This window comes from Helicoverpa armigera, chromosome 4, assembly GCF_030705265.1.
Source record: "Helicoverpa armigera isolate CAAS_96S chromosome 4, ASM3070526v1, whole genome shotgun sequence".
In the NCBI taxonomy this organism is placed as follows: Eukaryota; Metazoa; Arthropoda; class Insecta; order Lepidoptera; family Noctuidae; genus Helicoverpa; species Helicoverpa armigera.
This window is the reverse complement of record NC_087123.1, coordinates 13,002,105-13,074,193: the sequence shown is the minus strand read 5'-3', so window position 1 is coordinate 13,074,193 and position 72,089 is coordinate 13,002,105. Positions and strand designations below refer to the sequence as shown.

Here is a 72,089-nt window from a genome sequence, read left to right as displayed (position 1 = left end):
CCAAATTCTATTTGCGTGTATGGCAGGTGACTTTGATGAAGTGCATCATTGATATGGTTTCGGACGATGATGTGGCAGGCAGGGTTGTCAGCCAATAAACGTGAGAGTGACTGCAGTGACGTCACTCAGCTATTTATTATAGTACTTGCAGTTCGTCCTCCTCCTGCTGGCCACCACAACCACGCCGATCTTCAACACGAAAAGTTCGCGTCTTTACCCGACTTGGATTGCTTCTCCATTTCCTTGAGCCTCTAAGCTATTATGTATGACCTTATAAACTAGGTAAATATGTGTAAATTACACTGCTATACAAAAAAAATAAAAAAATCTGCGGCAGGGATTTTGTTAATGGTTTTTGTTAATACTCATATTAGACCTTCACGCTGCATGCTTATTTATTTTTGATTCACTCTGGTTATTGAGATAAACGGATTGAAAATTTCAAACTACCCTACAAACATTGTAGTTCATTGATTTGTTTTCACTTACGTTTGTTATTTTTTCAGGGATTTATTTGCAACAACTTAACTTTATAGCTATCAGACCCTGAAGTTATCAGTTATAAATCGGTTGTTTTGTGTTAAGTGCATTTTTCCTTTCAAAACAAAGTAAATAAGAGAAAATCCCAAAGGAAAAGTTTTTCATGATCTTCATTTATTTATTCTAGTTAAAGGTACCCCAAACTATTATTATTTTTGTGTATTTTTGTAAAGGTAAACAATAAAAATAAATTTTAAATACATCTTTTGGCCCATTTATTGAAGCATTTTATGGAAAATGTTAGAAGCGTTTATCTCAAAAACTGGAGTCAATTTGACCATTCTGGTATTTTTCCCGTTATCAGCACACTCGTCTTATACAAAATCTACTTCAAGTATGCCTTCCGCGAAATGACTGTATAGCAGTGTTATAGAGACAGTTAAACAACACGTGATCAAGCGTACATTGAAAACAATTATCATAATTTGCATAGCTTTTTCCCAACTATTCCCGTGCAACTACTTGCTTAGATACAACTCTGTGGGTACCAGTGTTTTAGAAGAACGACTACCCATCTAACTTACAAAATCCAGTCACCGGGGCAAACCGATACCCCTCGGTAAAACTACTTTTTAAGTAGGTAGTTGTGAGTAGGTACGAGTAGTCGGAAAATCTCATGATTTTCTGGCTTCTGACTACTGCCAAAGATTTTCAAAGGGGTCATTTAGGCACCAATGTGTCTTCTGAAACATGGAGATCTCTTTGAAGACATAGAAGTCAGTCGTTCATGGAGCGACTGCGCCAAACGTTGCTTAACCTTACGCTTGAAGGACCCGTGCGCATGGGACTTCGCCACGAGCTTTTTTTCTTTTAAATTAAACCACTAAGGTTAGGAGCATCTTGCTTATCTTAGCATTTAGTTTCAGTTGTGTTATTTTAAATATGAAAAATGAAATGTTAACAACGTTGACGTTTACTCTTCGTACTTTACTCAAACTCATTTAATTCACTTTAGCCCTTTAATAACACTTATGCACGTTAATCTTAACAACCTCTCTTTCCTGCTACTTATATACTTATGTGATATTCCGACTTGATTTTGCAGCTCTGAAGTGGAACAAAAGTGCTTTATTTTATTTTGTATTTTTCGGTGTTTTAAATTAATAATTGATAAATTGAATTGTATAATTGTAAAATAAATTGATAATAATTAAATTGTAATAGACAGCTGTGTTGCTGGGAAGTTTGTTCTTCACCGCTTCTTTTTTCCAGCCATAACACTAGGAAGTGGTGAAAGGGGGGCGTTTTGGGGGTGCTGTCATTCTTGTAAAATTTTGACGTTAAAAAGTGCGAATCGTATAGGCACCGTGCGTAAACTATAGATGGCGTTATAATCCCGACAGTAGAGACACCGTGCGAGTAAAAAAAGAAACTTTCCAAACCCATTGGTTGTCACTGTCTAGTCTGTAAATGTGATTTTACAATGATTAAAAATATAATATATAAAATACAATGATTAAAATTATAAAATATGGTTTTCTACCAATAAACAATGATCGGCAGCGTGGTCAAAATATATCAAAAGGCCAAAAGCTATTCGAGTCGGGCCGTGTTTTTGACGTCATAGAAACAGTTGGCCAAGAACAAGAAACAATATTAAGAGCGTGTACGCTCGGCGCGCGATGTCAACTTTAGGTAATTCAACGCAAAAAACCGCGCAGACTAGCGTCGCGGCTGTGTGCGTGCCTATCATACTTCACGTATAGTCACACAAACCATTTTGATCCTTTCGAGTGAAATTGGTAGAACAAAAAATATATTATTTAGTAAATAGTTAATAGCGGGAAAATAGTGTAAGTCTATGGATGTCTAAAATATAAAAGCATGAAAATAAGTCGTTAATACTTACACTCTTTTGCAAAAAAAGCGGGCACCTATGAAAACCTTGGTTTTGAGCACTTTCTGTATATTACATACAATTTTCAACAGTACTAAATAGTCGACTGATGATTAATGACAATGTTAAGGGTTTTCTGTATTTTAACCGATTTCAAAAAAAGAAAGGAGGAGGTTTCAATTAGATTGTTTTGTGATTGTTCTCAATTTGATTGTTCTCGATTTCTCAAAGACGCCTGGACCGATTTGAAAAATTGATTGTTTATATGAATGGTCCAGTCCATCCAGACCGAAAAATTGTGGTCAAATAACAACAATTGCCGGAAAGCCAAATATTAGTGAAGAGCTTGGGTTTACCATTGCAAATAAAGTTTTAAGTTATCTATCCTATATGCTTCAAACGTTATTCGAGATCAAAAGTCAAAATTTGGGTACATCCAAAATGAAAAAAAAAAAAAAAAATTATAGCTCGATTGGTAACAGACATCTGCAATAGCAGCGTTTTACCTGAAATAAAACGCATATTAAATACTTACCTTATTTGAAGCTTACTAGTTTGAGATAGGCACCTACGTGTTTTCCGCTTTTATCTCCGTCCTTTTCTACCCCATATCTTGCATCTCTCTCGCACATCGACCAGTTTCACTCCCCACCAGGCAGGAGGCGACGAGTGTTCTCGGCGGCCACAGTTCGTCATTGAGTCGAAAACACCAGGCAGAAATTCAAGTGTAAGCTTCAAATAAGGTAAGTATTTAATATGCGTTTTATTTCAGGTAAAACGCTGCTATTAAATTCTTGACCGTTATTTGAAGCTTACTAGTTTGAGACGTGTTTGTTATCGCCTGGTGGAAGTGGACGCCAATGTGAGCAAAAGCACAATGAAATTGTGTATGTAAATAGGTACTTAGGTACACGAGTAATCACATGTAAGTATGTGTATTGCGTCCTGGAATACTAATGTAATAAAAGTTAACTGGTACTGGTACTCAGCTACATCCTGTTAGACTGGAAGCCGACCCCAACATAGTTGGGAAAGGGGCTCGGAGGATGAGTAATAAAAATTAAAAGAGAGATGCAAGAACAAAAGCAAAATTGATTTCATTTTCTAATAGTAATTAACAAAAATATTGCGATACTTCTTAATAACAATAGTAACAAAAATAAAGACATTAATCAGCTGGATTAATTAAATAATCGAGATAACTTGCTACTTCTGGGTGGGTATCTTTCTCTTCTGTAAAAATGGGCAAATGTATTGCCTGATCGCCAATTACCCTTGGCTAATATATCGTCCAAAGGTATATTGTCAACACAGATTTTGACGCTACCGCCGAGTGGAAGCTTCCTGGGGTTGTAGTTATTCCTGCCTCTTTTAACAATGTCTTAATCCACCCGCAATCATCGTTCGGGTGCCTGCCTTTGGTTGGCCTCTAACGGATATAAATAAATTTAAGGAATTAGCCGATGTCCGTCTATCTTCTAACAAGGCTTTAGTCTTTCTGACCCAATACACTGGACTTAGATTTATATTTTCCTGATTATCCATCAAACAACAACCCGACTGCCTATGACTAGAACTGTCGGTCTTAGAGCCAAAGACTGGCCATAAGATTAAATTATCTTTGTTGTTTTTGAAATGTTCTGGGTCTATTGCAAGCAAGGAAAGATCATGGACTCGCCTTTCCGACACAAGCTAGCAAAAGAAAGAGCAGCAGTGTGCCTGGAAGTTGCAAAAGGATTATTCTTGTCTACGTTTACTGCACTTAAGTAGGTTACCAATTGGTCAATATTCCAGATGTACGGCTTCCCGGGGAACAGGTTTGCTCAGCGCTATTGATTTTAAAATGTGTCCGACTAGAACGTGTGAACCTAGCTCTCCAGTGGTTTCTGCATTGCATAGTGTAGCTATAACTGACTTGTGTAATAAAATAGTATTGTATGCTAGTTTATTTACTATGTGTAAGTCCGCAAAAAAATTGGGTAAGTATAGGTCCAAATAGGGATTCAAGGATTCATAGGATCCAATTTCATACTTTTCGCCCCAATTTAACCATCGACTCCAAGCTGATTGATAAGTCTTGCGTGTGGATTGAAGAAGACTTCAGTCGGAGAGACTCCTTGTCCCTCCCCCCCTCCCCATTTCCTTGACCTTGGCAGGGGGTATCCCCGTTGCTGTGTCTATCGGTTTCTGCTCGAGGTTCATCAGTGTGTAGGGTACTGCTAATGATCGGGACTTCAAATCTGCTCGCCAAAATACCTGGTGCCACCGAAGGAACTACTATGAGATTAACTCCCGTTCCTGAATTGAGATGACTGAGGACCTACGGTATAAGGTAAGGTGGCGGTAATACCCATGCTAGCGGGTAAGTCCAAACTTGAGAAAAAGGGCATCGTGGAACCCCGCTTTCGGGTCCTTCAGATCTAGGGGCACGTAGTACACAACTATGTATCCCTGGGCTCGCTTCGAGGCAAATAGGTCCACTGCTGATACAAGATGCCCCTCCGGTGGAGGTTTGTGTCGGGAGAGATGGTCTGCATGACTGTTGAATAGGGCTGGTATATGATTCACGACGTGATAGATTTGATACAGCTCGAGATAACTGAATACTTTGTACGTCAAGTTCGGCAGGCTCCTTGATCGGGTGCCACCTTGATTTCTTAGATATGACACTACAGTCCCATTTTGCACTGAAAATGGCTGTTGATCTCCTTAGCAACTCGCCGTGATTATCCAGTTAATACTGCAAGCATCTCTTTCAGATCGCAGTGAAAGCCTTTTTCTCTCTTGTTCCATGAACCCATTACGGGCGTTCCGTTCAGTTGTGCCCCCATCCTACATCGGAGGCGTCCGTGGTTATAAGGTGACAGGGAAGTGGCGTATGAATATCCAAGGTTTGGTGGCAGCTGACCAGCCACCACTTTAGATCTGCTAAGGCATCTGCTGGTAGGTTCAACATTGCTATACTCCATTCACCGAGCCGTGAGCCCACAATGTAACCAAAGAATGACACTTTTCAAAATGGTGGGTATAACCCGACCGATGACAAAAACGTCACATTTTATGTAAAATGTTCTTAGTATCTGTGGTCTTCAATTAAGTAGGGTTCTATGTATGACAGTCAAGACTTCTAGGTTCCTTTTACATGTAAACGATTTACTACATATTTAATTAAAATTAAGAAAACAATTTACGGCATTTATTATATTTGATTTCAAATAAGTTTGAAAGGATTGCATAAGTTCCACAGACATCGTTCTAAAATATAATTTCTAATGTTGTCAGTATATTACTTTCGTAGTTATTTTTATAAAATATGATCATTACTTCAATCGTGACTTATAAGAACCCTTTTTATGGTTTGTTCACCGTTTGGCTCACGGTTCCATGAATAGGGTAGGTGTAGATTGCTGTTCAACACTGCATTGAGGAAAATGAGGAGAGCCCGGTAATGCAGTCTGCCGTATGGGACAACAAAAACTTGCGAAGTTTAAAAGTCCTATCAAGCTATGCAGGTCTTCTAAGTTTGTCGTGCTGTTTGTCACGTAGTGCGTTTTGTCATTATGTTGTTGATAATGCTTGCGATTTATTCACTTGCCATCCAAAACGTGGTGCAAATGATCCCAAAGTAGGCGAATATATCTTGGTAAGCCACCAGAAAATCGAGATACACAATTATAAGTAACCCTTGAGTTTTCAAAGTTTGAGCCACCCAATTGGTCACTGTGGCGAAGGTCTTGGGTGCCGTGCTTAAGCCAAATGGTAGGCACGTAATCTGAAGCAGTCTTCTTCTGTATACTAGTCGAAGAACATGTCTGTGACCTTCGGCTAACGGAAGGTAGAAGTAAGCCTGGGCGAGATCCACTTGCACAGCCATTCGTCTTTCTGAAGAAACTCTAACACCCGAAAAACATTTATTAAACTGAAGGGTTCCGTAATTATGAACTTGTTGAGAACCTTGAGATTGAGTATTGGACGGTTCTTTCCGTCGCCTTTCGGGCACAAGAAACATATTGGAAAGAAAGCTGGCAGAATTTGCAGCTATCAATAGAACTTTTTGTTTTATCATTTGGGATATGACGACATCCATCTCTTTGGACTCTCTGGTCAAATCTGGCATTATCTATCAAAGGTGGCTTTTGGCCAATGGTATCCGATACCCAGTTATTATTTTTGACAAGAAAGGCGGAGCTCCCATTTCTTTCCATTGGTCTTGATATAATGTTAGGCAACCCGCCTCGAAAGTCATAACTTACGTGCCTTGTTGGACGCATCAAAGTCCGCCTGCGGTCCTGGACGCTTTGTTTCGTCTGTTGGACATGGTTTCTATTGTAATTTACTCGTGATGTCCCAAGGGAGCCTTTAGAGTTTTGCGTCACACGCCATTCAGCGTGAGTGTGATTACCATTTCCCTTCGAGGGAAGGTTATAATGGCGACTCTTCGAAAGTCGATCCAAATAGCCACCCTGCGAGGGTAGATTGCAATGATGGTACGACCCGCAACTTGCATGATTGGTACCCTGCGAGGGTCCGTGATAATGAGCCGACCCCTGCGGGGGGTGGCTAGTATACTTACTGGTCCCTGCTTTGTAATGATGCTGCGACTCGCAAAATGCAAGATTGGTACCCTGCGCGGGTCCGTGATAATGAAACGACCCCTGTGGGGGGTGGCTAGTATACTTACTGGTCCCCACTTTGTAATGATGCTGCGTCTCGCAACATGCAAGATTGGTACCCTGCGCGGGTCCGTGAAAATGAGCCAACCCTGCGGGGTGGCTAACATACTTACTGGCAGTCCTAGGCGGAGCGTGCCAAGTCTTTCAAGGCCGAAAAGCATCACACGCCGAGATAATGAGCCGACCCCTACGGGGGGTGGCTAACAGACTTACTGGCAGTCCGAGGGGAGCGTACCAAGTCTTTCAAGGCCGAAAAGCATCACACGCCGAGATAATGAGCCGACCCCTACGGGGGGTGGCTAACAGACTTACTGGCAGTCCTAGGGGAGCGTACCAAGTCTTTCAAGGCCGAAAACCATCACACGCCGTGATAATGAGCCGACCCCCATGGGGGGTGGCTAACAGACTTACTGGTAGTCCGAGGGGAGCGTACCAAGTCTTTCAAGGCCGAAAAGCTTTCTTGACACCATCAGCCCTCTTCAAGTGCGGTAGTGATCAGTCCGAACTAAGGAGATGCTGGTTGGACCGCACCTCACACCATTCTTTTTTGTCAAACCGTTGAACGCCTTACAGGATTGAACTAGGGCCACAGGTACCTTAGGAACTTCGGGCTTGCTTTCTTTTCCATAGTCACGTGCACGGGCTGTGGTAGCTTTGTTATTTACCGCATCTGTATTTGCTTTATAAGTCACTCATTCTGAAAACAAATTACTGAAAAAAAAAGTACACAGAAGAAACTCGTGACAAAAAAGGGGTAGATGTACAAAATATTAACACTTGATTTCGCAAAATCGAATATCGAACGGTAAAACCGTTAACAAATTGTATAAAATATTATAAACTCACCTGTGTTCTGCGAGAGCACTGAGTTTATTTTTCAACGAAATACTACAGCGGTTGGTTAGACCAACCTTCTCGGGCGGAAAACAAGACGCCAATGACGAACTGTGGCCGCCGAGAACACTCGTCGCCTCCTGCCTGGTGGGGAGTGAAACTGGTCGATGTGCGAGAGAGATGCAAGATATGGGGTAGAAAAGGACGGAGATAAAAGCGGAAAACACGTAGGTGCCTATCTCAAACTAGTAAGCTTCAAATAACGGTCAAGAATTTAATAAGTGATTTCTAGCCTAAGGAGTCCGCCATATTGGATTTAGACTCGCGACACATTTTTTTCGAGTTATTCATAGCAAGCCCTTTCATTTGATACCCATATCGTAGGAATGCATTAAAAACATTTTTTTCTCCATCTTGGGTATACCGCCATATTGGATATAGAATCATACATTGTCATTCAAACTGAACATTCAAACAAAATTTCAACTCATTCGATAAAAAAAAATATGCTTCAAAATTGAGCTTTAAATAAAATAGTAATGTATCAAGATTTGTTGGTCGCGCTTGAAATGTACTCTATTCTCGGTATCCACGGCAGAGGTTATTCACCCTACGCGATGTGACGGAGCGACACGTCCTCTCTCTGTGAAGCCTTGCGGCGGTCTGGTTTGAGTTGACTCGCGTGCAGCGTTTTATAGTAGTTTTTAAATAATTTATAAAAAAATTTAAACGAGAGATTAAATTATAATATAAAGTTTATGTTTTAAAGAAAGAGTTATATTACTATAGTAAATAATTGTTATATTAAATTAAGTAAGATAGATAGGTAAAAAAAGCATTTGAAATTCACAATTTTTCACATTGTTAAAATATTTTTTTCTGAAAGATAGAGACCTAAATCAAAAAATGTTTTCAACTAACTATAGGCATTGGGATTTCGTCTACGAGTAAAAAAATAAATATGATTAGATTTGCCACTGTTTTCACATGAATTTAAGCTTCGAAATAGACGCTGAACGGGAATTTTATAAAACATCTGTTACGTTATAGGGGTTTTAAGTATTTAAACTACACAAATTGAAATTTATGTTCAATTAACTATATAGACAGTGAAATTACCTTGCGTTACTAAAAAATAACATAGTTATAGGATAAGTAGTTACTGAGAAACAGTGGTTTGAAAAGTACCATTTTAGGCCAAATGGCGCGCGGTTGACGTACACGCTCTTAACTGGCAAAATTGTTGCTCAGACAAAAATTTCAAATGTATATGATGTTAAGATAACAGGAAGTACCTTTTTTAAATTAATTGTTATTACAATATCTTTAGAAAATCATTATTTCTATTTTTAATTTTTATCTCTGTCCTTTCAGCTTGATTGCAATAGAAACATTAAAAGTGCAACTTGTAAATGCAAGGCAGGTCTATCAGGACAATGTAAGCACGTCTGTGCCTTAGTGCATTACGTAAATTCTGCAGAAAGTGCAGAATCGAAAACCAGTTATGCACAACAATGGGGCAAACCAACGTACCGACAGTTACTGGGTTATGATAAAGGAGTGACAATGGCAGAGTTATTTCCAACGTATTATTAAAGTATTACGTGTTTTACAACTGCATTTATCCATTTAATTCTTTTATCCCTAAGCCATAGCATGTGAGTACTATCAGTAGGGAAATAGTAAAATTTTACACCCTTGGAGTTGTTTTTGGATGTATTACAGCATCCAGCAATACAACAATACATTTTGATAACTTAAATTAGCAAAATTTAACACGAATATTCAGAATTTTTTTCATGGTTTGATAGTACAATTTTTGACACTTGAGGGAAAGTTTCGGATATAAGTCACAAGGTGGCAGGGTGATCGCTACGCACGGTGCCTATTAGCCTATTTTAATAAATGATTTTGACTTTGACTTTGACTTCGACACTCGCTTTCGGACAGTCGGCTTTCCTTTCTGTACTAACTTGTTCAATACCTAGATCTTCAACGGAGAGAGGATGGTTAGAGCCCCCAATTTCCCAAGTCTACTGGTCTTCTCTTCACGCGGCCAGATCACCGTAAACGATTCTTCTGCTTTTTACCTGTGACATCGAGCTCACCTAGACTAAAATAAAAAACAGACGGCTGTTGGCCTCGGGATAAGAAGAAAATAAAGATATATTCTATACTAACCTATCTCTCATATAGTATAGTAGGTGCTACAGTATTTTACATGAGCCTACTAAGAAGTACCTACTTATGCCTTTGTACAATATTTTACGTTGGTTTATCCATGATTTGTGTGTTTGTTCTATTTATATTTGGTATCTAATCTATAAGGATTTAAACTGTTTTTGTAAACAACCTTTTTGGTTTTGACAGTGGACTGTAGATGACAAGGAGAGTGATGACATGACAAAAAAATAATAAAATGTGTGTTCACCAAATATATAATTTAATTCAGTAGTTGGCAGTATTATTACTCCCTACTAATCCCCGCGATCGCATTGGGACCTGGTACTCAGTTCAAGTACATTGTGGTCCTTCGAGCCGGATGTGAACTGTTCGTCGGTTATTGTGGTGTCACCGGTGTGATCGGCGGGGCTGGTATAACAGCCTGTGCGGAGCTGCGCACTCTACTGGACAGTGGATCGCTGTTCAGAGCATCCCTACAGCCCAGCAGCATTGTTGGAGCAGTGAGGAACCGGGGAGCTGGAGTTCCCTGGAGGAGAGGCGCGGTCACAACAGGAGCCGGGAGATATTATCTCCCTGGAGGTGCCCGGGCGTTGAAAGCCCGTGGAGGAGCCAGGAGTTGAACACCCCCTGGAGGAACTTGGTGAAGTGCAGGAGGTAAATGGTGAAGTGTCCGGATAAACTGTGAGTTGCATATTTCTTTTATTCGGTTGCTAGAAATTGAAAGAAAAGTGAAAGTGAGTTAGTAACATAGAAGAAATTTAGTGCTATTGGAACATTGACTTTTAGTTTTAAATAATTCTAGGACTTAGAATAATTTTATAAAAAGTGATACTACGGGGAACCTATGCCCAATTTTCTAAAAGTCTATTTCAAACACTTGTAAATTATTTTAGTTTGGTTGGCAAAAGTTAATGTTTATATTATTGGGACTTGTAACTATTTCCGATGTTTCTTAAATTTTAATGCACTTATTTAGTTGCGTTTCGGTGTGAACTTGTGAAAACTTGAGTAGATAAATAATTGATTAGTGAGTGCACATTTGCTCAGCACTTGTTAATGATTGTTTTATAAGTTTAGTGTTGCTAATTCAATTGCGTCGTTGTATTTATAATTTGTAAAAATGGAGTCGTTATTGTACAAACAAGAAGACACTTACAATAGAATCTGTAAAGCATATAGTACCTTTAGAAAATCACCTAAGGACAGAATAACTGCTCCATATGTAAAAGTAAGGTTAGAAAATTTAGAAAAAATGTACGATCAGTTAACAGATGGTCATAATAAATTGTTGGAAGGATATGACCCAGATAAATTACGTCAGAGTCAATATGTACAGAAAGATGTGTATAATATAACAGAAGAAACATACATGCAATACAAAATTGAACTTGAAATTATTTTAGAGTCTTTTGAGAGTAAAGAGGAAATTAAAAAAGATAGTAAAATCGCGCTTAATAGTAAACAATGTCACGTAAAGCTGCCTAAAATAGTAATTCCGGTGTTTTCGGGCAAATATACAGACTGGGTCACTTTTAGGGATTTATTTGTGTCTCTCATACACAAAAATCCTAGTTTAGATAACGTACAAAGGATGCAGTATTTGAAAGGATATTTGTCTGGGGAAGCAGAACAACTGCTCAGACAAATACCTATTTCAGACGCTAATTATGAACATTGCTGGCAACAATTAAACTCGCGTTATAATAACAAACGGTATTTATCACATTTTATTTTAAAAAGGCTACTAAGTCAAAGAAATCTTACGTCGGAATCGGCTTTTGGTCTCAAAGAATTAATTGACAACACGAATGATTGTTTAAAAGCACTTGTAAATCTTGGCATTGATGTCAAGACATGGGATATTATTGTGATTCACATAATTACTCTGAAGTTGGATCCCGAATCCCGCAAACAGTGGGAATTTAATGTTACTTCGAATAATTCTCCTGAGGAATTACCCACCTTTGCTCAATTTACTGAGTTTCTAACAAATCGATACAGAGCTTTAGAATTTTTAGATAATAAACCGGGATCCAGCTCCAAAGGTCAGAGTAATTACAGCGGTAACACAAATAAAGTAAATAGTTTACACGTTACTGGAATACAGTGCCCTTGTTGTTCAGAGTCACATAAGTTGAGTTTTTGTAAACAGTTTTACAAAATGGATTGTGACGCTCGTCGTAGTTTTGTCCAGCAGAAGGGTATTTGTTTCAATTGCTTGGGAAAAAATCATTCTGCAAAGGAATGTAATAGTATCGTTAAATGTAAAATCTGCAAGCGGCGTCATCATTCACTGCTGCATCCCCAGAGTGATTCTTCTTCTTCTCACTCTAACGGGAGGTCCGAGAATAACAACTCACAGGCTAGTACCGAATCGTCGTCAGTTAAAGAAGACATTAAAGAATGCAAGATGGTAACCAAACACTCTGATTCTCACGCTGAGGAGGCAGGGCAACCGCTTGTTACTTGTTTTTCGACAGGAACATCAAATCATACGGTGTTATTATCCACAGCGCTTATCAGGGCTGAGTCGAAAGCAGGTATTTACCAAGTGGTTAGGGCATTAATTGATCAAGGATCTCAGGTTTCTTTGGTCACTGAAGCTACAGTGCAGTATTTAGGGCTGAAGAAAATTCCTTCTACTCATGTAATAAAAGGAGTCGGGGGAGATAAAGAAATAACATCAAGATCCGTGGTTATAATGAATGTAAAGTCGAGAGTGGATTCTAATTTTAATATTAAGGTTAAGGCGTATGTGTTAAAGTCCATAACGTCGCTTCTGCCAGTTACAAAGGTAAATGCTATAAAATGGGTTGATCTACAGAATGAACAGCTGGCAGATCCACAATATCATACTCCAAATAAAATCAATGTGTTATTAGGTGCTGATGTTTATCGACAAATTATTGAAGAAGGTTTAAAACGAAATTCAGAAGGATCTGTTATAGCTCAATGCTCCAAACTTGGATGGATACTTTCAGGGGTAGTAGGAGGCGAGATGGGAAATTTTGCTCAGAATCAAATGCCTGGAGGAGCGATGGGAAATTTTGCTCAGAATCAAATGCCTGGAGGAGCGATGGGAAATCAAAATGCTATGCCGAATCATGGGCCAAATGTTCGCTTTGGAAATCCTAACATGGACAACCAAAACAACAGTCAGAATAACCAACAACAAATGGGGCAAATGGCCCAACCAATGGCACCCATGGGAATGGGTCCTAAAATATTAAATATGATGATGGGAGAGAAATCAGGTGGTTCCCAAAACCAAGGTGGCCCACAAGGAGGTGCGAATGCTAACAATGCTATGCAACCACCCGCAATGGGGATGACGTCGAACATGCATGGTGATGTTAGTCAAGGTCAATATAATGCAGACATGACAGGAAACCATCCAGGACAGTATAATATGGGCATGAACAACATGGTACAGGAAAGTCCAGGTGTTCCAATGCAGAACCCTACTGCGCAGTACATGTCCCAACCAAACATGTACACCGGGGCCAATGCAAATATGCAAGGAAATTCTTATAATGCAAATATGGGTCAAATGAATCCAGGTGCACAGCAAATGCAGGGCAAGGCCAATCCCATTCAGCCTCAGATGAACGCACATAATCCTTATGGCCAGCATAGTGCTGGCATGGCAAAGTTCAATGAGATGTTCCCTGGTGTAATGCAAGGGGGAGACTTAGGATTTGATCCTATGGCCATTGCCATTCAGATGAATCCAGCGAACCAACAAAGGGCTGCTATGGATACAATGCAGAAAATGATGATGCAAAATTTCTGGCATCGCTGGTCTCAAGAATACCTTAAAAAGTTTCTTCATAGATACAAATGGCAAAACTTCTCCGCAGCCTGAACCTGAAATTGGGGATATCGTAGTTGTGAGGGAGGACGACTTACCCCCTTGCAAGTGGCTCTTGGCCAAAGTTGTAGAAAAACATCCCGGAATGGACAAAATTACGAGAGTAGTCACTTTGCGTACGAAAAATTCAGTAATAAAAAGACCTACTTCGAAGGTATGCATTTTACCCGTGACACAGTAGTCGTAATGTTAAATCCTTTTAATTAATTCTTCATTTAGTTTTAGCACCACGTGCGTTTCAAGTTCAATTTCGTTTATATTGGTTATATGCTCATGGTGGGCGGTGTAATGCACATGGTAAGGACTATGTGAAATAGGTCCTTGGTGGGCGGAATGTACAATATTTTACGTTGGTTTATCCATGATTTGTGTGTTTGTTCTATTTATATTTGGTATCTAATCTATAAGGATTTAAACTGTTTTTGTAAACAACCTTTTTGGTTTTGACAGTGGACTGTAGATGACAAGGAGAGTGATGACATGACAAAAAAATAATAAAATGTGTGTTCACCAAATATATAATTTAATTCAGTAGTTGGCAGTATTATTACTCCCTACTAATCCCCGCGATCGCATTGGGACCTGGTACTCAGTTCAAGTACAGCCTTAGTGAATGAACAATACAGGTTGGCAAAATGTTATTATCAGTTCTTATTTTCGACGCGAATTAAATGAAGGCGACTTTTGTTTGTCATAGGTGACCGGTATTTGGGGCAATCTTAAATAGACAAATATTCGCGCCATATAGTGTCGTGGTGGTGGCGAGCGGTACATCAATCACGCTGGAGCGGACGAGGCGCGCATCACAAGACAATGCTGGCCGCGCGGCGCGCACTAGAATGTCAGATACGCGTGTTTGAAGTTGTCTGCTGCTGCGCCGCGTCCATTGAGCAGCCTGCGTAATAATAGCCGTCGGGCTGTCGCACGTCGCCCGCTCGCCGCACGCTCGCCGCCCGCAAGCCGCGTCCTGCCGCCCGCCGCCCGGCCGCGCCCGCCGGCCGCATGCCACCGCCGGCTACCGCCGATTGATTTACGAGGACGCTGTAATTTATGCACGTTTAATTAAAGTACCAGCAGCCGGAAGAGTCGTACACCGTGCAGCGTCAGATCAACTGTACGCCGAGCACTCCTTTCAAATTGATGATTCACTCGCGGCGCGGCCGACACGCGACACGACACCGCCGCTCATAACTGCATGTCAGTGGCATGTTAGACGAGTCGCTTGCATAAACACCATATACGCACACGCGGGTCATTAGCGACGGTAATGCGGCCTCGATATCTTATTCACGTGCGCCGAGGTGGACCACTGCCGCACTGCTCGCTTGCAATGTGCTCCTGTCACGATACATTACATATTTCAATATGTACTTATGACCAACGGAATTTCATATGCTTACTTCCCTACTTCAGCAGAGTATTGTGATTCAATTTAGAAATTAATAAAAATCGAAAGAGGAAAATGTACGAACACTTATTTAACGTCGTTTCGCAGCGCTCCGGAAATTGTTCGATAACTGTGAAAAATGGAGGCCCCCACCGCTAACGGCGCAAATTGAGTGAAGTAACCTCCAACCGCTCCAACTTGCCATAATACAGCCGGGGAAATATGAAATGGTTCGTCGATGAGCGAAGCGATACCTGCTATTATATTTAATGTGATAAGTCACTCTGCCTTCCATGCATATTTTATCACAGTCTGACAATTCAAAGTGTACAGATATGACGGGCTGGATAATGCTGGCAGTTCGCGAAACACAGATATTTAGACTGTGGTGAGAAAGTGGTTGCGGCGTGTTGTAGCAGGCGGCGAGCCGGGGGACACGCGGGGAGCGAGGGGCGGGGGCTGTGGGCGGCGGCTTTGAGCGGCGGCTGTGAAATTGATCCGTTCATACTTCATAATCATTGGCGGGAGACGGGCAGACACGCGAGCCGCGGCGACGCGCCTCACCGCGCGGCACTACCCGCAGCCCAGGCCGGCGGCATGGGGGCACCAGTGGCGTAGCGTGGGTATCTGCCGCCCGGGGCAGTTGTCGATTTTGCCGCCCCATCCCGTTTATTTTTTTTTAACAAGTGTTACTGACCGTTTGTCATTTTTAACCGACTTCAAAAAAAGGGTTTTTTTTTGTATCGACGTTAAAAATCATCAAATGACCCTTCCCGCTGTGGGTTAGCAGCGCTGAGGGAGTGTCAGACTCTTACTGACTAAAAACCGTCGAGTTCCGTCGAAGGTATGTTCCAGAGCCGCGGTAACTTTTTCGAACAACCCGCAGCCGGAGAAGGGGGAGGTTTTCAAGTAGACTTTTCTTTTATATCTTTGTTACTTGATTTTTTGAAGGTTTTAAAATTCTTTTAGGTAGGTACGCAGGCTAGCGAAGTAGGTACCTACTTTGTGTGTTTCTCTTGCCGGGGACTACCTCATCGGTTTACCTAAATTAGCAGTCTGCTAAACGCATGTCGGCAGTTGTGTAGGTAAGTAAATGTAAATAAAGAAAAAGTTGCCCATGAAGTTTCCAAATGCGCGAGCGAAGCGAGCGCGAAATTTTTATCGGGCTTAAACCAAATATTAAGTAAGCGGCGCAGATACTAGTTGCGAACAATTTTTTTTTTTAATGGGTAAATTTTGCCGCCCCCTAAAAGTTGACAGATGCAAAAATAGGGGCATATCGTTTTAGAATACGCGAGCGAAGCGAGCGCGAAATTTTTATCGGACTTAAAACAAAATTACGTAAAATTTAGCCCAAACGTACCCACTTAACTTTTTGTTTGTTGACAGATGCAAAAGTAAGGGCATGTCGTTTTTGAATACGCGAGCGAAGCGAGCGCGAAATTTTTATCGGACTTAAAACAAAAATTACGTAAAATTTTGCCCAAACGTACTTAACGTTTTGTTTGTTGACAAATGTAAAAATAAGGGTCATAATATAGTTTCTGAATACGCGAGCGAAGCGAGTGCGAAATTTTTATCGGACTTAAACCAAATATTAAGTAAAATTTTGCCCAAACGTACTTAACTTTTTGTTTGTTGACAAATGCAAAATTAAGCGCTTACAGTTTATGAATACGCGAGCGAAGCGAGCGCGAAATTTTAATTATTTTTTATTTAAGACTCAAAACCAAAATTACGTAAAGTTGTATGTAGCGGCGCAGATACTAGTTGCGAACAATTTTTTTTTTTAAATGGGTAAATTTTGCCGCCCCCTAAAAGCTGCCGCCCGGGGAATTTGCCCCCCCTGCCCCCCCCACGCTACGCCACTGGGGGGCACGCCGACATCAGGCGCTAACATCATCTTATTACCTTCCACTACACAAACTGATAAGTTAAACTAGTTGAAAAAATTGCCAGACACTTGAGTGACATCGTGGATCGAAGGGTGACGTTAAACGGTATAGAAATTCATGTATTCATGGATTCGCATTAATTCGCAAGTAGCGCGAGGCGAGACACACAAAAAGTGGCCGCTGCCGGAAAGACGCGGCGCGCTCACCCCACCGGCCGCGGTATTCATTACCAAGTTTCGTGCGAGTATGTCGGCTATCACTGCGATATCCTATCATTACTCGTACAAACCACGGACACACACTATTGACTCCAAATTGTTTATTGATTGTTCGGCGCACGCGACCACATCACAAGTACAGACCAACAACACTTCCAGAGTCATATTTAATACTTTGTCACCTCCTGTCAATAGGAACTAGTCCTCTGCTATTTCCATAGAGCTAGAGCCAATAAGTCATTATGATTCTTTAGGTACCTGCCACAATAAGCAATCTTGTGCGTTTCTATTCGTTATTTACTGCCTTTTTATCGTCCCATTGGTGGGTACAGGCCGCCTCTCACAAGGAGAAGGGCATTTCTATTAAAGCAATTAAGTAATTACCTAATAAGCTTGCTGTTTAAGCTAAGTATTTAGCTACTAGACAGGTACGGTAGACGTTTCGGTGGACCATAAATGATCTACTTAAAGTGTTTAGCTCGGTAGACATCTATTGGCCACGATTTCTTAGGCACCTGGTAGATATCGACTGGTCATTTGCGATTTGTGAGTACTAGAGTATTAAGGTAATTTATTGGTTGTAAAGACAATAAATAAGCTTCAACTAAGTGAAGTCAGTCCAATCGTAAATGAATACGAGTGCGGCCGGTCACGCCGGCCACTGATCTGATAACCGAGGGCAGCTGTCGGCCGCTATTGTATGCTAATGCGGCCAAACTGCGAACACACCTAACACCGACACAACATTTGAAACGAGCAAAAAGTAGCCACGTTTACACCAGCCGTCCAGTAGCGGGCGGTGCGAGTGCGAGCCTGCACCACTCCGCACTGCCGCGCGCTGCAGTGCACTGGCTGCAGTGGCGACAGATGACGCGGCCGCCGGACAATGGCGCGCCACACACTCCGCATGAAAATTAAATTAGCGCTTTTTGAAATGTCACGGCACGCGCGCAGTTGAGATGTCGCACCGGGAACGACGCGGGTATGCGCCGCGGTATTTCATTAATCATTTTTAAAGTATAGGTATTTTGAACAATCATAATCGAAATTATAGGAAGTGAGTTGACGTACCTACATAGCGTGAATGCATCAGTCGTTGGTCGGCAGGTGGTTGATGCGCATAAATATCGCGGCGATGCGCGGGCGCCAGCGCGACACGCTGGCTGGCGGCGCGGCGAGCACTGCGATGCTACACAGAAGGCCCACTCCCCGACACAAACGGTGTACTCTACACTGAACAACCCGTGCTCGTGAAGGCAGAGGTCTGTCCGGCTCGCGGACCACGGTCACAGCTGCAGACGCAGTGGTCAGTGTACGCTACGTGTACACTGGTACTACTGCGGTGCGAGTGGCGGCTGCGGGGCGGTTGCGTGGCGACAGCGGGCGCCGCTGCACGGAAAACAATAGAGTTCCGGTTCCGGCAGCGCGCACAGACCACGCGGCGCCGACAGCTGACGTCGCCGGACACTCGCGACACTGCGGATACATGCCGACACCGCCGACACACGTCACCACCTATAAATATAAGTCGGTACAAACTCACAAGGCATTATCGTTACTGCATAAGTGGGAACCAGTGGGAACATTATTACATATTTCATGCACTACAGATTTCACAATGATAATATAAATTCTAAATAATGCCATGTGGTGGAGGTTTCATCCCTAAGCAATCAATGATTTTTTCATCCCACCATCTCGGAAAGAGTAGTTTTACCCTTTGATATCTGAGCGCAAAAGCCGTTTTTATCCTCTAGAGCGGCAAAGTGATTTGAATTTAGAACATCGTGTGCAATACTCCATTTGTGACAATCTTGATAAGACTTTTCATACAAATACATACCTATTAAACAAATAAAATACTGCCTAAAATAATTATTCAATTAATTAAGTAATTTTTATTCTTGTTTTTGCATAGATTTTTAACCTCGTTTCATTTTTAAACTGAGTTTTCAAATAAATGAACTTTAATAGGTACATCTTTTTAATTTGACACTCATATGTGCGCGCCATTTTGTTTTAGTAATTTCCACGATGAGGTGGGATGAAAAGTTACGTGTTGCACTCGAGTGCAAAGATTTTTCACCTTGTGCTCTTTTGATTCCCTCGCTATCGCTCAGGATTCTAATTATTGAAACACTCGCTACGCTCGTGTTTCAATTTTGAAATCCTTCGCTTGCTCGGTCATCAAAATTGAGCCCGCCGTTAAAAAGCAACTTTGCACTCTTGTATAACAAATAACTATTAATCTTCAAAGTATTTTTACAGAGGAAGGTATTACCTATAAATGGCATACCTAAGTAGGTAAGGTATGCCATATTGATCAACATCATCATCTCAGCCGAAGCACGTCTACTGCTGAAGTAGACCTTACTTCGTTTATTTCTCAATAATTTTTTAAAGAGTATTGCGACTTGTTTGTTCGAACTTGTAAGGAAATGAACGTAGTTGTAATATGTGTATGTTGTCGCGGCGCTACCGGGCGCTACCGGGCGCTACCGGGCGCTACCGGGCGCTCGCTCGCTAATGAACCCGGGGATCATCTCCCGTCGGAACACTCGTGTCAATTACGCGGCGCCTACACGAAACCTTTTTAATATGAGCACACTTGAGATGTTCCTCCTGAAGCGCTACTTTCATATTAACGTGAAGGGGATCACGTCGGAGAAACTTCACCCTCCTCCCTGCCGCTGCCGTATACTTAAACAGTCTTCTAAATTACTTCAAAATTAGGTACTTCACGTTGTTTAGCCAGTAATTAAAGTAATGAGTCTCAAGAGACCTTGTGCAAATAACTATAACTTAGGTAACCGGAGGATTGACTAGGTACTGGTTTTAATTTGCGTAACGTTTTATCATCATTTGGTAGGTACTACCTCAGCACCTACTTATTTGGTAGGACGTCAGCATTGTTTGCGTCACCGCTCACCCGAAATGAGCGGAAATATGCGGCAAATATGTGGCAATGTATTATTCCAAAGTTATATCTAATTATTGTGTTGTAAAATCAGGTCATTAACATTTTTGATAAAATTCCTTAAATGTTTATATTGAATTATGTGATTTCGTCCAGTTACAAACAGAGTGTAGGTGCGGCTGCAGTTGCGCAACAGAACATTCCTCCTATGACTAATTACTGTTCATTAAAATACTTGCTAATGCGATCTTAATCGCGCTGAGCGGCGCGGCGCGCGGCGGTGCGGGCGCGAGCGCGGGCGGCGGGCCCCGCGCGCCGCCCGTCGCGTCGGATGAAGTCGCGGATTTGGTCTGTTATTATCATACAAACAGCTCATTGTGCGACTCCCTCGGCGACAATTACCTTCCCTCTTTATTGTTGAGTCGCGGGAATTGTTGGGAACAGATTACCTTACAATTGTTTTGTCGAACTGTGCGCACTTAATGAGCCGCCGTTTACTGTCTTTGTTTTAACTTTCTCGTGGCGAAACCATTTACTCTCAATTCAGAGTTCAAATACATTCCTATACCTACACATAGCAAGGGCCAAATCCAAAGGGCTTTGGGGACTGTTTTAGAAGTAGGTACCTACCTATATTTTTTACGTTCAAAAAGTGCTGAATTTCAGACTACTTTGATTTGATATTGAAAAAAGTGCCCTGTCTCTGCCTGCTAGAGCACAGCCCAAGGATTTTAATAAGTGTAATTTATTTTCACAACTTAACCCATGCCTTGACTGGATATCACTTGAACGATGCCGCTGAAGTGACTCTGTGACCGGGTAACTAATAAGTTAGTAAGTACCTACATCGATAGAACATGAACATGATAATTATTTTCGTGGGATGTTTACTGCCCTGTTAGTTGCGGACATTACGCTCTGCTCGATATTAACACGCAACTGAGGAATGAGGCAAAAACCGCCGCATCACGCCGCCGCGTCACGCCGCACCGCCGCGCGGCACCACTGCTGACTGATCGCTGCCATTACACTAGTGCTAATGATCACCAGTTTATTGTAATGCTTTCACATAAGTGCTGATTGTTGCGGGACCTTTGAAGTGCCGCCGACAAACGCTGCCGTGCAGTCAGCCGACGGGAACCATAACTATCGTGCACGCGGTGCTTCATCGAAAACTCATTGAAATCCTGCACTTAGGTATAATACCTTGCAACTGTTCCTACTAGATAAAGCGACGACCTCATCTGAAGAAACAAACCACGGCAACTTTAGGCCTAAGTACTTACCTACCTACCCGGGTTTTATTTACTTATCTACCATTCTAGTTTGTAGGCAAAATACTTAATAAAAATCAAGATATACTTACCAAAGCGACAACTCATTACCTACCTATTAATTATACTAATATGAAGTGATGATTATTAAGTGGATGAGTAGTGAAAGCAATTCAATCAGGTCATCAATAGTAATTAAAGCCGTTGTCAAACACAAAGTGGTTGAAGTGTCTCCTCTCATTAATTTGTTTCTAATGATTCGAAACAGAAAAGGGAAAGTTAAGTATATTATGTGTGTAATAATCGCGTTGAATTGATAGTTTGTAATGATTACAATGTGAAGTGCGAGGCTGCAGGGAGGGCGGCGCGCGTGCCTCGGCTGCCGACGGAACTTGGAGCGCGGCTCGAGCTCGCCGATGCGTTTTCTAATGGCTCACACAAAAACGTCACATTATGCCACAGTATATTAATATCATTTGGAAGCCACTTAATTAAGTTAATAGTCGTCTGGAGGCTTTAATGTGAGGCATTAGCATACGCCGCCTCTGATTGTGTGTAGTTGCGTGCGCGGCTCCGACGGCGACCAATAATAAACTTGTATGAGTTATGTTTGCTCAGTTTAATGGCATATCTATGCGTTACTAGCTTTTGCCCGCAACTTCGTTCGCGTGGAATAGTGACTACCAGCAGATTTTTGATTTGACCAATAGATGGCGCTATATGTCCGGAATAATTTTATTTTTATTTTTTTTGTAATAAAAACTATCCTATGTCCGTTCTCAAGTTTAGAAGGGTAGTCAGAAGCCAGTAAGTCTGACACCAGTCTAACCAAGGGGTATTGGGTTGCCCAGGTAACTGGGTTGAGGGGGTCAGATAGGGCAGTCGCTCCTTGTAAAGCACTGGTACTCAGCTACATCCGGTTAGACTGGAAGCCGACCCCAACGTAGTTTGGGAAAAAGGCTCGGAGGATGATGATGATGATGTCCGTTCTCAAGTTTCAAACTATGTCTGTACCAAATTTCACACAAATCGGTTCAGTAGTTTAGGCGTGAAGAAAAGACAGACAGACAGACAGACAGAGTTACTTTCGCATTTATAATATTAGTTTGGATGATGCTTGTTCCATTATCGTGAGGAATGACTGCATCAGCTCAATCATACTGAGTGTAGTGTAATGAAGTTTAATAATAAGAATTATGAGGTCTTGTCTATTTCTTAAGCTACTTACTTTTTTGCGTTTCTATGGCAATTTTGTACACGTGATATTTTCTAAATGTTCGGGGAAAATATTCTGTACCTATAAGGTATTTTGGTACCGTAAGTTAATATTGACATGTGCTGTGCAACCGATGCAAATCGTGTAAGCACCTACATGGGCATTGGGCAATTAGATTTAAGTAATCATAGATTTTTAGAATAATTTTCTTTGGCATTTTGGTACTTAGTTAGATAAAATAGGTACCTTCTCAACGATTGAGACAAAATACCTGAACTTTCAACATTGTCACCACCTACTTACCTAGGTACCTATATTATTTATTATATTATCACGGCGGCCAGCGTGAATGTGAATTTTGATATGTCTCTTTCAATTGATTGAATATTGCTTTTTAATAATAATCTATCAATTACCTATATTTACTAAAATAATTTTAAGTTTCTAACAGCCAATTTCTACATCAAAAGTAAAAACCAAAGTAATGCCATAAAGTAAAAGTAACGGTCAAATTCGTTATTTCAAGGATAAAGTAACAGCAAAACTAATAGTTAAAATCGAATTTTACCGTTACTTTTACTTTATGACATTGCTTTGGCTTTTACTTTTGATGAAGAAACTGGCTGTAGGTAAGTAATTGATATAGTTCACTGACTTTGATCGATTGTTAAAGCGACGTTAAACATACCTAATCAAATATTTTGAAAGTCGACGCCGGCGCCGTAAGTAATTAAGTAGGTAGGTACCTAAGTACCACACTTAGGGCATAGGCGCTATGCCATAGGGTAAGACATCTTTATACTATAGTAGCTACTACAGTCGAGGAAATATTACAGTTTGTTCAGATTAGTGATTGTGACAGCGACTCGGCCGCACACTACCCATCAACCGGTCACCGTCAGTACTTGACGCGCTGACGATACATTACATAACAATGTACCACAGTGACACTACTCCAGGCGCAAGCTTCGCGTCATACACCTACTGCCTGAACCTATTTCACATTCACAGGCTTTACGCACGGGGGCCTCCAAATTTTATGACGAGCTCTGATTTACGTTCTTAATAAACTTTTTAATGGACAGTAATAAAATTTTAAGTATCATTATAATTAATTTGTTAAGCCATTAGCATCATAATTGTATTTAAAGTAGTACGTTTAAGTGACCATGTAATATTAAAATAATAATATTTTGACTATTACTACGCTGCGTAGTAACCGCTACGCTAGCCGTAGTCTACCGTAGCGGCCCGTAGCAGCACGTAGCATAATTGATTAGTTTCTAGCGCAATTGAATGTATGGCATCGAAGGAGCGTCGTGCTCGTATGTAGGGTCCATCGCTCACCGGTGACGCGGCTGAAGCCGAGCGCGCCGTGGCGGAGGGCGGGGCGCGCGGCGTGTGATCTCGCCGCGCCACGCCCCCGGCCCCTCACGCACACAGGCGCGGGGAGCAGCTTCCCAGAACAATGGTCGCGCACGGATCATTATTAGTTCGGATAAGTGATTTAGCGGTGAAAGCGCAACATTAGCGCGTAGTGCGCGACACTCGCCGCAGCGATAATGTTCCGCCCGCTGCTCCCATGTCGCCGTCATCACTCATCCACACCATACTACACATTTATTTTGATATATTATGTAAGTGACTATATTATGTATAGGTACCTAACTAACAACAAATGACAATTAAAAAAAAGATTTCTAAGTAAAAGTTAACCATTATGTCACAAAACTGCAGATAGAAATCTGCAACTTAAGTATCCTATACACTACCTATGCTATGTTACCTGTATAAATTAGTCAATTGATTCCTTACCTACTTATTAGGGTCAATTCACACTGAAAGAGCAGCGGCCGGCAGCGGCCGGCAGCGGCCGTAATTGCAAGGGATTGAGCGTGAGCGCGGCGGGCCGCGCGGCGCCGCGCGGCGCCGCATCGCGCCGCGCTCTTACATTTTCCGTGCTCTTACGGCCGCTGCCGGCCGCTGCTCTTTCAGTGTGAATTGACCCTTAATGTTTTTGTCTGTTTGCTGACAAAAAGTAAGTAGTACTATGAGTGTGTATACCTACACATACATACTTTGCTTAACTCTGTGTAGAGGCAGGTGTTACTGACACTTATTGTGACATGCGATGTGTCGCAAAGACACTGTCGACGTGTGAACACCACACACAATAATACTTGACACAAGTTATGCATTTTTAGTTGTATCTACCGAAACTCAATATCTTATCAATACCTATCTAAGTATAGGTACGTGAGTAGCAGCATTTAATGTGAATTAAAGGATCATTACTGAATGAGGTGATTGAAACTTTCATGAGTATGAGGCACTAATGATGTTAGAAAATGGTTCCTTCTACTGATTTAAGTAGGTGTATTATTTTAAATTATTTTTCTCTTCTTTCATTTTCCTTGAAACATCGGTTAAGTTCATGAGATTGTTTCATCGAAGGAACAATCAGAATAAAGTATAACTTACTTGGAAACGATACAAACCTCCTCACCTAAGTACGTGGTAGGCGAGTATCAAGTGCTTGTTGTGTGGAGCAGATAAGTAAGTATAAGTAATGCGGCGCTTATCCGCGTAATCAGGCGTGAAACGAGCGACTGAGCACTAACTCGGTAAAAACGTGCTGAATGCTAGGTGTTGTGCTAGCATGAATATGAAGCGCCCGGGGGATGCTAATGAGGGATCGATGACACACACCACCTGCCACGCAGCGCGCACACACGCCAGAAGGCTCACGCTCACACAAACATGCGCCAATCTATAAAACTAAGGTTTTGAGCATATCTGGACCTAGTTAGGCAGATGCTGTAGCATTATTAATTACCTTCTGTTCCGGGTGATTTGAGAGAGCTTGCTGGTGAGTCTTTTAGTGTTTGTTTAATTCAAAACCGCTCAAAAGACGCGTTGCATTTCACCCCGAAGCATGTTAATTCGTTCGTTAATCGCGTTACAATGGACAGGACTTACATATAGTATGTATCTTCCACAGTGTCAGGAATAATTATTCTGAAAACGACATTATACATAGGTATGTAGGTATTTAAATTATAGTTGTTTAAATTCTGTGGGTTAAATAGGACAAAAGGGCTCCAAAAGAACCATGGATGGGTGGGTTTTACACAAGTCAGCTACTCACTTCTGCTTCCGAGTTCCACATTTTGTACAGACTGCGTTCACATGCTTTCCTATAAGACCTCGCTCGCGGTGCACCGAGTGTGACCGAGTGGAGCTTCGGCGGCGTGCGCGCGACGTCGCCTCGCACTCGACGTAATGAAGTGGTTACTGAATGTGTTCACACTTGTCGCCTCGCGCTGCTATCCATTACGAGAAACTTTCATGTGTGACGTCACGTTTTTGCCCCGGATCTCATCGGAAATTCGATGGTCACAATAACATACATCATTCTCTGTTAGAAAAAAGTACTACTTAAGCACTAAGTAAGTAGATACATTCAATTAGTGGTGTTCATAGAATTGGATTACCTTTCTTCTGCTAGCTTATAATACCTACTGTAATGAATATAATATGGACGATTTAGCCTCGAGTACGTACATATACGCACACAACAAACTTGAGTCGGCCGATAGTTGGTTTGGGCTCATAAATCAGTATGAAGATGAATAAAAGGACACACGTAACAACGATCAGGTATTTGTCCGGTAACAGAATGATTAAACAGTCGGCCGACTGTTTAGCCTGCAGTGATTGAACTCGCTGTACTAGTGCGGATGGAGGTCTTCATGTTGTGATGGCACTCAGAGTGTCAGGTGCTGCCTTACTGACGATATGTATGCAAGTTCCACTTTACCAAATAAGTCTTGGTTTGTTGTATGACAGCTGAAGATAAGAGAAACAGAGACTTCTTCTAATCTTCTTTCTGTCCTGTTCACTAAGTAATTTATTTAAGTCGGTGCAATATGTTTTCCGCCTCTATTCCTTCCAACCTTCTATTCCTATCTGTCGCTTATGCTAGACTCCCTTCTTATTAAAGCCAATCTCTTAGACAATCCATCTATTTTCTTCGGTCTTCTATTCCTCTGCATCTATCTACATTCACACTTAGGTAACACATTCTTGAAGTTAGTTGTTTCATTACTCCTCATTACATGTCCACCACACCATGACCTCTTCATCTTGATGACTTCCTCTCATCATGACCTGTCATCTTTTTCTAACTTTCAGACTTCCTCTAATCAACTCCAATGTAATAATTCCTCACTTTATCCATTCTCGCCAGAACACACATCCATCTGGTGAAGGATCTGAAATACTTAAGTACTTAATATCTCTTTATTTACCACTAGCCGTTTTCCCACGGTATCACCCGCGTCCCGTGGAAGCTACTGCCCGCACCGGGATAAAATATAGCCTATGTTACTCGCAGATAATATAGCTTTCTAATGGTGAAAGAATATTTAAAATTGGTCCAGTAGTTTTTGAGTTTAACCATTACAACCAAACAAACAAACAAACAAAGTTTTCCTCTTTATAATATTAGTATAGATTAGTATAGATAACTGGGTTTAGGGGGTCAAAATGAAACACAGGTCAGCTGCATCCAGTTAGGCTGGAAGCTGACACCAACGTAGTGGGAAAATGCGAGGCAGATGATCATTGCTTGACCAATATAATTATGCAAGACTTTTGTACATACCTACAATTATAAATATCAAAGTCGTTTTTTTTTAAATTCAAATAGACCTATAAAGCTCTTTAGAAACGTCAAACTAGTTGCACAGTTCTAAAGAGTTGGTCTCATGGAGAAGAACCGGCAAGAAACTAAATGGACACTCTTTTCAAAAGAAAATAAAATTATTTACAATAGTTTTCAATCTCTCTGATATAATGTATTGATCTTTTATGGTGTAATGTCCGGAAATTGACTATATTATTGAAAATCATCTGACTGCAGCGCTAGAGACATGCTCGGCGCATCGCAATTTGTTACAAGTGACGTATCGGCGCAAGAAGCGCACACTGGAATTCGTAACAAATGTCTGTCTCATGCGCTCATCTTTATTTAAAGACCTCACACTACGAGTAGCTACCTCTTCCTGCCTTATCTTGGCTCCACAGAAAAACTATTACTAAGTAGCAACATACAAGGATTCAAGTCAGTTTGCATTACTCAGTTGAGGAGCTAATATTGTTTTTATAAGGCTGCCTACATAACATGATGAATTTAGTTTCCCGGAGCTGTGAGCAGTAGCGCGGGTCGGCACAGGAGCTACAATGTTGCAGTGCACCTCGCGGAGAGGTGACACTGTACGTGAGCTAACGGGCATGGTTTCGTACGAGTGTTCGCACCGAGCCCGCCTTCTGTGAACCGACTGCCACCCCTCACTACAGAGAACATTTTATTTTCATTGTAGATAAGTAACTCTCTACCTATTGTATACTGAAGACTTTCTACCATAGCATTTTCCTAATTAGATCTTAAGTAACTTTTTAACTAATTAATTATTTTACTGGCATAGTTTAATTATTTATTACCTAGGACATGAATAGCCACTGAATATTTCAAGATAATTAGTTAACATACCAAATTGTTTTAGTTAATTTATGTAACAAATGTGCTTATTGTGGCCGTTGATTTCAGATATGGCGTAGTCAAACCTTTGGTTTTATATTCACACCGGCTATGAAAAACACGCATTAAAATACCAGGGATATCTTTATTGAGCATAAAGAATACCAGAACGTTCTCTTGGCCTCGTTCGGTGATCATTTCACCATTGTTTATGACCGTAAAATTTGACACGCAGTTCACATAATTTATAGAATTTGTCAGCAGTAAAACCGTGGCAGTACATCGGTAGGCGTCGGCTCACAGATAGTCGCGCTTATCACGTTACCAGCGCAGATAGCGCGGCTCGGGTAGCGACGCGACGCTCGGACGTGCGGCGACGAGTTTGATTGATGGCACATCGCCGCATTATCTACAGACATTAGACCTCGCCGGGAATGCCGCCGAGTTATGGATGCAATAAAAATGACACACAAACGTACCGAGTATGTGCGGACACAGTCGCGGCTCGTCGATGTCGCCGCCCGCCCGCCGGCCCGAGCCTTTGCCCATATCATATCTACCTATTTGATATTATGTTCGCTCTACTTGGGTATTCTTAAGTCAACTGCCTTTTGAAGACATTCGACCTTGATTGACACGATTTGTTTCAGTAACATTGGCCATCATGTTTCTTTCCTCCTGCGGAAGAAGCCCGCTTTGAATAGATAATATAGATATAGGTACAAGGTGTTGATTTGCATCTGGATCTCTACTCGATTGGAATTAGTAACAGTAGACGGGAAATAGTTAATATAAATTAGTTTAAAGTGGGATTCGATTGCATTTTGTGTCTTAATTTCAACCCTAACCATACGTACCTAGGCCTAATTTTACAAACAAGATACCTAAGTAGGTACTTATCTACTGAACATGATGAGTAGATTGGCTACGGTAGGTACTGACTGGGGTACCTACCTAACCTACTTGTGTATGCAAGATGTATATTTGTAGTAAACACAAGAAGCAAGTTAATAAACCTGTAGAAAGGTAGAGTAGTGTGCGAGTCTCACGTCAGGGAGAATAGCTACGGGGAGTGTGCTTGTCAATAATATAGGTACGTCAGTACGAGCTGAATGCCTTTCATGCGCTGTCATAACATAAACTACTTAATACATATAAGAATTAAGTCGGTTTCGTATCCGACCCGACAATGACAAAAATGCTTACCTAATGCTAAATTATGTATTTAAATAATGGCTTGCACTGCTTGTAAGTACCTACCTAGGGACATATTTTCTGCAGCTGCTGAATAGCAACTGAACTATCAGAAGAAATCTGAAGCAATATGGTTGCTGAAAGTTTGTTAGGTGTGTATCACATGTCCAGTGAATGGAGCGGACTGGTGGCTGAGATAACAATACAAATGTATAGTCGAGTGGAATGCCTGTACAACATGTTCCGCAGAGTGGCTGCGTGCACTGGAGTGGCGGCTGTTCATTAGGCGAGTGCAGCCGCGGGCCGGGCCACTGCGGCCCACTAATTGTGTGCGAGTTGTCGGGCCCCGGCCCACCCACCGCGCCCGCACTAGATTCCACGCCCGCCGCGTTTTTTACACCCTAATTAAGCTAATTTATCGGGACAATAAGAGAAATTATTGGTAGCGGAGCGGCGGTTACTGGCCGCTTTATGAGAGGTATTAAATTGTTGAATTTAAGAGCGCTACCGAGCTACACCGCACCGCTGCGCGGCCCCGAGCCCTTACTTTGATGCCCCAATAAATATACAAAAGATCCCATCAGATAACCGGTGAATGGAGCCGCCGTCGATTCTGCCGCTCTTAATGAAAGCCACGCCGAGGAATGTCGTGGACAAAGCCTTAAAATGCTAATAACATGAGCACGACACAGCCCCGCCCTCACCGCGGCCGCCCGCCACATCTAGAATGTGTTTTGATAACGAAGGTGGCAGAATCTCGCAGGTGGACAGATTAAATGAGTATTTTATGGCAGATTAAGTAAACATTTTTTCTCGATGGGTGTTTTATAGCTCGCCGGCGTGTGGCCGTACGATCCTTGCTGGTTTTTACAATAATACCCTACCTGCCTCGTTGAGATATATCACCTATTATTTTTAATTGAAATCCATCGAATTTCAATTAATTAGATATCTGTGAATTTTATACACATGTCGGTTGATAAAAGGAATAACTCCCTACTTACTGGCTGCTTTTAAATTATTGTGTTTTAGGTAAATGATTTTTGCTCAATGCAAATGCTCAATCCAATGCAAATGCTCAATCCTTCTCCATGTGAGAGGAGGCCTGTGCCCAGCAGTGGGACGATAAAAAGGCTGTAACAGGTAGGTAAATGATTGTGTTGTATAAATCGTAATCTGTCAGGTAAGTTTTATGAAATAAGTAGGTAGGAACGTACTTAGATACCTAGGTAATACTTATACTTACCTATTTATTGATTACTTTTAAGTTTCTGTTTACTTATTATGTTTATAGGAGGTTTCGGGGTACCTACCCAATGGTAGGTATTAAGTAGGTACCTAAGTGTATGTCCTAACTAAGCATCGCTCATACAGTTTGTGATACCTTTTACTCGTAGGTAAGTACCTAGTACTTAAAACCGAAGAAGGTAAATATTGTATGGTGTTTTACTGAAACGGAATGACCTACTTGTAGGCTTAAACCTGGACGATATAAAGTTTTATTCCGAGTTGCACAGGAACGTGGGTAGCAGTAGCTTAGCTGTCAGCGATACGGATCTCTTCTTATCCATAAAAGTAAACCGTCATTAATATTTATGAGGAAAAAACTAACCATTCCAGACCCTATTAATTAATTAATTTTCTACCCATGAATAAATGAGACAAGAATTGACAAGATGAATGACTGATATGGTGTCTTTTGCTTAACACTTAGGTTACCTACAGCATTGCAGACCACAAAAAACCGTTAACCACAAGAACGTATAATTATCTAGGTACCTAGATATCTATCTTAGTTTAATTAGTATCTACCTAACTACCTTTCTGGATGGAGGTTGGCTACTTAGCAAACCAATACCCGCTTAGAATGCTCTTCCAAACTGACTTACTAATTAAACTTGACTAAATCTATACCTACCTAAGTTGTTGAGCAGAGGTAAGTAGGTACCTACCTTCTTAGATCGAGGTAAATCCTATGTAGGTACAGGTAACTTGTACAAGTTAAATTTTGTTTTTGTTGTTTATCATTTATAGGGTACGCGATCCTTGTGCCTATAGAGAAGCAGTCTACCTATTATTATCATCTAAATTTTCTTCAACCCCATTGGCAACCAGGAAAATAGGCGTTGGTCCCCAAACGGTTGAAGTGATATCTTTTGTAGGTATATTACTTAATAATTAAATATTATGTTGTCCATCAAATATAAAAGCATCTATCATTCGAGATAGGGGGCTGAGACTAGGTACCTAGTTGAGAACGCGATTAAATCTACTTATTCTTGGAACCGTGCAACTAACTTGTCTTTTCTGAACCCGTAAGTAGGTACCTACCTATTAGATCTATGTGTGAAATTTACCTGCCTGATTTATGCTACCTGTTCTACACTAAGTATATTTTGTACTACTTAGTACCTACTTCATACCTATAAAAAAGCTGGGTAGATAGATATCGTACCTATGTAATTCCCAGGTAAACTAACAAAACAACTGGTGGACTAAGTACCTATTATCTTATACGAAAAAACTAGATAAGTCTCTGAAACTAGATTATTGAATTAACTTTTAAGAGAATTTCCCTGCTTTACATTCCATTCAAAGTTTATTAGGTAATAGAAAAAGCAGAGAATTTAGTGGATGTGCAATGTTTGCAGAACGATAGCCGTTTTTATGTACTATTTGCCTACTTACGCCATCTGTTGGTACTCGGTAGAAGTCAGCTTACATCTTTATTGCCCAAAATAAGGTAATCAAGAAATATATATAAATATAATAGACAGAGTGTGTTTTATGTAGTGAATAGTTTTCTATAGATATCTAGTAAGAAATTAAAATCAAATTGTAAAATACCGCACGAAGAATGAAACGCAATGTTTTTTCTATGGCAGCTGTCAAACTGTGATGTTTTTAAAATGTCAATGTCAGTAAAAATCATAGAAGTCGCATCGTCCGGCTGTTGTTTGGTGTTAGCGCTAACGCCGCAATATAATAATAAACAGCGGTGACTGGAAGATGCGCTATCCTCATGCCGATGGCTAGCCTCAACGTAGCGGAGTGGTCGGCGGAGCAGGTGGCGGACTGGCTGACAGGTGCGTGCGGCGCGGCGGCGGAGCGCGAGCGGGCGAATGACTCACGCTGTGTGCTTGTGCAGGGCTGGGCCCCACCGTGGCGCGCTACGTGCCGGCGCTGCGCGAGCGCGGGCTGGACGGCGCCAAGCTGCTGACGCTGCGCTGCGACGACCTGGAGTACCTCGGCATGCACGTCATCGGCCACCAGGAGCTGCTGCTGGAGGCCGTCGAGCATCTGCGGAACTTTGTGAGTCGCCTCCGCACCACATACGTGTATCGCTAGTAGACTAGTGTGCAGTGAGGCAATGACTCACTGGCCAGCAGCCGTGCCTCGGTTATCTCCACTGTGTTATCTGTTGTGAGCGTCGCTACTCAACTATCATATATGCTTATGTCTCTGTTTAATTATAGTAGCACTGTAGCAGTAATTTGTATATGATTAATGATTCAAATGGTGTTACTTGTAGATAGTAAATGACTTATTAATGGTAACTGTGTGCGTAATGTCACTGATGTGGATATGTTTAGCAATATGAGGTGTCGCGAGAGTGCGTGCAGCAGCTAGCACTACGAGTGTCAGTGGTGGCCACCACCCTGGCACGTGCTCTACGACACCACACGGACGCGCGGCTTGAGACACAGACACTGGCTGATGTAGCTCGCACCGTGCACGCTGTTAAACCACTTGTGTGCTGGCTCGACAGGTAATGTGCTACAGATACACTTTTATTAACCATGATAATTATTCATACGTATTATAAATGCCATACTTTGTAGGGATCTATGGATGCAAGTGTGCAAGGTTGTTAATTTTTAATAAAATGTGGTTAATGACAAAGTATCTTACCATGATGTCTACATTGATGTATTCAAGTAATAGTCCATGTGGGATTCAACAAAAAAAAACAATTATAACTTGAACTAATATAATGTTACCATGACTTGCAGCATTACAAGCCAAATATTTGAAAAAAAAATGTGTGTTGTTTACATTATCCTAAAATAAAGAGCAGATATTAACTTTGAATTCACAGGTCTCGGATTGCTATCTGTCTAAATTATAAGCAGTCTTTATTTGGCAGATATCATTAATTGTCAGATAACTTTTTTTTGGCAATAAATTATTTATTTATTATTTATTAACTTATTGACATTTATCAGTAACCAGTGAAGCCAGGTCTCAATCCATGAAATATTACAAATGGAGTAGAGATTATTGCTGTAGTATTAGGGGTTAAAGTATGAAATTGCCGTTTTATTCTAGTAGGTTTTTGAATTGCCATAGAGTCTTCATGGTTTGAGGTTTTCGAATGGAACTTTTTTCACGTGGTTTCTGTGATGTTCTTCTTTTAAAAAATGTGAAACATTTGATTATCGATGTTCAATTGTTTTTGTTATTCAACTTAAGAGGACGAATTGGAATTTTTGGCCCCAAGGATTTCAATTTTTCTCAGTAAATACAAAACGGATCAAAATACAACTTGGTTATCTGAAAGTTCACGATATAAACCTTATTTTGTTTGTTGTAGAAACATGATTAGGTAACTTTTATAACAGAGAAAAATATATCAAACATACCTCTTTTTAAAAAGAGATTCACATATTATGGGCAAACGGGACCGATTTAAGCCTCTTAACTTTTTTAGTAGTTGAGTATATACATACTCTTTAAAATGGTAGTAGGAATTTTTATTAAATTATCATTTCTAAATATTAAAATTACAAAACCATTTTGTCGCTTACGACTTTTAGTTATAAGCTAACGCGCGTATTGTTATCCTCGCCCCGCTCAGACGCTCCGACCCCTTTTGGCGCCTTAGATGCGCGTGCCGGTTATGGAATTATTGTTGACCACTTCCTCGCCTTAAACAAGAAAGATGGATACTGCGAAAATTTGAGTAATTTTTGAATATGAGTTCCGACGCGGGATTGAACGGCAGAAACAGCCCGCAATATCAATGCTGCATTTGAAGAGGTGTCTGCTAAAGAACGCGCCGTGCGATTTTGGATTAAACGCTTTCGTGGTGGAAACTTCGACTTGAAGAACGAGCCATGAGAAAGACCGCCTGACAGGTGATTAACGAGAAATTAAGAGAGACGGTGAACGCCGATCCTAGTCAAACTACCCAGATACCCAGCCGAACACCGAATAATGTTGAAAAAATTAGCAGTAAAACAGCCACGACTCATGAATCGACCTTCACCGCTATTGCTCCATGACAACGCGAGGCCTCATACAGCAAAATAAACCGTTTTAACTCTTCAGGAACTGCAGTTGGAAACTATTCGTCTTCCTCCATATTCGCCAGACCTTGCTCTAACGGACGACCATTTTTTTTGTGATTTGGACAATTATCTACGTCACAAGAAGTTTCTTCCCAGGAGGCAGAACAAAATTCTTTCACACTGTTTGTGCAGTCTAGATCCTCAGAGTTCTATCGTAAAGGCATAAATGACCTTCTTATTAGATGACCGCAATGTATAGATAATAATGGCAACTATTTTGATTAAATAAGTTTGTTAAAAATTAAAAAAAAATACAATTTAGGTTTTCAGTACAAATCGGCAATTTAATACTTTAACCCCTATTATTTTGAAAAGAACATCAAAATTCATTTAATATGATATTTTACTGGCCTCTTTTTTTACAAGTCACTTGATGATATGATAAGATAAGAAATAGTATGGGCAGAGAATCCCAAGGAATGTTATGCCTTGTTGTCCTAAGGGATGTCAGTTCTGCAATCAGATAAAATTATATAGTCTTTCTTATTCAGGAATGTAAATGGAAAACATGTTATAAAACAAAAGATCCTGACAAACAACAAATTGAGAACTCCTTTTTGGGAAGTTAGAAATATGTTTTTATATTAGTGTAATAGTTAACAAGTTTACTGCTGGAAACTTGTAAAGTGTTATGAAGGTGTAGTGTCGTGTGCGTGCAGATGGCCGGGCGGCGGCGCGGGCGGCGCGTGGCTGGCGGCGCGCAAGACGGCGCTGCTGCAGCACGCGCTGGAGGCGGCGGCCTGCGCGCAGCGCGAGCGCTTCGCCGACCAGCCCGCGCGCGCCGTGGCCGCCGCCGCCGCCGGCACCGCCGCCGCCGCCGACTACATCATCCAGGACGTGGCCGACCCCATGGTGCTGCAGCCCGCCTCGCTCGACACCGTCACGCTGCGCCAGGCCGACAAGCCGCTCGGCTTCGACGTGGTGCCGTCCTTCTGCGGGCACCACCAGCTCGCCGACATCCGCTTCGGCTCGCCCGCGCACGCGTCGGGCGCCGTGCACATCGGCGACGAGATCGTGCAGGTGGGCGCGCAGTGCGTCATCGGCTGGAGCGGCGCCTGCGTGCTGCGCGCGTGCGGCGCGGCGGGCGCCGAGCTGCTGCTGCGGCTGCGGCGCCGCGCCGCCGCGCGCCGCCCGCGCTGCCCGAGCCGCGCCGCCGCCGCCTGCTGGCGCGCCCGCCGCCGCCGCCGCCCTACAGCGACGACAGCGAGCCCGACGAGCCCGCGCCGCACCCCGCGCGCCTGTACCCGCCCAAGCCGCGCGCGCTGGTGCAGCGCCGCCACACGCTCGCCGGCGACGCCGAGCTCTACAAGCGGCCCAGCCACACCATCGAGCAGGTGCCCACCGCCGACACCACCACCGATACTTGTACAGATAAACTCGCCAAACTTAATGACGACTCACAAACTCACGTGATTTTCCGAGCCATTAAAGATATGGTTTATTTGAATTATACACACTATCAATGTATGTAATAATTTCAGTTCTGGCAAGAGCTGAAGCAGCAGCGCTGGGGTGCTGAGGGCGGCAGTGCCAACATGACGCCGGCGCCTGACGACACCGCGCTCTACGCGAGGGACAAGGTATCAAACACACAACCAAGATAAAAATTTGATTGTCATAAGACTCACAGAAAAATACATAGTTTGTGCCTTATTGTATCTGGCCAGGTATATCTGATATATGATATGTCTGCGAAATTACGTTATTGTTACGTATTTTATTGCAGGCTGTGTCATGTAGCACAGGCCTCGAGCTGTCTCCCCGGCCGCGTACGTGCCTCGGCGTCGTGACCGACCGTCCCCCCGCTCGGCCCCTGCCGGCGCCCGGACCCGCTGGCCCCGCGCCCCCGGGGCCCGCGCCTGACCCGCCGGGCTCCGACGAGCCGGCCGCCCCCGACCGCAGCCGCGGCAAGATGGATAAGAGCCATTCTACACCCGCGTATGACTTCGACGCCAGTGTGGACGAACCGGGTCCTCTAGCCGCGCAAGCCATCCCCGAGTCCCCCACCACCCCCACTGACAGCCCGCTAGCGATACACTCGGCGTACAAAGCTGATAGGATTCTAGATTTCAAAAAATCCAGTTGTCAAATCGGCGAGGCCATACTGCAACGCGGGCGGCGCAGCAACGCGGACGAGCGAGCCGCCGACGCCGACAGCGGCGCCGACAGCGACGCGCTGGCGCCCGACCCCGCCTCGCCCGGCCCCGCCTCGCGCCCGCTCCACGCGCTCAACACCGCGCTGCTGCAGCGCCGCCGCTCCGCCGCCGAGCCCGCGCCCGCCGCCCCACCTGCGCCGCACAGGTAATGCTCGCCTGCTGCCGCGCTGCATACACTGCAAGAGTCAACCTCGTGATAATCATTTGCGGTTACACCGTCTTTTACATCAAAATGAAATGAAGTGATCAAGAAGAATAAATAAAATGAAAAAGAAAGTTATAAGAATATATTTTTAATTTAATTCACAAGGTAATAATATTAACTGCACTGATTATGGAAGACATTTTTTCTCAAATGTTACTTTTTCTGTACTTAACATAAAAAAAAGAATATAGTGTCGAATATTTCTGAAGATGGACTAATGAGTTTATTGTATTGATTTGCACCTGTGCACAGATCGGGTCGGCGGGCGCCGTCTCCCCCCCCGCGGCCCGCGCCGCCGCCGCGCCCGGCCGCGCTGTCGCCGGGCCCGCAGCACCCGGGGGCGGCGCCGCAGTACCCGGGGTCGGCGTCGCAGCACCCGGGCACGGCTCCGCAGCACCCGGGGGCAGCGCCGCAGTACCCGGCGCTGCGCGCGGTGCTGCGGGCGGTGCCGCGCGAGGAGCCGCCCGCGTCGCCGCTCAAGCCGCGCCACCCGGTCGACCCCACGCATGTAAACTTCACCACCATATTAAAAGAAATGCTTCAAATTATTTTGCCTCTTTAAAGTTCCTAATAGTCACTGAAAACGACGTAGTGACCTAGCTTTTATCTCGAATGTTACATATTACCTTAAAACCAGGCATTTTTTTTAAAGCGTCTACGCCTATTTCTGTGATATTATATTATTGTGTGGCGTCTATTGTGTCAATAAGATTAGCTATAGCCTTCCTCGATAAATTGGCTATTTAATGCTAAAAGATTTTTTCAAGATGGACAGATAGTTTCTAAGAATAGTGCGTGTAAGAAAACAAATTCTTTAGCTGTATAGTATTTTTAAAGTTTTATTAGGGGTATTTTTTTTCTGTTCGATCGTAGGTGACATACCTAAATTAAATCGAATAATATTTGCACGGGTTGGGCGGAGTATTTACATGATGTACTTTCTTTTTTTATTATTTATTTACCTTGTTTAGATATCGATGCCTCTGCGGCACATCACGAAGCACGACATTCGCGTGCTCCCGACGAGCGAGCGGCGCGAGCTGCCCGCGCTCAACAGCCCCAGCGCGTCGCCCCCGCCCCGCGCCCCGGCCCCCGGCCCGGCCCCCGCGCCGGCCCCCGGCCCGGCGGCGGGCGGCGGCGACATCGTGGTGGGCGCGTGGGCGGCGGCGGAGGCGGGGTGGGCGCGCGGCGCGGCGCTGTCGCCGGGCAGCGCGGTGCGCGGCATCTTCCCCTCCTCTAAGTCGCGCAGCCTTAAGAAGAAGAGCTCCATCCTGGCCAGTGAGTAGCGAGCCCCAGCTAACGTGTCCACGCCCTCTCATATATTGACTCAGCTAACAAATTATGATAATTGTAGTTTTTTGTGTATTAATAATAATTTTATATTTACCTGAAAAAAAAAACATCTTTATAAATAACGAAAAAAATAACGTATTCTAGATTAAGTACAGTTGGTACATTTAGAAGTGATAAACTGATCGGTAATATTAAAGTCTTATATTATCTGTTCACTTACACTCAATTACACAAAATCATCATCCTCCGAGTCTTTTTCCCAACTTTACTGGGGTCGGCTTCCAGCTTCAATTATTACAAAATAATAATGATAAAAATGATCCATTTGCTCGAGAAGGGCTGGAAATAATGCCCAATCGAAACAACAAAATGTAACTATTACTCGATTACTATATTACACGTTTGTATGTATTTTGCTGCGCATTGATGTCAGCATAAAATGAATACTACTATAATGTATAGCTCTGTTCGTACAACAGTAATTTGTTTATTCTGGATCCTATCCGGGAAACTGAGTAAAATGCTTGCTGCTAATGTATGTGGGATGTGAATGAGCTTAATTTGGTGCAAGTTCAATTTGGCTTAAAGAAAAGGCTTGTAAGATGTAACATACCCCCGTGTCCGGCAGAGCGGCGGCTGGTGCCGGCGGCGGCGCTGGCGGCGCGCGGCGCTGGGGGCGCGGTGTGGCAGCGCGTGCGGGCCCGCGCCTCGCCCCGCTGGGCGCGGCGGCACCTGCTGCTGGCGCACAGCGTGCTGTACGCGTACCGCGCGCCCGACTGCAGCAAGGCGGACTGCATGATCTACCTGGCGGGCTGCACGGTGGCGGCGGCGCCCGAGGTCAAGTCCCGCGCGCACGCCTTCAAGGTGTACCACACGGGCACCGCCTTCTACTTCGCCTGCGACTCGCGCGACGCGCAGCTCGCCTGGATCCAGCTCATCCACCGCGCCACGCTGCTGCCCGAGCTCGCCGCCAACGTCAGTACACACCCCACCGTTCTAACTATAAATTTGATTATTTACGTTTCTACATAATATCTTAATTAAGTCTTACATTTTAACTAATCGTAAATAACATTACAGTGCCTGTATAACCTTGAATCTGTACCACAGGCGTTACGATCGCTTTCAATTACGGTTATGCTACGATTCATCCTCGACAATGTTTTTCCATTACCACCCCAAGAACTGGTGCAGTATTGAATAATAGATTGACATAGAGCCTTAATAACTGAATAATTAGTTTTAGACCTACAATATAACGTAACTTCTTAAAAACAAACATCAGCTTGCAAATTCTAGATGTTAAAGCAAAGCATTACTTATATTCTAAAATAATTATCTCTACTTTTTTTTCTATCCCATTTTAAACCTCTTTTCTTAACTTTGCTCAATTTATTATTAAAATATAATTAGGCTAGTCCCTACTCTAGTATCTTACTCTAATATTGTACGTTTGGTTTTAGATGGACGTATCGAAGCAGTTCTCGGAGACGGACTACTCGGAGACGGAGTCGGACACGGAGAGCCCGCGGGAGCGGGAGCGGGACAAGGACAAGGACAAGGACAAGTCCAAGTTCGGCTCGCTCAAGAAGCTCACGCACCGCATGCAGCGCAGCGACTCCGGCGACCTGCCGCCGCATGCCGCCACCAGCCTCGACCGCAAGTACCTGCGCTTCTTCTACCGCAGCAAGCCCAAGGACGACGCCAAGCCCAAGGTTGCTACCCTCACCGAACACTTCCCCCCACGCAACCAAACAGTTCTACAGACTTCTTCATTGATATTGCAGAATAAGCAAGTGGGAGTTCCCGTGCCCACCGAGCACTACCGCAGCTACCGCCGCGTGGCCGCCTCCCCCGCGCCGGCCCCCGGCCCCGCCCCCGCCAGCCCCCCGGGCTCCCCGCCGGCGCCGCGGCCGGGGGAGGAGGGCTCGGGGCGGGGGCGGCGCCTGCCCAAGCCCATCAACTACATCCACGCCTCCAACCCCAACCTGCTCGACTTCGACAAGAGCGACTTCGTCACTAAGCCCGCGCTGCACGTGCCCAAGCCTAAGCCGAAGGTCAGTGTTGTGCTGGTGTTTATATAAACATGCTAATAGTAGACTTGTGCAGGCTAACGGTGGTTGTGACGCAGACGGAGACGCTGGTGGGGCTGGTGACGCTGGAGCAGTTCATGCTGCGCAAGCAGGCGGAGGAGCGGCGCCAGCTGTACAGCAACCGCGTGCTGCTGGGCGTCGAGCACCAGGCGCTGCTGCACCGCCTCGACAACATCGGTACGAACACACGCTACACTAAATACACAAGGAATATAGGCAGTTTATGTACAACGGCGAGCTTAACCCAGAGTTGGGATTTCTTACAGCCAATCTTAAAGCGATAGAGATCAGAAAGAGGTAGGGAGAACCAAAAGATTTACTACTTTAACTGTATAGATTTTCATGCCGTCAAGATATTATTTAGCACAGTTATATAATCTTATATTCTGTTACATTTTTGTAAGTGTATTTTGTGACTGACATTATTTAGTGTTGATTTAAAGAGTACAAGGATTATAAGAGTGAACAAATAGAGTGACAATATGATGTACATGTTACGTCCGCGTGTGTTGCAGTGCCGGACGTGATATACGGCGAGGTGTGCGGCAGCGCGGGTGTCGGCTCGGGCGGCTCGGGCGGCGGCGGCGGCAAGCCCGTGTCCGTGCGCGGCAGGGACGGGTCAGACATGCGCTTATCTCTACCATACTTATTATAAGATTTATGCTCAGTATCACCAGTGACTGATCAAGTCTTTGACAGCCTATCCTAGAACTTATCTATGTAACAGACTAACTATATATTTTTTTTCCACTACTTAGTTCTATTTTCGACATTGCCTCTTGATAATTTTGAGCAGTAGATACATGTCTTGAAGTATGCAGTATGAACATAATGTGTATGATATTGTGCGACAGGTACGAGAAGATAGTGTACCGGGACGAGATGGGCGGCACCCCCGCGGGTGGGGCGGGTGTAACGTCGGGTGGGGCGAGCGGGGCGGGCGGGGCGAGTGGGGCGGGTGGGGCGCGCGCGGGGCGGGGCGGCGCGGGGGAGCGGTGGCGGGACTCGCTGCGCAGGAACGATAAGGTATGCACATTTATTTGTTTCACTATTCATCTATGTACATTGATTACAATTTAATTAAAAACTCATAGTAAATATTACTACACTGATGTTAATCATAAAGAAGTGATGGTGAATCCTAGTGGTATTGTCCCCCGCAGGTGCACTCTGCCCGCGCGGACGCGGAGGTGAAGCCGCATCACGCGCACTCCGCGCATGCACGCGACAGGTATGACTAATAATATTCTATTTATTTTTTCATTTTCATTTTCGTATTGTTACAAAGTTTTTAATACTAAATAAGGCTGCAAATTACTAGTAAAACATCGAAATCAAATAGCAGAACTTTTCGAACGTTAGATCTATATGAGACGGCCTTCAAAAACTGGGAAGAGGAAAGTGGAAGAAATAGGTTTGTTAACGTATCATACGGCGACGTCGATAAGCAACTTTAGACATGCTTCTGTCTGTCTGGCACTTTCTATCGCTAGCTATTGCAAACATGTGGTATGGTGTACGTGTTCCGTGTGCAGCGGCAGCAGCGGCGCCAGCAGCCGGCGCGGCGGGCACTACCCGCACCTGCAGTGCCCGCCCACCTTCCAGCCCGAGACCTACTCCCTCGCGCGCCTGCCGCCGCGCCCGCGTGACTCCGACGCCTAGCGCCCCGCATCACACACCCAGCCTCACTCTCAATATTAACCTCATGCGCCAATTAGACAACAGCAAAGCGCATATTTGGCAAAACTGACGCCGAATAAATGACTATATAGACTCTGACCGACTCACTGCTCGAATTGCGTTTACTTGCAATAATTTTCACACACATACGAGCCCAAAACACAAAAATATATATAATTATTATTCTATGAAATACTTCCATCAATAACCAAGTAACCAAATCGACATTTTATAGATGCAACCTTAGCCCTAATTCATGAAAAAGTACGTTTTCCCTAAACTAATTACAAAGTCTTAAGAATTACGTTGTTCACAAATATGCTACGCTCAATTATTTTGTATTTTTAATAGTAAATGTAAATAATTAGTGTTTAGCAATCATTAAATTGTGTAATTATGTACAAAGTAAGATTATACAAATTGATCATGGAAAATAATTGGAAACATATCTATAAATGCAAGTGTAATATAAAATTAAACTTTCAGTATTTTTTATACAATTAATATTAGGTAGACAAAAGTGCTCGTCCGTGGAACTGTGACGTTACCCTAGAGCTTACGTTATTATTTCATAAGATTGTGCTAAACGAATACTCGTTGTTATTGTTCCGTAATCATGTAGATAGACTAATTGAGCTCGTCCTACATCGAGTGCTTCCTTCATTTGTATCCTGTATTGTAACTGTTATTATTTACTTTGTTTTATCGTTTTGCAAATGTTACCATTTGTAAAGGGGACTTATTGTAATTAATATTTGTACTGTATAATAGTAAAGTATCGACTATTGTTGACGAAAGTGCTCACATAATTGTCGCCTAATTTAAATCAGTCGTATATTGACGCGGTCTGAAGTAGGACGTGAAGTTTACCGTCACCTGTCTGTGTTCCCTATGAAGGCAGGACTCTAAACTACGTACAATGTTTGGCGAGCTAAGGAAGGAACTAGGTTTGTCTAATTATTTGCGTAATATGATAGTTGTGATGTTTTGGCAAGCGGTTAGCGTCTCACTAGCGCCATCTGTAGTACTAAAATAAATCTACAAAAGTAAAGAAACATTTGATCATCCCTAAAAATTAAGTACATAATGGAAAGTAGTTTTGCAACTTTTTAGAAGAATAGTAAATTATAAGATTTTGATTGTTATATTCCTGGTTTGAGCGCTAAACCATTCAACGTAGCAAGGATTAGGTGCAGTGGGACGGTAGCCGCGGCCGCGTGGAGCGGGACAAGGCTGAGCGAGCCGCGAGACTCGCTGTACAGAGGGCGCTATTTTATATACTACTAGATAGAATACTTTATTACGAATATTGTGCTTTAAGTGATACACCATAGCGACAACATTGTTTAAATATGGCTTCCAACTTATTGTGTTTTATTAAAAGTTTAAAATTAATTTAGGAACAAGACTGGATGTTTGTAGCATAGTGAAGGGCTGCATGAGGCTGTGCACCGCGCCGCAGCGAGGCACCGCGTGACGACACAGTCGCCGGAGCTGCTGCGGCCCAGTGGTGCACTCGTGTTATATAGATAGCTATACAATATTATTATACTTAGATAAATCAATCGCTGTCCTATTTTAAACAAACGCTTTTAACGAGCCGTCGAATGATACGAGGAATTTTACTTTATATTAGATGTGATAAGAGAAATAATTTCATCGTAAGTATAAATTATTGTTTTACAATATATTATGATGTACTATGAGAATGTCCAGACATGTTCGTTTACGCATGTACTCGTAATACGTACAACGTTATGAATGACTATTAAATATATTTTATACAACATAGTTGATTATTTAGCTCCCTCCTAAGACGTTGACATCGCTCCTGTCTCGGTGCGTTGCGGTCAGTCGCAGCGGCACGCGTATCATGCGAAATAATGTAAGGAATAGTAGTAGCATGCGAAACAATGTAAAGGGGTTTACACACCAAAGCCGCTGACCCGGCGGCACAGCCCGGCGGCACGACTGCCGCGGCATGTGGTGTTCTAGTAATTGTCAAATACTCTATGAAAGCCGGCGGCATGATTGTACAAAATACGGCCGGCGGGTTGGGCCGCCGGGCTGTGCCGCCGGCATCACCGGCTTTGGTGTGTAGGCACCTTAAGGCATAGTAGTAGGTATAGCAGTAGTGTGGAATAGTGTGTGTAGTTCGATGGCTAACGTCACACGCGAGTCATGGAAAAGCCCTAAAAAGTGCAACGGTGCGTAATTAATGATGAGGTGCAGCAGGTAATGACAGACGCAGCCCGAGGACGAGAACTCGTTCAAAAGAAAGGGCATGAGGAGCGAGCACTGTCGTGTAAGTGCGGGCGCCAAATTATTCAGATTTATACTATATCTTGTACATACAAGCTGTTAATTTGCATCTGTGCCATATTGAAGGAGGTAATTATTATGCTAATGATTCTCGACCCAAATCAACAAAAAATTGGTACGTAATTTTTTTCTTTAATTTTTTTTCGCAATTCCGTTAATGTCATCTAGTCTTATTTAAACTTGGCGCGTATGTTATTGGCCTTAAAACCGTGCTGCGCCCTCACACAAACGCAAAGACAAAGTGGTTGCGCGGTAATTTTAATAGTTACAAAATGCTATTACTCAATTAACGAATATCTAAATGACAGATACCAAACATAATAAATTTATTGTAACAAATTAATAATATTGACTTTGTATTAATAATGACAAATTAATTATATTGACTTTGAATTAATAATAACAAATTAATAATGATGACATAAAAACAGCCCCGGATCTTCAATTTTTTTTAGGCGGGGCAAAAACTGAAAAATGCCGCCCCGCCTATTTCTGTTTATTTCCACCAACGAAAGTCACTTTTTTGGTATGTAAAAGGACTTAAAAAAATGGGTCCAAATCATTGTAGGCTCAAACAGTTGGCCAGGTTTATGTTATGAAAGTCAAGACAGATTAATGTACACAAAAAGTTAATAAGTTTTAAAAAGCGCTATAAAGTAACAAGCAGTCGGAGGCGCAAACTTTTTTGTTTTTAGGACTCCATAATTTTTTTTTTTTTTGCTATGTTTGATTTGTAAAAGGTAAGACAGCGTGGATTTGACTTATGAAGTCAACAAGGTAATCATGGGCGTAGCCAGCTTTGGGCTCAGGGTGGGGCAGCAGTCAACGTATCCCCCGGGGGAGGGCGGGGGCCCTCCGATTTTTTGTATCTTGAGCCGTTAATATCAAACTTTTTAATCTCTTAATTTGAGAGGTTTATATTTTCAGGGACAGAAAATAAACAATCACACACAGGACAAAAGCCAAAAGCATATAGTTTCTGAATACGCGAGCGAAGCGAGCGCAAAATTTTTATCGGATTTAAACCAAATATTACGTAAAATTTAGCCCAAACGTACTTAATTATTTGTTTGTTGACAAATGCAAAAATGAGGGCATATAGTTTCTGAATACGCGACCGAAGCGAGCGCGAAATTTTCATCGGAATAAAACAAAATATTACGTAAAATTTAGCCCATACGTACTTAACTTTTTGTTTCTTGACAAACACAGAAATAATATAGTTTCTGAATTTTAATTATTTTTTAACACTTAAAACCAAAAACTATGTAAAATGTATGCAAGTGCCCCAGCTTGCCCCAGTGTGGCTACGCCCATGAAGGTAATGTCTGTGTAATATGGCGCGAGCGAAGCGAGCGCGAAATTTTTTGAGTCTACGACACAAAAGTACCTGATTGAGCAGGCACATAGTCAAGCAACAAGTAGCCGCGAGCGTAGCGAGCGCGAACTCTTTTAAGTTATTTGTTAGAATTTAATTTGTGAGTCACAAATTAAACAGGGAATTATGTACAAATAACCGTGATTAGAGCGAGTGCCATTTGTGTTCCATGATGCGGTGCGTCAATAAAAATAATAAACCATCAGAAAAACAGTACACAAATGTCATTGAGCCGCGGCCGCGAGCGTAGCGAGCGACAATTTTTTCACTTAGTTGGAGGATGTTAAAAGTGAAAAATAATCAAAATGATCAATGAAATAAAGCGAAAGCGACTTTTTTAGAGACTTTGCTTGTCAGTATCATGATACAATGGAACTTCCTTATGAAACGGGTGTAATTTCATCGAAATTTCCTGGTGGTGGGGCGTCCCGCGGCGCCCCTGAGACCGAGGCGCCCGGGTTATTCGCACATTCTGCACCGTAGATTAAGACGGCCCTGTAAGTAACTATTATGGTAATCTGTTATGTAGGATTTAAAATCAGGCAGCCGCCTGATTTTGCCGCCCCCTGAATTTGCCGCCCGGGGCATGGGCCCCGGCTTGCCCCCCCCTAGATCCGGCGCTGCATAAAAATGCATGTATTTGTACGCTTCAATGCAAGACATAGATGGACTAATATTATATGACATTGCACCACCTTTTTAAACCTATGTTTACAAATAAAGATTTTCATTTTCATTTTCATTGTTATATTGGTAATTTCACTGGTGTTTGCAATCCTATTCCCTTCCTTTTCCCGCACATACCTCAACGCATTCGTTGGAGCGAGAGGCGACACTAGCGCCCTTGAGTCGTGTGTGCAACATAACAAACAAAAATGGCTGACAACGCGCGCGAGAGCTCACGTCTCTCTCCGATACAAAAATCGATATTGAGTGGAAAATTGGTGTGATTTGTGTTGAACTTTATTTGTGGCAGTGCTCCTCGTACAAGAAATCGCCGTAGAAGACAACAGGTACTGTGCTCCTTTCCTTTAGGCATACTTTCTTGTTTTGTGTCGCCCGCAGTATGCCGATTTTCCCGTCGCATTTGCAATCACCAGTTTTTCAAATTTTTCGCATCTTTACGAACCATATTGCGTTTCCCGCGTAACCATTTGGTCCTGCATAGCCGGATTAGTATTTAGAATCAGTGTTAGCCATTCATTAGGTCGTTTTCGTCAAACCCGCATTGTTTCGTAGGTACTTAGCTAACTTACGCGTCGAAAAGTAAGATAGGTATTTCACGTACTTATTTCGTTGAATTTCGCTAACCCCGCAAATATAGTTCGCGTACACAGGTATTCCGGTGCCTAGGTACCTACTTAGTTGATAGATATCAACTTTCCAGTCGCTTTCAATACGTATTTCATTTAGTTTTTTTCGTACCTAATTTGTAGGCCGCTAAAATGGCACTGGTAGATAAATCGTTGAAGCTGCTAATAGCTAAACGTGATAGAATATTCGCTCGCATGCAAACTATTGCCGATAAAATTAAAAACATTGATTCGCAAGATTTCACTGTGGAATCCTTCCTGTGTGACCTTGAAACAGTAGATTCTTTGCGTACAGATTTCGAAAGTGTGTTGAACGACATTGCCGAACCTCGAGCTAAAACTAAATCCTGATTATGTTGTCAATTGTCAAGCACTTTCTTCTTTCGAAGACCTTTTAGGCCGTATAAAGCGAGCAGGGAAATCACTGCAAGTTCAGTCGCATTCTGAGGTCAAAAGGTCACCCCGTTTGCCTCCCATCGAAATACCCGAATTTAACGGAGATATTAAAAATTGGCCTTTATTCATAGCTAGTTATCGTAATGCCGTACATAATAATATTTCTCTGACTGATTGTGAGAAGTTATATTATTTATTAGGAAAGTTGACAGGCAAGGCTCGTTCAATATGCGCGGGTATTACCCCCTCCGCGGATAATTACCCTCTTATTTTCGATTCACTTTGCAAAAGGTATGAAGACAAGCGTCAACAAGCAACTTCATACTTAGATCAGTTTTTGATTTTAAACTTATTCCTTCAGGAACCCCTAACAATTTAGAATTATTTTTAGATAAATTCGCTTCGTCTGTAGCTGCGTTGAAAAACCTACAAATTGATGGCCTCGCTGATTTTATTTTGTTTTATGTCGCTCTTAAAAAACTCGATTTAGACACGGGTCGTACTTTCGAGTGCACTCGTAAATTAAAACCTAATAGTTCTGAATTTCCGTCTTTTTCCGAATTGGATAGTTTTGTTCGTGACCACATAAAGGTATTGGAACGTACGTCATCATCGGTTGCTCGGGTCACCAACAATAAAAAACCTGCAGATCGTAAACCTACTACTACACATGCCTATACGTCTAGTTCGGCTGAGTCATCCGCGTGTAGTCTATGCGGCGAGCAGCATGATTACATTTATAAATGTAGGGTTTTTAATAGTTACAAACCAGATCAACGTTTTAAATTCGTAAAATCTAATAACTTATGTATAAATTGTTTAAGTAGTAGTCATCGTGTTTCCGCATGTGGGTCGACATCTACTTGCAAAAAATGAAATTCCAAACATCACACTTTATTGTGCTTTGATAGTAAACACGCGGCAAGTAACTCGCCCCATTCAAACGCGGCTCGCGCGCTGCCACCGACCGCCGTTGCCGCGGCCGAGCAGCCGGCCGCTGCGCCCGCCATTTTTACAGCAGCGCCGCTGCCATCGAGTGTAGCGACCACTACCCCCGCGCCCGCGCCCCCGCGCACGGACGTCGCGCTGTGCTCGTTATCCGAAAATCATACCGAGAGTAAACATCGGGGCCCTACTACGGTGCTCATTGCTACTGCTCGTATTATTATCATAGATTCGCATGGAAATGAACATAGTGTTCGTGCATTGTTAGACAGTGGTTCTCAAAGTAACTTTATAACTAGTGATTGTTGTCGACGCTTAGGTTTGAACATAAATAATCGGCCTTCTTGTTCTACCGTAAAGGGAATAGGGGGTTCGAGTAAAATAATTCAGGGTTCCGTAAATATTAAATTTTATTCTCGTTTCAATCGCAACATAAATTATTGTTTAGAGTCGTTGGTAGTAGATAAAATTACCGAACGTTTGCCGACAGCCACGGTGGATGCTTCTCTTTTATATAATTTCAAAAACTTACCGTTGGCTGACGATACATATTTTTCATCAGGCCCGATTCAGGTTTTAATCGGTGCTTCGATTTTCCCACATTTGCTCTTGTCTAACAAAGTTCAAGGACAGCCCCCGCATGCTTCGCCTCTCGCTTTAGAAACTGTCCTTGGCTATGTAATTGTAGGTGACGCTCCAGTACGCGTTGATAGTAAGTCGACTGTATCGTATTGTTGTACCACGGACCCGTTGGACTCCGCTGTCCGTAAATTCTGGGAATTAGAGGAGGTGGATGTTCCCTCCATACTAAGCCCGGACGACACATTGTGTGAGGAGTTTTATACCCGCACTACCACTCGGGATAGTGACGGACGTTACGTAGTTGCTTTACCTTTCAAGGGTGAAGTCGAATCCCTTGGGAACTCGCGTCAAGTAAGTGAACGTCGGTTTTACTGCTTGGAAAGAAAAATGCAGGCTTCTCCACAATTGAAGGGCGCGTATAACAGTGTCATCCTCGAATATTTAGAAAAAGGTTACATCTCACCTACAGATTCTGTGTCTTCGGAAGTTTCGTACTTCATTCCGCATCATGGTGTGATCCGCGATGACAAGATCACTACCAAGCTTCGTGTCGTTCTCGATGGTAGTTGCAAGACTTCTACCCGCGTTTCGCTTAATGATCTCTTGTATGGTGGTCAAAGCCTACAAGGGAACTTATTTAACATTATCGTTAATTTTCGTTTGTTTTTGATCGCTCTTTCCGCAGATATTCGTCAAATGTTTCTCAGCATCGGAATCCGAGAATCGGATCGTCGTTTCCAACGCATTTTGTATCGTTTTTCGCCGAAAGAACCTTTAAAGGTTTATGAGTTCAATCGTGTCGTTTTTGGACTCAAGTCTAGTCCTCTTCATGCTCTGCGCACTATAAAGCAGTTGGCGGAGGATGAGGGTGATTCTTACCCTCAAGCTAAGGAAATTGTAGCTACAGGTCTGTATATGGACGATTTTGTCTATTCCGTTTCCTCGGAGGACCAAGGCATTTCCACCGCCTCGGAAATGATAGGTCTCATGAAAGCTGGTCAATTTGAATTAGTCAAATGGACCAGTAATTCTCAAGTTGTACTAGATTCGATTCCTCCTTCTCATCGCCTGCCGGCTGTCAAAGAATTTGACGAGTTTGACCAACATAAAGTACTCGGCTTGTGTTGGTCACCTACTTCAGACCATTTCAGCATGAAGGTGAATACTCCAGCTAACCATTGTACCAAGCGCACAATACTGTCGTGTGTCGCTAAAATATGGGATGTCATGGGATTCGTCGCGCCTGTCGTCCTGTATGCTAAACTTCTCATCAAACAGCTCTGGCTGTGCGATTGTGACTGGGATGATACCCCACCTGAAGATATTGTCAGGCTGTGGACTCGCTTTAAAGAAGAGCTACCAGTGCTCAGTCGTATGAAAATCCCACGTCACCTAGGTATTGTCGCCGATAGTGTCGTCACTATCTTAGCTTTCGCGGACGCTAGTGAAAAGGCATATGGTGGAGTTATTTACTTCCATGTTCAAAATAGCGATGGTAATACTGTCAACTTGTTAACTGCTAAATCGAAAGTTTCTCCTAAGAAAGTAGTTTCTCTCGCTCGTCTTGAGCTATGTGCTATACTTGTGCTAGCTCAACTCATAAAAAATGTCGTTGTCGCTTGTCAAAACCGCGTTGTTATTCGTAATATATTCGCATTTTCGGACTCTACGGTCGCACTCTGTTGGGTACATTCGTCGCCCCATCGGTGGAACACCTTTGTGGCTAACAGAGTATCTAAAATACATAATGACTTATCTTCACAAAATTTGTATCACGTGTCCGGTACAGACAATCCCGCTGATTGTCTCTCACGCGGACTCACACCTTCTCAAATTATTGATCATCCGCTTTGGTTCACTGGTCCTCGGTGGACTCACTTGGATGTCTCACAGTGGCCTGTCGTTCCCTTCAATCCCTCTTCAGTGTCCGAAGCACCTGAAGAGAAGAAACATTCGTTGTTAGCTACACCAAATGAAAGATCTCTTATTCTTTCTTTGGCCGATCGTATTTCGTCTTGGAGTAAATTACTTCGTGTGGTAATTTACATTTGTCGTTTTACTAAATTGTTACCTCTTAGATATCGCATGTCAGCGTCGGATTACGACTTCGCTGAATTACTCGTTCTTCGCCAACTTCAAACCCATTATTTCTCCGCTGAGATCGTCAGACTCGGGCAAGGCAAGGATTGTAGTCCTTTTATTCGACACTTGAAACCGTTCCTCAAAGACGGACTCATTAGAGTCGGAGGCCGTCTAAGTAACTCTGATTTGAATTATGATAGGAAGTATCCCTTCTTGCTTCCAAGTAAGGATCCAATTTTAAATTTGCTTGTCGAATACCATCATAAGGAGCTCTATAAAGCTGGCAGTACAAAGTGGGCAAAAATTAAAAAAAAAAGCTCAAAATTTGTTGTTAATTTGTTGCTAATTAGTTACCAAATAATCGATTTTTTTGCTTTTGCCGATTTCGAGAAATCGGCAACAATGCTAGCTTCACCATAAGCTGGCATGGATTATAAGATAAAAGTAAAGGTAAAATAAACAAAATCACTACAAATTTGTTGCTAATTTGTTGCTGTATAACCAAAATAAATTTGAGGTGCAAAAATAATTTTATTTTTTCAAATAGAAAATTTTTATTTGCTTTGCGCGCTTGAATGTCAATTGTTTCATGAAAAAAATATGAAATAAATTTGTTGCTCGTCACAGAACTGTTCCTTGTCACTTAGAGAACCAGCAACTAAATAGACACCAGACGATCGGGTGTCTTGAACTTCGGTGACTCACAAACCGGTCATGCTGGCTTGAATGACGATTTTTCCGGTGAAAAACGTTGAAATGAATTTGTTGCTCGTCACAGAGGTGATTAATGTCTCTCAGAGAACCAGCAACTAAATAGACACCCGACGATCGGGTGTCTTGAACTTCGGTGACTAACAAACTGTTTAACGACTATTATTAAGATTTTGTTATTTATTTATTCTATTAGTAAATTGCGTCCACTCCTTTTTATTAAATTGTGATGACAGTAGAAACACTTATTCATTGAGAAAGATTAAAATAAAATACTGAAGAAATTGGCAATTGTTTTTTAATTTATATAAAGTTCTCTGAGAGACATTAATCACCTCTGTGACGAGCAACAAATTCATTTCAACGTTTTTCACCGGAAAAATCGACATTCAAGCCAGCATGGCCGGTTTGTTAGTCACCGAAGTTCAAGACACCCGATCGTCGGGTGTCTATTTAGTTGCTGGTTCTCTGAGAGACATTAATCACCTCTGTGACGAGCAACAAATTCATTTCAACGTTTTTCACCGGAAAAATCGACATTCAAGCCAGCATGGCCGGTTTGTTAGTCACCGAAGTTCAAGACACCCGATCGTCGGGTGTCTATTTAGTTGCTGGTTCTCTGAGAGACATTAATCACCTCTGTGACGAGCAACAAATTCATTTCAACGTTTTTCACCGGAAAAATCGACATTCAAGCCAGCATGGCCGGTTTGTTAGTCACCGAAGTTCAAGACACCCGATCGTCGGGTGTCTATTTAGTTGCTGGTTCTCTAAGTGACAAGGAACAGTTCTGTGACGAGCAACAAATTTATTTCATACTAGCTGGTGCCCGCGACTTCGTCTGCGCAGGTTTAGTATTTCGAACAATATGTTTACAAATTGTAGCCTATGTGTTATTCTGATGTATAAGCTATATTATTGTAAAGTTTCATTAAAATCCATTCAGTAGTTTTTGCGTGAAAGAGTAACAAACATCCATACATCCATACATACAAACTTTCGCGTTTATAATATTAGTAGGATTTTTTTCATGAAACAATTGACATTCAAGCGCGCAAAGCAAATAAAAATTTTCTATTTGAAAAAATAAAATAATTTTTGCACCTCAAATTTATTTTGGTTATACAGCAACAAATTAGCAACAAAGGACATTGTTCCGGCTCCATACATGTTCTGCCTAAGAACCGTTCGAATGGAAAGTGACTTCTATAAACTCTTTAAATTATATGGAATCCTATGAAATAAGTTTTCACGAACGGACACTTCAGGAAACTAAAATAATTACGAAAAAAGTTAATATTTTGAGGTTATAAATAAAAAATAACCAAGCTTGCGTGGAATATCAGAGTAGTATTAATTTCTAGTATATCTTAGACACCATTGACTGTGTTTCGGATGGCACGTTAAACTGTAGGTCCCGGCTGTCAGTGAACATCCTTGGCAGTCGTTACGGGTAGTCAGAAGCCAGTAAGTCTGACACCAGTCTAACCAAGGGGTATCGGGTTGCCCGGGTTACTGGGTTGACGAGGTCAGATAGGCAGTCGCTTCTTGTAAAGCACTGGTACTCAGCTGAATCCGGTTAGACTGGAAGCCGACCCCAACATGATTGGGAAAAGGCTCGGAGAATGATGAAATGATTAATTAAAAATCAAACTACACTATACAAAATATCAACAAGACTATGTACAGCTCTATATGTTCTCTTCTAGATCTAGGGAAAGACTACTCTACTAGATACTAGGAAAAGAGATAGTACCTAGTCAAGTTTAAGAGAATTCTTTGACAATGATCATTTTATATAGTTGCATTTTCTGTCTGTCCCTATGAATGCTTTAGATCTTTAAAACTACGCAATGGATTTGGGTGCGATTTTTTTTAATAGATAGAGTAGGTCAAGAGGAAGGTTTACACCAAGGTTTTACATTGCCACCTTGCGAAGACGGGGCGTGTGACTAGTTTTCATAAATGCTTAGAATTTGTATGAAAAACAACTACCTAAACGCTTTTGCTTTCAACGTTACGTTTCTTAATATATAGTGAATCCACTTTGGATTTGTGATAAAACGCATAAGTATCCAAAATGGAAGAGTTCCATTCACCACAATTCATAAAATATCGATGTTATTACGATGGAGAATTATTTATTTAAATGATTGTTACTACTTTTATATTAGACAGTTACCTAGCTATCTACATGCCATAAGGCGGGAATCGAACCCGCGGTCTATTACCAAGAAGGCACAGACCATACTAAAAATGTCATTACCACACAAAATAATTTAACAGTTAAAGTAAGGTTTACCAATAACAATGAAAGAGGTTTTCGAGGATGTGCAATAAAAACAATATTTATATTCAATTAAAGGTTTTTAATCATCAATATTTCTTAATAATATATTATCTAAGAACTGAGTCGGGGGTTCAATTGAATTTTGGTATCTCGCCCAGCTTAAATACCAAATTATAGTCATTATGTGGGCACAACAGCCCACTGTTCTACGCCCAACGACACAATTGCAACAGTAATGCCTGATGGTAGGAGCTTCTTACAAAGTACACAATTGCGTCCAACAGTGCATTGCATCTTATTATGCTCGACTGCTTCAGACCAACACGTCGTACATATAAGGTCATGAGCTTCAACCTGTAATAAATAAATACAATAAAACATTAGTAAATGTCAAGTAACTTGCAATTGTGGCAATTAGGTAATTTGAAAACCGAGAAATTGTGTGCTTATGAAAACATAAGTAGGTAGTAACATTCTTATCAAAATTAGAAAAACACTTTCGTAGACCACTTACCATACGGGGAACAGTCCATTGTTGTATGCAACGAAGTATATCTTCGTTTTCTAATACCAAAGAACCTCCAGCAGATCCACAATTTATACAATATACTATATTCTGCATCCATTGTTGTAATTATAATACAACTAAATTCGATCACAGACAGAGCAATATCCGAAAATGCCAGGAAAATCCAGTCCTTTACACACAGCCGAGTCTACCAAGTACGCAATCTAATCGGAGTAATCATGCCAAAATTGTTAGAATAAAACCATGAAACGCATAGAAAATCACAAAAGAAACGATAGTCGCAAAGCAATCAAACTGACTTCTAGCAAACTGACTGAAGTACACCAGTGTTGCCAATTACGAAAACTATAATCCTACTCGAATGCCAAGCTAGAAATTCGCGATTTCGCTTAAAACATATAGAATACTAGTTTTTTTCTAGCTAGTCAATTTAGGTATTTAAATGAATAAAGTGTTAGCAACTAATTTTAATAACCGACTTCGGAAAGGAGGTTCTCAATTCGGTCCGTATTTACCGAAATCGCGAAAACTTCCGAAACTGGCAGCATTGGCTGACGGAAACATTTTATAAGGCATCAATAATTGTGACCCAACTTTTTATTTGGAATTTATTTATTTGAAGTGTCCGTGGAAAACTAAAATATGTTTCAAACAATAAAAAATTAAATGAAAATTATAGTATAATTTACATTCACATCGGTTCTTAGGCCAAAATTGAACAATGTCCTTTGTAGTGATTTTGTTTATTTTACCTTTACTTTTATCTTATAATCCATGCCAGCTTATGGTGAAGCTAGCATTGTTGCCGATTTCTCGAAATCGGCAAAAGCAAAAAAATCGATCATTTGGCAACTAATTAGCAACAAATTAGCAACAAAGGAGATTGGGCAAGAATATATGAAGTTTGGTCCAAATGTCCACCACGAACGAGACCTATATAATTGAATAGTCCACTTAATTTAGAGTAACTTTTACTAAGAAAGTAAAAAAAAAACAATGACAAAAAAAAGTTATAGCCAAAAATGTATTATTAATTTTCGGTAGTTTTTGTATGTTATCATTATTATTTTTTATTTTATTCCATTTCCATTTCTGCACTCTATCTAAAAATGAGTAAGTCTAAGATGAGTAAGACACATTTGCATATAAACGGCCCATATATTTTTGCCCGATGGATGTACGAATCATAACCAATTGAGGCGCCAGAAGTGCTTGAATGTACTCAGCGGTGCCTGGATCTAAGAAAGTTCGATGTAACTGGTGGTGTCTTCTCTCTAATAATGAACAATTCTATTTTGTCAGAAGTTACAGAAAGTACGAAAATCGAACAGCAAGAAGAGTAATTGAATCAAAATCAAAATCAAAATCAAAATTCGTTTATTCAAACTTGGCTGCAAGACAGCACTTTTTGAACGTCAGGAATTAACAATAGACAGCCCCCAAAACGCCCACCCTTCACCACTTCCTATGTGTTTTTGCTGGGAAGAAGAAGTGGCGCAACAAACTGCCCAGCAACACATGTCTGTCTGTAGGTTAGAAGAACCTTAAACAATGTTTGATATGTACATTTGTATACAATGTAATTTGTATTCCACAATAGAGGACAATATGCAATATTGACACAAAATTACAGTAAAAATTAATTATACACCACATGCTAGCTAGCACTCACCCTACATACCTTAACTAACTCAAGCATTTAATAAGTTTGATGAAAATAAAATTATAGCCTCCAATTATTTACACTTAATAGGATTTAAGGGAGTGCCCACCTACATGTGCTATTCTTTTGTAAACTAGTAAATTAGTAAATTAGACCGCTCAGCCAGAACATAAGCAAAATAAAATGAGTTTACAAAATAAAAAAAAAAAACTAATATATAGTTAGTAAGACGACCTGGCACCACAAGCAGCACCCGTTCACGAGCATAACGCGAGGATCAGCCATCGCCCCCCTCGCGCATTTTTGAGGGAGGGAGGCAACCCGACCACCGACGCTACCGCAAGCAGTGCCGTCTAAGGGCATTTTCATTGAAAACATGAAATTGAAAAAATCTATAAACGTTTTATTTGATTTTGCTATAACTTTTTTCTGGCATTATATTTTTTTTTACTTTCATAACAAAAAATGTTCTATATTTAACGGGCTATCTAGCCATATAGGTCTTGTTCGTGGTGGACAGTTGGACCGGAATCGCCCATTGTCCTTTTGAGCTTTTTTTTTTTAATTTTTGCCCACTTTGTACTGCCAGCTTTTTAGAGCTATCATAAGGTTAATTGCCACGCAGGTCCTGATTTGCTGATGTCACTCTTACGTCAAAGGTATTGGATACTTTCTGCTAGAAACTTAATTAGAAGTAGAGTACACAAGTGTCTTCCTTGCTTTCGGCTCAGACCAAAGCCAAACTTTCCTAAGATGGCAGATCATCGTTCTTGCCGTGTTGTTCAATCTGCTAAACCGTTCGTCCACACGGGCACGGATTATGCTGGTCCGTTTAAAGTTACCATGTCTCGCGGTCGAGGTGTTCGTTCCACCAAGGCTTACGTGTGTCTGTTCGTCTGCATGACTACACGCGCGGTGCACATAGAACTGGCTGGTGATCTCAGCACAGCTAGTTTTATGGACGCTTTTAAACGGTTTCTTTCCAGGCGTGGCCCGGTTAGTAGAATTTATTCAGACAACGGGACTAACTACATAGGCGCTAAACGCGAACTGTCGGAACTTCATAGATTTCTTTGCTCGAAACATCATAATACTGAATTTGGTCATATGTTAGCTGAAAATCGTATAGATTGGTCGCTCAATGTCCCCACTGCCAGTCATTTCGGCGGCAACTGGGAAGCTAATATCAAAAGTTTAAAGTCGCATTTATATCGTACCATAGGAGATATTGTTCTTTCGTTTGAAGAATTAAGTACCGTGCTTACCCAAGTCGAGTCTGTAATGAATACGAGACCTTTGTGCAGGACACTCTCTAGTGGATCTACGACTGGATCCTACTTGCGTCCCGTCGTGCGTCTATGCCCGTTGCCCAATCAATAAATTTCAAGCTCGTTATTCAAAATTTTATTAGTAGTTAGGTAGATTAGGCAAAATAGGTACTTAGTTTTCATTCTGTTATTTCGTTTCGTATACTTACGTAGTACAATCATCGTATAAATAATTTAGTTTCGTAAATTGCTTCAACTCTTGAAGGCATCCCTTCAAGCGGGGGGAATGGTTGCGCGGTAATTTTCATACTCATAATTTGTTATATTGGTAATTTCACTGGTGTTTGCAATCCTATTCCCTTCCTTTTCCCGCACATACCTCAACGCGTTCGTTGGAGCGAGAGGCGACACTAGCGCCCTTGAGTCGTGTGTGCAACATAACAAACAAATCAATGGCTGACAACGCGCGCGAGAGTTCACGTCTCTCTCCGATAAAAAAATCGATATTGAGTGGAAAATTTGTGTGTGTGTGTGATTTGTGTTGAACTTTATTTGTGGCAGTGCTCCTCGTACAAGAAATCGCCGTAGAAGACAACAGGTACTGTGCTCCTTTCCTTTAGGCATACTTTCTTGTTTTGTGTCGCCCGCAGTATGCCGATTTTCCCGTCGCATTTGCAATCACCAGTTTTTCAAATTTTTCGCATCTTTACGAACCATATTGCGTTTCCCGCGTAACCACAAAGCATACGCAACGATCATTCATAAATTTCATTCATAAAATTGGATTACTTCTGAAATACCACGACATTACAATGACAAAAAAAGCACTGCATATTAGCTATTTCCCATCTTCTGTAATTCCAATCGATTATTTACGTATTTTATGTCCTCCTTCTGAACTATGGCACAAATGCAAATCAACACCTTGTACAGTTGGGGTATAAGAAGCTTCAGTTTTATGTAAAGTTGCTTGTATATTATCAAGACCCAGCTTGTCTGTGTTTATAAGCGTGACAGCTATGCTCGGGGTCTCGGGTTGGATGCTTGGTTCGGGCTGAATCTCACAGACTCCAAGTCTACCCCGGGAACATTAGATTAAACTTGCTGCCCAAAGAATGCACCATAACGCAGTTCCTATCGAACTACCTATCTATAAAAAAATATTTAAAATAAAGATGCTACGGACAGTGGCGGATAGCTGACTACGGCGTAGCCGACGGACAGCTACGCCGTAGTAGACATTTTTTTGTGGTGAACTAGCGTTTCCTGGTAACTTCGCTCTTGAGCAAAATAAAAGATATTATTTAATAGTTGGCTAATGGCGCCATTGAATCGTAATTAGTGCAAGAGAAATGAATGCACAACGGAGTGCACGTTAACACTCGTTCGATTGTAATTACGAGCTGCTAATGTTACTTACATCGGTGTTGTGTGCACGTTTTCGCGCCTAATGTATTTACAAAACATGCCACCATTCAACTAATTTAATGTTATGATTTGCAATGCAATGATTTGTCTCTATAACCCATCACAGTGGTTTTCAAACTTAAATCGCAATCTTTATCCTGACTGACCGTAAATCTTTAATGGTTATTTCAAAACAGGTGATTGAGCAACGACGTAGGCAAAGCTCAGCTACGACGTAGCAGGTTAGCTACGACGTAGCAGGTTAGCTACGACGTAGCTGTAGCTTCGTAGCAGCGTAGCCCAATTTTGAAATTAGTAAAACATCTCATAAATAAACAGGGTCATCCACCGACCGATATAAACGGTATATAGCTAGTAGCTATGTATTTAAACAGTATATTCAGTTGGTACTGTAAGGTAGTATTGGAATGGAACATTGATGCTTTAATCCCCGGAGAGGCTGTGTGTACCGATGTAGTCTGTCTCCGAACTCACGATATTAATCAAACGAGACGTCTTGGGCTTCGGTAATGTACTCGTGTACTACACGTACCTGCTCTAGCTACACTCCGCCCACTACTACATCTAGTCTGTCTTAGATTTCATTTGGAATATTGACGGTTGCTTCACAAAATATTTGTTTGCTTCAGTTTGGTTCTTTTAATATTTCTAGGCATTGTCGGTGATAAATCAACCGACGCGAGGATGCCAACGTTAACATTGCTAGCGGGGAACGCTACTATGTGATATTTTGATTTTTGTTTGATTTACTTTTACATTTGATCGTCAGTAGGTACATGTTATACCTAATAATGCAGTATGCAGATAGTATCCTAGTAGCGCTCGCTGCTGAGCGCTGAGCGCGTGGCGGTACGTGACGGACAGCACTGCACCCCCGCCCCCCGGTCCGGTCCCCTCGCCCTCCAGTACAAATAAATAATATATTATACATACATACGTATAAATTGGATCGAGAAGCGATTGCTCCGGCTCCGCGGGGACTTGAATTACGGTGAAGACATTCACCTTAAAATATTGGTACATCCGTCCGCGCGCTCGATTTATGTAGCCCTCACTAGCCGCGAGCCGCCGCTCCGCCCGCGGTGCCTGCGACGGCTCACGGAGCGCGGCCACAACTTACCATAAATCCGTGGGATTCGTTTAAGCGAACTTTCAACAAATCAAAGAGGAAATGGCTCTACTCGCTTTAATTTTAATTCCCATTTGTCCTTTTGGAAATGGCTACCGAGACGGTATCTTGGTACCTATTAAAGTAAATGCCATTAAACTTTAGAATTCAATATAAATATAACAAGCTGAATGGCTATCACACTTGATTAACTTCCTATACTTATTTAGTGATAGTATCAAGGTTCGGTTTACAGGAGTTATAAGGAAAAAGCAGCTAATTTACTATTTAGAAACAGCAAGTAAATCCTTGTTTGCAAACCCTTGATTTTCGGTAGTCAGTTGATTGCTTCTTATTTGTCTAATTGTATGATCGGGATCACCTGAGCAATAAATCGTGAACAGTCGCGGCATGCAGCGGCTGTAGCGCATTAATTCAGCGCCGCAGCGACACAGCGACACAAACCGGCCACGACTCATTTGAATACGCGTTTGTCTGTTGTTTAATGCTAATGCCGGCACACAGCGCGCCGCCGCCGGCGTGGCCCCACCGGCCGCGACCCACAGGCCGCGTGGCCCCACCGGCCGCGACCCGCCGCACGCGCCTACACTGAGACGTAGCTATATTTATCGGAGCAAAAACTTTCATACACACAATTTTAACCAAGAATTATCTAATGTCATTAGAGAACATAAAACAAAATAGGTTTGTGTAAACTTATAGGAGAGAGAGGGATCAATTATTTAAGTAGATTCCTAAGAAGTTGAAGAAAACACAATATATTCGTAGGTAAGTTTGTCCCAGTATACTCGTGCAAACAGAACACAGAAAGAATATTCCAATTAAGGTTTTTCCTATAAAAGTTTAGGAAGGCCTTCATACATCCACAGTGAAGGCCGCATGTGACAGCGTGATGTGACGAGCACTCGGCGTCGCTCGGGACTGTTTCATTCCACTAAATAATACACATACATGTGCTCGCTCAACATGATACATATTAAATAGCCGTCAGGCCGGAGCACTCTCGCCGATTACCTCTCATATCAGATTTCTTACGGCGGATAAAAAACGCACTTATCATTGAGCCGTGACTTACGACTCCAATCTAATCGCAATACTATTTCTGAAGCTTTTTAGATGATCACCTGGAAGATTGTTCCATATTGAGTTACAAGTCAATAAGTGTTCCTTATAAGGTGATTGGATTTGTATTTTTGAGAAATCTTGCTCTATAATCTTAGGATACTATATAACTTAATAATAATAAATCGTATAGAATCGTTATTTTTATTGAACATAGCAGCGACTGGCCGCAGTATTGCCGTGAATAACTAACGCATGAATAATATGAGTAATTGTGCATTTGTAGCTCAAGCAGGATTTGACTCAATGTTGGTATAATTTCACTATTATGGCCGCTGTTTGACTGTTTTCCCATCCGTCAAGCGAGACTGTTCCTCGTAGATATTTGCTGTGTAAGCTGTGTGTGCACTGCCACCAACACTCGACGCGCAGAAGACTCACTTCATATATATTGTGTTAGAAGCTCTGTGAAATGTGATTAGTACTTAGCATGTTCTAGCAAAAGAAGATTAGATTACGCTAGAGGTTTCAACCGCATCCTCAGGAAACTACGTCCACATTTCAGGCGTTTGCGCGATAACAAGTAACAAACATGTATTTACATCTTCACGCACTCACAAACGCTCTCGTGGATGGCGTTGACATTATTAAAATAATATATTGACAGCTGAGCTTTCTCTTGAGCTTACTATTACACGAAATGTCAGATTTTTCTTCATTCAGTATTCCCTTTCCTTGTACAATGCAAAATCTATGAGTGATATCTAGTGGTGGGTGTTCTGTCGTCGCCTGAGCTGCGGCGCCCGGGTAGGCGGTATCGTGTTGATTCAGCTCGAACTGTCGATGCGTCACAAGCCGGTGTTTGCGGAGAGATGCGCCGCACACACACACACACGATGCTCACTGCTCTGTGTCGGTGTGTGCGTGCGTGTCTTGTGCTCTCAAGTGTGTGTCGGCTGCAGCAGGAAATGTGGACCGTATAACATCTTTAACAATAAACATCAGATAAAGTACAGGTACCAGTTGGAAAAGTCAACAGCGAGTGAATATTATCAAACAACTCATTGTTTTATTGGGTTTTGTTTTTTCGTTCATAATCTGTGCCGGTGTCTGGCTTTCTTAAGAGTATTTTTTTTAAGTAAGCTTCTAAAACCTCTCGTATCGTCAGTTAAAACTAGTAGTATATTTATTAAGAGTGATGATATTTTTAGATTCATAAGGTGAACCAATCACACTAAACATATTTCACAGGCTAAATGAACAGCCTAAATAAAGTAATTTGTGAATGGTTTCCCGGCTCAGTGTAGCTGCAGCGAGGCCCGCGCGGTCCACTTGCAGTCCAAACACGCCGGTTAGTTACGATAGTTACGTGGTGTACATACCGCACTAGCTCCTCCCCTGCCTCCGCTTGCTTCCAATGCATTAAGTACCTACCTATTCTGGATTCGGTGACTGACAGTGAACAAATTAAGATAACTTAAACTTTAAACCCTACATGCGTAAGAAGTTCTTGTCGATTGTTAGATCTTCGCGTCTTTCCTTGTTGTCTAAATATAATTTGTCACAAACAGTTCCGATGTGACCAGACTATCTATCACTTGATGAGATGAGGATGAACACATAATGTCATTTTACAATACAAATGCTTCCTACACTAACACAGCCTACTTATAATTCATTCTAAATACATACAATTGAAAATAAGATCTAAAGCAACCAAGATTTAGAAAACATATCATTCGAGTCCTAAAAGGTAAACAATGTAGTTTTAAGAGATTAATTGTAATACAACAACGTAATTTATTTAAGGATTTCTTGAATTTCATAAGTAAACAGCAGTTCGGTAACTTTGTGGAGAAACCATTTGAAGTAGCGCTTACATTCAGTTTAGTTGTTATTGTGTTTATGACAAAGGGCGCAACTCCCGCTTGACCCGTTTGACAGAGCCCATACAATAAAGTTTGCAACAAATACAGTCGTTACCGAGATGAGCTCGTAAAAATAATACCTCTGAGTCGCGCTCATTGTAAACGAGCCAAGTTTTTCTATTTCCTGCGGCACCCCTCCCCCCGCACCTCGCACCCCGCGCCCCGCTCTCCCCCGGGGTGCGTGCTTAATGAATAGTATGATCAGGTGTCGCGTGACGTCACCAGTTGAGGTGAAATGGCGCGCGCGCACTACTTGTTTCCGAACCTGTCACTGTTCAATCAACCAGCAGTTTTTCATTAACGACATGGAAAATATATTAGTGATCACTACAGTAACATAATGAACGTAATTGAAGACGTTGAGGAGCGACGCCGCGGCTCAGGTTCGGATTAAGTAAATTACGCGGCACTTCTCATTTGCGGGTAATCCGGCGACACGCGCGCCCGCGGCGCAGCACTAGTCGCTGCATCCCACACCTAACATGATTGAGGTTTATACGCCCCACCTACTCTAATTTGCTTCGAAGGCTGCTATACGAAGTTTAGTAATCCTTTCAAACGCTCCCAATTGAAGATGGAAAATACGAGTGTTATTTGAAACTCTACAAGACCTTTTATGGCTCACGTATGTATTTCACTAATAACGCGATTTTGAATGTTACAAAAATACCTAACGAGTCCTAACGAGTCCTTACGAGTCATTACCGGTCTGTGTATGAGTGACTGTCCGACAATAGGTCAGATAATGTAAAGTAGCTGCTAACATCAACGACATATAATCCACTCACACACAGAGCGGTAATATATAGGTACATAGTAAACGATATTTCAATAAAAGAACAGTTGTTTTAAAACTGAAAGCTTATTTACTCCACAACATTTGCATGAATTTTGTCATGCTAAAATTATTGTGTAGGTGCTACGCCGTAGCAACCGTAGCAGCGTAGCCAAAGATGTCGTAGTACAGGTTGAAATGTAACAGTTTTGTTTCTAGAATTCAAGATATTAGGAAGGCAATGATAAATGATTATTTAGTATATTTTACATAACTTTTAACTAAATAATTTAATAGTTAGTAGTACTTCAGTTCCATATTCAAAAGCGTTACATGCTCAAATTCTAAACATTTTAACGTGAAATCTAGACTGCGTCGAGCATAATGTTGTATGAAGCGACAATGAAAGCCGTCCGCCCACTGAGGCGTAATGCTATAAATTAGCGCAATGCGTAGCATCAGTAACGCGCAACAATCGCAGCTCACTGACAAACGAGCCTCGCATACATCACGCCGAGCCTGATCTATAGTGCGCGCATACCTTTATATTTATTTTATGTGCGTTTTAACTAATGACAATGGCTACATAAAGCAGTTGTAAAAAAAATACGTCATATGTTTTTTTACCTAAATTCATAGTGAAAACCAAGTTTTTGAAAAAGGTAGTAAAATATTTATTTATTTATTTATTTATTTATTTACACCACTATTTACCATTACAGGTTTATCTTAACCTAATGCGATAGACGGGACACAATACTACAAAATAATAACAAAACATAGATAACGCCAATGCACAACAACATCAAAACATAAAAATTAGACAGGAAAATAGGACATACAATAAAAAATTATAACGGCTTTAAAATTAAACATCAAAAACAGACAAATAGTAGTAATAATAAATACAACACAATATTAATTATTATAACACAAAAGATGCAATAGTCCTCTTGCGAATTCACCAAAGTTACACGTCAATACGTCTATCCTTGTATGGAGCACGTTGATGTTGACTATCGCTCTGGTAATAGGTGACTTGGCCATAAGGTTAGTCCTGGCTGGTGGTGTGACCAGAAGTGGTGGGCTCCGGCGCCGCCACACATAACGGTCGGGAACACAAATGTTTAGGCTACCCAAAATCCCAGGGTTATGTTCCTGGCCCCGAATTACCTTCACCAAATACAATACCAGAGCGAAGTCCCGCCGCACCCTTAACTCATTATACCCGACCATGCCTATCACAAATAGTGTGGGGTACATTAGTGGGTAAAATGGATAGACCCCGTACAACTTCAGGTATAAATATCTGGTGAACTTATTTTGAATACGCTCCAACATGACGGAATATTTCACCTCATGTGGAGCCCATATGACCGCATTGTATTCTAACTGACTCCTGACTAGCGCATCATATAGTACCTTGATCGCTGTAATGTTGGTAAAGTGTCGCGACTGCCTCAGCACAAATCCTAAATTTCTATAGGCCTTTTTACATATTTTAACGATATGCTCTCGAAATGATAGGTCAGGAGTCAGTGAGACACCTAAATCACGTACCTGAGTGACGCGCCGCATCGGAGTATTTTCTATCACGTACTCATAGTTTAGCGGTGAACGCGATCGAGTGAAACTAATCACTGAACACTTAGATATGTTGAAATAAAGCTTGTTCGCATAACTCCATTCCACTATTCTATCTATATCCTCCTGCAAACGCACACAGTCAGATTCATTCGTCACCTTTAGCAGCAACTTGAGGTCATCTGCGAATAACAAACAAAACCCATGTTTGATAACCTCCGGTAGATCGTTTATCATTACAATGAATTCTAGAGGCCCCAAATTGCTGCCCTGACTTACCCCAGACCAGGTATAATATGCGTCAGACTCACATCCATTAAAATCAACGTACTGCTGTCGGTCACGCATGTAGTTAGCAAAAAACTGTAAAAGATGTGGTGAGCAGCCGATGTCTGCCAGTTTCTTAAGTAAGCAGTCATTGTCCACAGTATCAAACGCTTTTTTAAAATCAAAATACGCAACATCTACTTGCATCCCGGCGTCTACCACGGGTACTACCTTTGTCATAAAGTTTAGCAGATTTGTAGCAGTGCTATGTCCCGGTCTGAATCCATGTTGCGCATTCGAAAGTCGCGCGCTCACCTGGCCCAGCATGCAACGTTGAATAGCAGATTCAAAAACTTTGGCCGGTGTGGACAGCACAGCCACTGGTCTGTAGCCACTAATGTCAGTACCGGCCTTCCCCTTTGGTACAGGAATGACCCGCGTTGTCTTCCATCGGGTGGGAAACATTGCTGTCCGGAGGCAGATGTTAAATATATAGTGCAAGGGCTCTGCCAATACCCTACTGCAGTCTCTAAACAGAAACGCTGGTATTCCGTCCGGCCCTGCCGAGCGCTTTGGTTTTAAGCGGTCCAGTGCATCTCTCACGTCTTTCAGACTCAAAGAGTTAACCTGCACGTGAGCACTACTGCCCGCTCCGGTCACCGCCTGCGAAGGGTCTAGACGCGGTGGTTCGCAATTGTACACCGAGTGAAAGTATGATGCGAATTGATCAGCACATTCCTGGTCCGAAAGGTGTCGACCGTCCTGTACAATAGTCTGCCTACTATTTGTATTTCTTTTTGACCGTATGTATTGCCAGAATGACTTCGGGTCTTTAGCAAACTGACGCTGGATAGTGTTTTGATGTTGAACGTGAGCAGTTTGTATCGCTTTTTTTATTCGCGCTCTATACTGAGAAAACATGTCATAATCCTCCTTATTTTTCGTAGCTTTAAAAGTCTTGTGAAGCCTTGCTTTAATTTTTATATCTTTAATAATGTCCCCCGTATACCAGTGTGGAAACCTGATTTATTAGCGTTATTTTTCTTAGGAACACATTCATCTAAAATATTATTTATCATAGTATAAAAATAAGATAACGAGCCTTCCACGTCATGCAGCTCGTATAAATTGGTCCAATCAGTCGAAGCCAACATTGAGTAAAGTCGTTCATAATCCGCTTTGTAAAAATTCCACCGCGGCCTACTAATGCTTGCTCTACTGGTGCTAGTACCGAGCGCTTGCGAAGCGCCAACAGCTGCGGCAGCGTCGCGCGCGGTGGCGGGGGCGCGCGAGGCGGCGGGGGCCGGGGCGAGCGCCGCCGCCGCCGTGAGGCGCACGGTCACCGCGAGTGGCGGGTGATGCGCGTCAATCGGCAATATCGGCTCGTCCGCCGGTTCTACTAATATCTCGCTAAGGCCCGTGTTTAAAACCAAATCGAGCTGGCGACCTGAGCAATTAGGCACGTGATTGCTTTGAGTGAATTCGCAGTAGGACATAAAGCACTCGTAATAATTATTTACATAAATAGAACTCGAATATAAGTTAAAATCACCTATCACAATAATTTCCTTATATCTAGTACACAAATTTTCTATTATTCTAAACAACACTAAAAAGTCATTCTCTGAACTACTAGGCGGAATATAAACAACACTGCACAAAAATAAAAATTTGTTATTTAAGTGAACCGTAGCACATACCATTTCGAACACGCAGGTGTCTAACGATACTTCGGTCACACTTACGCGCCTTAGCTCGAAGCGGTGCGTGGCCACTAAAAACGCGCCACCCTGTTTCCGACCGTCCGCTCGATCACAGCGAAGTATTTGGTATCCAGGGGGTATTATTTCAGCATCATCGATTGATTCGTTGCATCCTGTCTCCGTTATTGCATATAGATCCGAATTCAAACATTGAATATTATTTCTAAAATCATCTAATTTTGTTCGTAGACCTCTAACATTCTGGTAAAATATTTCAATATTACGAATGTGACGTTCTTTGGGTGGTTTTACGAAACCAAACCCACTCATTAAATTCCGTATTTATAGGCCATACGTCCGCAACATTCAATTTTTCGAACCATTTTTCCGAGACACCAACAATAAACGACGAATAATCTCGCTCAACCTTATGTTGAATTTTTTCTATTTTAATATATACATCAGGGCCACAGATACTTCTTACATGCTCAGTCATAGCTTCAATAGTGGTGTCAGCGTGAAGTCTCCAAACATGTAAATGTTTTTTCCTTTCCGTGGCCTTTATTGCTTTTAATTCCATATTCGTCCCTACTCTTACATCTTTTGGCTGCCGGTAAACTCTCCGTTTTTGAACAATCGTCCAGTCCGACTGATTACTGTCTTCTACCAAATCAACACATGGCAGATCTACTTTTAGTGGGCCAATAGTATCCGTCGAATAAAAGCCAGCGGCGAGTACAAAGTGTTGGTCACGTGAGAGGTCGCGTGAGTGGCGTGTCGCGGCAGTCGGCGCAACTTCGCTGCAACTACATAATGCGTTTAGCCGCGGGGCAGCACGCGCGCTCTGCGTTCCCGCCGCTTCAGCTTACATCACTGCACGATGCGAGGACGACTTGTTCACATACTTTCCAGTTGTTTAATACAGTGCATTTCATTATCATGTAACGACACAAGAAGTGCCTTATAAAATCCGTAAAAACTGTATGAGAAGAGATGTTAAAGCAAAAAGTTCATTAGTAGTAATAAATTGTTTTTATCCTAGAGGATATCCCTTAGTCCAAATTTTGAACCTACTTCCCTGGTAGAAGCAAAACAGCTTAACAAATTAATCTTGGATACCAGGAAAACTAACAGCTCCAGAGAGTGTGAATATTAACGATCATTAGATGTATTTTTATTTGGTAATCGTTGATCGTCACACTAGCTGGTTGCATGGTACCGAAAAGTAAGTCCTTTGCATAACTTTATAACATTTCTTATGGAGTATGGATATGGACATGATATGGACTCCTATTACCTATCATATAACATGAAACAGCGAACATACCTACAATCTGAAATCACCTCAAACTAATTTGCGTGTGCAGTCAATGCCGGGCTGCAGTACATTAGCAGTACAGTACAGATTCGCGAGCTGCACGGCGTCACAGCGCCGGCGATTTATAAAGTGTATCCCGCGACGCGCCGTCAAAAGGCGCGCTGTCACTCAGCGCCCGTCACTCGGCGCCCGGCGTCCCAGCGCCCGGCACCCGGCGCCCCGGGTAAACAGTTTATGCAAAACGACCAATTGAATAAAGGGAAGGATCGTGGGCCCGCGCCGCCGCCGCGCGCACGGCCGCGAGCCTGAGTGCGCGCCGCGACTTCACGCGAATATTGCATTCTGAAGAGACTACCTGCAGCGGGACTGCCTTTGATGTGTTAGTGCACCTGCCGGGTTGAGAGATACATTTTAAAGTTATGACATTTTAGGGGTCTTTTTAGAACACGAATATAAAATATAACTAATGGGGTTTACTTGCTAGATGAAGAAATAATTTTTAGTAAGCGTAGGTTTTGTATGGTGCTGTCAGCGTTACAGAGTCGGTGTGAGTGGCGGCCGGCGCTCGGGGCGAATGTGATGCGATATCGTTGCGATATCATCATAAATATACAGGCTTTGTGTTATTCAACTAGTCGAGGGAGCCTAGTTTACATACGCGGCCCGCCTTATCGCATTACGTGTATTTGCGCACGACTACCGCCTCTGTAAACCTATAACCCTGTGCGATCTTGTTATCCTACTATAATGACAAAGTCTACATTTTTCACTGAAAAAATCAGACAAAAATAATTGTTTTTTTTTGGGGTAAAACTAATACCCCATAAAAGCCTATTAATTTTTAGTAATGTCTCAAAGATTTCTCACCTCATTACTGAATGCACTATATATTAATGAGTGCTTTGTAAAAGCTGAAGGTTTCATACAGTACCGTACGAATGTGTCTGTCTATGGCGTCGGTAAACAACGTTAGGTGCGAACCATTTACATTGGTTTCCGTTCAGTTGAACGTACATTCAGACGCCTTTGCATTTTCATGTACAGAAGGTATACTCACAAAATAATTGCAATTCACAAAATGTATCTACCACATTTTATTTCAGTAGTAATACGCAGGTTAGCTGCGTGAATTGGACACTAATGAGGCTACTTAATTTGTCAACTCATTTAAGACATTGCTAAGAAAATGATTTAGTTAAGCCACGTTTATACGTAAGATTTTTTCTTAAACACCCTTTAAGTATAACTTATTATTTAATTCACGTTTATAAGTAAGACTGTTAGATACGATACCAGTCATTTAACATTGGGATCACTTAATTTTTTTTAAACTGTTATTTTCTGTATGTACACAACACTAATTTGTAAGATGGATCTAGGATCTAGGATCTAGCCTTCTTACTTTTTGACTTTGAAAGATTTCTAAATTCACATCACAGCAAATATAGTGATTGATAAGTTCAACTTCTGTTGTTATGTAGCGCGTCGCCGCCGGACGGCGTCTGTAGTCGAATTGTGAAGTAATCGCGTTAATTGGAAGGCGTGCGATTGAGTCGTGTCGCCGCTGACCGACGACCGACGCCGACCGACACGACCGACGCGCGCCGCCCGCAAACCTTCACCCACTGCCGTAACGTACATTATATATGCTCTGGAACTCTAAACATACTGTGCATCTATGAGCTTTCAATCGTTATACAAAATAGTGCTTGTTTAAGTAGGAGAACAATATAACTTCACCTTAATATTAGTATTCGATCCAACGGCTACATACAGCATCATAGCTTAACAAGCTCAAAATGTGAAACATCTACAGCTTGGTGCTGCCTATAAATATTGATGGCCTTCTCAGTAAGACGCATTATATTTAGGAAAAACGCTATAAACGAGTATATAATTTGTGTTTGAACTAAGAGTAGCCGATGTTTGGATGGCAAACAACTTACTTAGGTACTTTAGTTCGATTATTAGGTAGGTAATTAAGTTCTTAAGAATATTATTTATAAGGTTAAACCGAGATAGTCTGTAAGGTAACTGTTAGTGATCTATCAGCATTGAATGTCTTCTATAATGTTGTTAGTATGTAGCCAAATCTGCCGATAGATCCGTGAAGGGTACCATTGCCAGATCGTAACATCATTAAATGTTCAATAGGTCTCTCCGACGGATAGACCTGTCCACAGAACTGGCAGTACGCGTCAATACATAGCCTGCAGTCCTCTCGGCAACAGCACGGCAACACGCCGGCCGCATTGCGCCACGTGTGGGAGCGTCTGTCTCCGCTACGTGGAATTGTTTACAGGGGCCCCGCTGTCCGTCTGATGCACCCATTCATCGTCGCCATCTCGCCCCGACCCGGGCCCCGCGCCCCGGGCCCCGCCAGGGCCCCGCACGTCCCCGCCGCGTACAATTAGCATTTAGATTAAACAAATAAACGGCACCGCCGCGTGACCAGAAAGAATTATCTGCGTTATTTATTGTTCAATTAATTTATTTATTACATTTTTAATTGTCACGTTAGAGTTACGCTTCGGTACTCTATAACTACTGACTGATAACTAGCTTTGGAATCGGGCGCGAGGCGTTACTTGTATTGGGGATAATATTTCTTGAATTCACAGTAAGATACGGCAGCTACACAATTTAGCGTTCATAAATTATTTGATGCTACTGTGCTTCAATAGCTACTGATAAAAGTGGCTACATAAATTGCAACACCACCGATTGATTGAGCACAGCAAAGCAAAAGATAATTGAAAGAAATTGACATAAAAATCCACTTTACATTGTAAAATGTATGAAAGTGATACGCGTTAATAAATCAAGTGGAGCGTCTCTTACATTCATCATTTAAATATCCATTTAGCTAATAGTGTAATGTTTGACTCGAGAATAAAGAGCGCGAGCTAGATAAACTGAACTCAGGTTTAGCTGCGACACCTACTCTCGCATACATTAAAATTAACTTGATTCGGCGCTTTGTTCACTTACTTCAAGGATTCTAAAATAGAAAACATTTTTTTGGTGAATTAAACATCAGTCAGGAGTCGGCGCGA

The 72,089-nt window shown here is 42.1% G+C and overlaps 3 protein-coding genes across 4 annotated transcripts; all 3 read left to right on the top strand.

The window, feature by feature from the left end:
* The first annotated feature begins 12,769 nt into the window (after window positions 1-12,769).
* Window positions 12,770-13,933, top strand: LOC135116789 (putative uncharacterized protein DDB_G0286901). Its single transcript, XM_064034357.1, has one exon. It carries the CDS (start codon window positions 12,770-12,772, stop codon window positions 13,931-13,933), a length of 1,164 nt encoding a protein of 387 aa, XP_063890427.1.
* Window positions 13,934-32,472: 18,539 nt separating this feature from the next.
* On the top strand, window positions 32,473-44,147 carry Cnk (connector enhancer of ksr). 2 transcript variants are annotated; one of them, XM_064034360.1, is made up of 16 exons: window positions 32,473-32,668; window positions 32,731-32,894; window positions 33,176-33,351; window positions 35,577-36,267; window positions 36,415-36,513; window positions 36,660-37,234; window positions 37,547-37,802; window positions 38,266-38,572; window positions 39,216-39,562; window positions 40,051-40,302; window positions 40,375-40,644; window positions 40,719-40,857; window positions 41,196-41,298; window positions 41,535-41,706; window positions 41,844-41,911; window positions 42,216-44,147. In XM_064034360.1, exons 1-16 carry the CDS (start codon window positions 32,605-32,607, stop codon window positions 42,340-42,342), a joined length of 3,810 nt encoding a protein of 1,269 aa, XP_063890430.1. In that variant the 5' UTR covers window positions 32,473-32,604; the 3' UTR covers window positions 42,343-44,147. The 2 variants fall into 2 exon arrangements, with proteins under 2 accessions (XP_063890430.1, XP_063890431.1); XM_064034361.1 differs by lacking the exons at window positions 32,473-32,668; window positions 32,731-32,894 and having other exon boundaries at window positions 33,209-33,351; window positions 35,593-36,267.
* A 5,536-nt stretch (window positions 44,148-49,683) lies between these two features.
* LOC135116788 (uncharacterized) lies at window positions 49,684-52,025 on the top strand. Its single transcript, XM_064034356.1, has 4 exons — window positions 49,684-49,858; window positions 49,982-51,254; window positions 51,375-51,601; window positions 52,006-52,025. Exons 1-4 carry the CDS (start codon window positions 49,684-49,686, stop codon window positions 52,023-52,025), a joined length of 1,695 nt encoding a protein of 564 aa, XP_063890426.1.
* Window positions 52,026-72,089: the final 20,064 nt, after the last annotated feature.

Excerpts from the sequence above, each read along its gene's own strand:
- LOC135116789 (XM_064034357.1), top strand. The coding sequence starts at position 12,770 with ATGAATGTAAAGTCGAGAGTGGATTCTAATTTTAATATTAAGGTTAAG.
- Cnk (XM_064034360.1), top strand. The coding sequence starts at position 32,605 with ATGCCGATGGCTAGCCTCAACGTAGCGGAGTGGTCGGCGGAGCAGGTG. Across the intron at positions 38,573-39,215 it reads GAAGAGCTCCATCCTGGCCA|AGCGGCGGCTGGTGCCGGCG; the intron begins GTGAGTAGCGAG and ends CGTGTCCGGCAG. Across the intron at positions 40,303-40,374 it reads AGGACGACGCCAAGCCCAAG|AATAAGCAAGTGGGAGTTCC; the intron begins GTTGCTACCCTC and ends TTGATATTGCAG.
- LOC135116788 (XM_064034356.1), top strand. The coding sequence starts at position 49,684 with ATGCAGGCTTCTCCACAATTGAAGGGCGCGTATAACAGTGTCATCCTC. Across the intron at positions 51,255-51,374 it reads GAAGAGAAGAAACATTCGTT|ATATCGCATGTCAGCGTCGG; the intron begins GTTAGCTACACC and ends GTTACCTCTTAG. Across the intron at positions 51,602-52,005 it reads GTATCCCTTCTTGCTTCCAA|AACTGTTCCTTGTCACTTAG; the intron begins GTAAGGATCCAA and ends TGCTCGTCACAG.